The sequence below is a fragment of the Pundamilia nyererei genome, unplaced genomic scaffold, assembly GCF_000239375.1.
Source record: "Pundamilia nyererei isolate P.nyererei 1_Seehausen unplaced genomic scaffold, PunNye1.0 scaffold00036, whole genome shotgun sequence".
In the NCBI taxonomy this organism is placed as follows: Eukaryota; Metazoa; Chordata; class Actinopteri; order Cichliformes; family Cichlidae; genus Pundamilia; species Pundamilia nyererei.
Window position 1 is genome coordinate 2833802 of NW_005187437.1, and position 51445 is coordinate 2885246.

The window sequence follows — 51445 nt, forward strand, 5'->3', positions numbered from 1 at the left end:
CCCCCCCGGTCCACTCCTCTCATGACATTACTTACTGCAGCCAGTCTAGATCCATCTCTTTTTTAGCATCCTCCTCTATTTCTCTTTTCTTTGTTGCTTTTTTCTTTTTTAACTAGATAGCACAGATAGCTGTTGTGACATTAAATATAAAATAACAGTAAAAGAAGTCAAAGACAGAATAATGCAGCAGTGGCAACAAAATAGTTTCTCTTTGTAAATTTTTTAGGATAACAGGTTGCAGTTAAAATATTGATTTTTTTTTCACACAGCTGTGTGTGTGTGTGTGTGTGTGTGTGTGTGTGTGTGTGTGTGTGTGTGTGTGTGTGTGTGTGTGTGTGTGTGTGTGCTGTCAGTTCTAATCACTGTGTGTGTGATGAATATGAAAACAGTCAGGCTGCCTGCAGGTTTGGCAGGAGACCACCTCCAGCTGGACTCAGACCCCTACTCAAGTGTGTCTGTGTGTGTTTTGTGAACGGGGTTGTACAAGTCAGCTTGTATCTGTCAGTGCTGTGACAACCTCAAGAGGACATAACAAACAAACCCCCAAAAAACAGTTATATAAATAAAACACTGCAAAACACACAACAAATCAAAATCCCACTAAGAAAATTCATCGAGTTTAAGCAGCTTTAATAATTGAATTTGATGCTTTTCTTATTTATAATGCAAAACTATGCTATATAAGCTAGAATGTATTGAGACTGGATTTAAAAGGTAAGGTAACGCTGCTTTTGATAATGTCCTGTGTTACATCATCTATCCTTACTTGCTTTTTGGATTTAAGCAACCTAATTCTTTCCATTCTAGCTCGTCAGTCCTTTGTTTTATGAGTATTTGTGTCTCGCTTTCTTTTGCACTGCTGATTCTCAGGCCTTAAATACTTAGTTTGTCCCAAAAATTGGGAAATTGCTGTGTTGCAGCAGTCAAAACATGGGGAAAAAAACCCATCTTATAATAATAATCACAGGGTGAGACTGCTTAGAAAGGTTGGGGGCAAAAACACTAAAAAGATGCTTAATTAACCAGCAATTAGCCTCAATAGACTCAATAGATTTATTTAGTATTTAAAGTTGGAGCTTAAAGTAGAGCTTAAACATAATAATGCTGATGCTGTGGTACGTGCTGGTAAAGAGTCTCTTATCTGTTTTTTCATCAGTGGAGCTGAAACACATGTTGGGGAAGGCGTCAGCTGCATGCCTGGTTAGTGGACACAAATATCTCATCAGTGTAGTAAAAATCCATCTATCATTCTGCGTGTGCACACGTCTGTAATCGCAGGGTGGCAGATAAAGAGGGAGATGCCATTCCAGCTGTGAGGGGACAGCGGAAGTCAACACACACACACACACTCAATCACACAGAGCCGGAGGCGCGTGAGCAGGTGAGCATTAAGTCAGGCAGCTAAACAGATCACGTCGCGGTATGATATCTGCAGACAGGCAGACAGAGGAGGCCGGTCTGTACCTGCAGGCAGAGAGCAACAACTCGCAGCACCCTCGCCAGGAATTTCCTCCCCCTCCCGAGAGAGAGAGAGAGACATGGAAGTGAAGGAGAGAGACGGGCATTAACTGGGGTTTCCAATTTTGTTTTTATGCATATCCAGTTTCTTCAAGCTATTTAACCCTAAACCTGAATCCATTTTTTTTCTTATGATATTTTAATCATTCACTGCATGTGTGTGAGCTCCAGAATTCTGGCACACGTAATTTCACCCATTAAGGCCTTTAGAAATGTTACCATGAACATTTTTGTGTTAGTAGTGTACTGAACAAAAGTGGATAATCTAAAATATATTCCTTTTGTTAACTCACAACCGATAAGAACCACACAATCTGAATTGAAATGTTTTTTCTTAGTTTTCTTAGTTTCACATCTCACCAAGAAAAAAATCTGTGTGTTCCTCTGCCAAAATAGGCATCAGTAGTAACCTTCTACACTAGTGAGACAAAGATCGAACGAGAAGGGTACAAATCTTACGTAGAGAAAATGAATCCTAAACCTTATGGTTGGTGACATTTCAGCCCAACACTTATCTTTAACACCATCTGATGAAACTGTATAGACAGACATTACAAAACTCGATACTGTGCTATTGGGTGCAGTCAGTTCTTTTGTTGTTTTTCGAGTAATTTAATCACCTCTTGCAGATGCCTTTCTGGAATTACAGGTATGTGGGTTGGTTTTTTTTCTGTTTTCACAGTACTAACTGTGAAACACTGACAGTATCCATTACACCAACTTGTTCTACAAGTTTCTGTATTGCTGGCACTCCTTTAAAGTAGTTTTGTAACAGTACTTTGTTTTAAGTCTGTTCAACATATGTGGTGGTAATCTGCAGCATCCTGTATCACATTCATACTGTGGTCTCTTACTCTGGACCACCAAATAGCGTCACCGAACCAACTGTGAGATGCGCCGTTGCTCAAGAGAACGTCAGCATTAGTCATTAACTAGAGAACCCCTTGAGTCACTTCTCCAGCTTGTGCACAAATATTATTTTCCCCTTTAATTTCCTCTCCTTATTCTTAACGTTTGCGCGGCCCCTTTTCAAAAGCTCTTTATAGCTTATAGTTAACCTAAAAAGAGAAAAAAAAAACCTCCTGAAATTTTCACAAGTCTCAAATCTGCCTCCACCGCATCCACTTATCTAAAAATGTTTCAGTGGTTAAATGTCAGAGCTGTCTGTGCCATTAAGGCCAGCATGTTTGAAAGAAGGACACCCATGCCAGCCCTCTCCCTCCTCCCTTTTCTGTCTCTTCTTATTCCTCTCCCCACTTAGCTTTCTCATAATGCTCCAGCACAACCCCCCCAACCCGTGCTGGTTTGAGGGCTGATGTGCAGACCTTGTCATTCAGATTAGGGCCACATTGTCAGCTCAGGGCCCTTCTCTCTCTATAGTTGCATGTCCCAGATCTTTCTTCCTACTGTCATCTTCATCCTGCGGCCAGAGAAGACCTTATAAAGCTACATTCCTTCTCATCCACTTCTGTCAATTCCAGCGCTGTCACTCAAATCACTGTTGTGGAGAGTGAAAAGAGACCAAGTTAACGTGTCCCTCGCAGCAAGGACTGTGCTTTTTGGTCCAAGATTGGCTGTCATCAGCTAACAAATTACTATTATTATTATTATCATTATTATTATTGCTCGGGACCTAAAAGCTTCAGAATGCCAAATTAACACATGCGATCTAAAATTCTTCACAAATGAATACTGCTCATTGTTTTCCTGCCTAACAGTAAAGACAGAGCCATCTTGCTATTTTTAACTCTCTGTTTTCTGTGTAAAAGGAGTATGTGGCATGCGATGAGATATCCGCCACATCAGCTTAGTCACTCCTTATCCTGCCCTGGAAAAGCGTCCCAACAACGTTTTTATCATCCGACCACATCTTGACTCACTGCCACAGTTGCCGTCACATCGTATCTAATTGCTCCAGCAGCTCCGTGGCATTTGATTTCTGTGCTTCTCACAAACCCTGCAACTTGTTTTTTGTTTTGCTTTTCTCTCTCTCTCTCTCTCTCAAGTTGATTCAGCACTGTGTAATAAAGCCATTGATGCAAAATGGTGGATAGTTTCTTTACTGTTTTTAGTGTAAGAAGAGGAGGAAAGAAAAAACACCCCAGTCTTTGGCCACAGCGCCACATCATAGCGAAATGGCAGCCGCTATCAATCAGGGTGAGTCGGCAGTTTCATACCCGGTGTCTTCCTCATCCTGCAGCTTGCATGAAGCTATTCAGGCATGCTGGGGCCTCTCTAGACACCACGCCACTGTGCTTTCAGTAAACTATATGCCAATTGGCTGCAGCCTCCACCCAGGTGATACGTTTACTAAAACCCACTATGAGTCAGGAGTTTCAAGATGACTTCCCTTTTCTAACTGTTATTTACCAAGGAAATGTTTTCTTACACACTGATGAGTTCTTTGGTGTAATAATGACCATGTGGCATGGAAGTCATTGGTAAATGCAGCTCTCCAGGCTTGATGGAAAATGTTCTTCTACTAAGAAATCCAAATAAATGGGTTTAGTGAAAAATTATTCTTGCTTAAAGAAGTTCAGCGTATATTTTAAAGTCTTCTTTTATACCTTTCTAGAAGTAGTGGATGTAAAAAAGGAAAAAAAGCTCCAAAAAGATGTGAAAGATGGCAGCATTGTGATTAACCGAACCTTTAAAAATAATGTTTTCTTATAATTTATCACTATTTATTGTCAGTTTATATTAACTGGAAGTTTGACTTGGATAGTATTAGTCATCTGATTAGCCTAACTGGAAAAGATGGTATAATTCAGGTTTGTTACAGTCATGACCTTGTCAGTGTTACTAAGAAAGGGAGGTTTGGTGAGAGAAGAAGAAAGAAGCTTTTCCCTCACAGAGAAGATATGCTCCCGCCAAGCAGACTGTCATCCCCAGTCACCATCAGGTCTCTGCTTGCCCCAGTGAACATTCAACGCTGTCGGTGAGTTTGAGCTAAATTGAAAGAAAAAAAACCATCGACCGTTGACTGTACCCTGTGGCTAGGCTTTGTCACAGAAAAGAAGAAAAGAACATATGCAGAAATCTTTGCACAGACATGGTCTTAGAAGGGGTGGGGCACACGAGGAACGCATCGTCCATTCTCCAGAAACACAAAATACTTGTAGCTTGCAAACCACAGCAAAGGTCACAATCAACATTCATTGCTGTCGGTGGGTTTAACTGTGTGGGAGAGCTCACTGAACGATGAATGCAACTGTGTCCCAGATTTCATCCGACCGTCACAAGGAATAGTGTCACGTTATGCTGATGATGGTGTTTTTTAGTTCTCTGCTTGCCTCTGTCCCTCGCCTACCCTTAAGAGCAGTAAACATGGACGGTGTGAATTGACAGGCAGTTCAGATCGCATCACGATCACTTTGGGGGCTGTAGACTTGGGGGAGTGGGAGCTGGGGAGGAAGAAAAATGTTGCAAGAGGTAGCTTGTGAAAAAACTGACCTTTGAAGAAACGGTGCACATGCCTTGTGTGTGCATCGGGGATTGTATCAATGATTTAGAAATTGTAAATACTGCATAAGAATAGTAACTATTAAAGGTTAATATAAAATACTGGTAATTATGGTTATTGGACATATATTCTATCAGCCTTTTAAATGGTAATTTGTCAGTTTTAAAAAAACATTTGTTTTTCTAATACAGTGAATATATAAACACATTATTATGCATTCCTGTTGTTGTATATGTGTATTTTTTCTGTGTTATAAAATAAATGATTGAGAATTCAACCCTTGGTGATGTGATGAGTCTTTCACATAGATCTTTGTTAAAACCAAGTTAAAAACTATGCAAGACATTAATGCAACTGAACAAAGCTCCATAACACTAATATATTTATATATATTATATACATATTTTAATGTAGTCAAGATGTCACGTTTCGTCTTAATAATTAAGGATTGTTATGTATTTTATAACTGAACTTGCAATATATATTAAATGATGTCTTATGCTCTTAGTTTTTACTAATCTCTGAACTTTTGTTCACTGAGAAGAAATGTTATCTAAATTATAGTAAGTAAGTAAGTAAAATTTATTTATATAGCACATTTCACAGATAAAAATCACAAAGTGCTTTACAGTAAGATCAGACATACAAGTTAAAATTAATTAAATTAGTTAAAAGCCCGTTTGTATAAAAATGTCTTCAGCTGCTTTTTAAAGGAGTCAGTAGAGTCTAGACAGCGTAAAGACAACGGCAGAGAGTTCCACAGCCTAGGTGCCTGAAAAGCCCGATCCCCACGTGTTTTAAACCTAGTACGTGGGACCACCAGTAGCCTCTGACCTGAAGACCTAAGTGCTCGGGATGAAGCATGAGGTTTCAACAGGTCAGAGATATACTGGGGAGCTTCACCATGCAGAGCTCTAAAAGTTACAACTAAAATTTTAAAATGAACCCTAAAATTTACAGGCAACCAATGAAGAGAAGCCAAAACTGGAGTAATGTGTGACCTCTTGTTTGTACCAGTTAAAAGTCTTGCCGCTGCATTCTGTACAGACTGAAGGCGATCCAGAGCTGATTTGTTAAGACAGCTCAAGTTATGTAGCACAAGTGCCTCTATATAGTTATACAAATGTAATATTGATGAATATATTGAGTTACAGTATTAAAGTAGAGTGTGTGTGGGGGTGTGTATATATAGCTTTATACATACACAACACCAGGACTTAAAATCCAAACAATCGAAAAGATGCAAAAATAACTTCTACAAAATTGTTACACATTAAATACACAGTTTTTACCCTTTGATTTTTTGTAGTGTGGTTTCCACTTGCCATTTATAAATTACGCAATATATGCCTGCAAAGAGTTTTCTATTTGAAAATAGCATTAAATTTAAGGATTCTCTTAAGTTGTGAAAATATTCTTGTATATGCGAAGCTACTCTTTAGACTCTTTCTGAAGTTTACAAAGTGCAAGGCCAGAGAGATGCTTTTTTTGCCTGGGGTTTGCTGAGCTACCTTACCAGGAAAGTACCTGCTTGTTTTTCAAATGAAAAACTGATGTGTGCCGATTCTGTATTATAACACTTCCAGCAAAAATCAAGAACACTACTGGTGGAATTGGAAAACCCCTGCAAGTGGTCTTTTAGTTTCACTTTAGTTTCACCACATGTACTGTAACAGTAATTTGAAGCTTTAAAAGCAGGCCTACTTTATATTCTTTAATTTTAGACATGCCTCTATTTTTGCGATTGCTTATATTATGTAAGTTAATGTCCATCATTTTAAGATGTTATCTAAAGAGTCTAAATTCAGAAATGTTTGCAGGGGAAAGAAGCAGTTACTTAATTTACCATTTATAAGAGATGTGCAGGCCTCGTTACTGCCTTCAGGACTGACACCAGTGGCAAATAAGAGTACACTTAGTGTTCTTGTGCAGATCATGTGAGAAATATTGCCTAACCACTAACAAGAAGCTGTAGATGATACAGAATGAGTCATGATAACAGTAATTAAAGAACATTCTTTGAAAATTAGTTGTGAATATTTTACCAAGTAGAGAGATAACTCATTCTCACAAAGCAGTTTTATGCGCACTGTTAATGACTTTGTGTGTTTCTTTGTGTGTGGGTGTGTAGGAAAGATGCAACCGAAGGTCACGTTGATTTTTTTTTAAGGGGGGGCGGGTACAAACAAAATGAAGGCGCATCAGACTTAAGCACAGTTCAACGATCTGCATGACATGTGGGCTACACCAAAAACCACCTTCAGTGAACTACAGCAGCTAAAGAGAAGTTATTACGTCAAGAGAATTGCCTTGTACACATAATAACAAAATTAATTACTTCCTTTGTCCACTAGAGGGCCACCAAAGACTGGGAATAAAGAAAGGACAAACCAGTGAAACAGTTTGCAGATGTATTTTGTTTCTTTTGTTACATTGAAATCACAGAAAGTCAAAATAGAGCATGTGATCACACAGTTACATAAGTTGCAACAATGTATTTTTGTGCATGACAATTCAAAAAACAGTGAAAATAACAGACTACAGAGAAGGGGCTTTATTTTTCATAACAACAACATGAGGGCTAAATAAATCTACACAGTTTTCATGCTATTACACACTTAAAATAGTAGAGTTTGTTTTCATACCACTTGTATAAGAGTTAAAGGTTAATGCTGTCATATATCCAGCGCTTTACTCGCTCATGGAAAAGTTGAACGTAGATTTTTATTTGGGGAGGGGTGCAACACATGTATATCTAAAATGCAATTCCAGTTGTTAGAATTAGTGTTGTTTTGTGATATAAAGTAATACCTGGAGCTTCCACATCATCCTGACACTGTAATAATGTCACTACTTAGCCTTCCTTTTTTTACATGTCTTATGAGATAATTGAGATATAACTTACATTCAGAATATCCTGAGTACCACATGAAATGGCCTGAAACATTGAAACTGTTTCTGCTACTGACTCAGAAAGTCTGCTGGGCTTCACATATGCAGATCATGGAGATATACTTCCAACCAGCTAAAGCATTCGTGTACTTCCTTAAATGGGTCAGCCACAGTCAAATGGCAAAAACTGGGTTTAACACTATTATTTTCCAGTAAACTATGTAATTGTATATGGAGTTGGCCCTAGTGATGAAGCTCACCCGGCTTTAGTTGGAATCACAAAAAATAAATTGCTGCTTATTTTATATATGAACAGAAATACCCTCCAAAAACAATGGAACACAATTTCATTTGCTCTAATACCAGTTTGTAAATGGTACATTTGTTTTTCAAAAACATAGCAAAAAAGTTCATAATGATATTTTTTTATGATATTGATGAAATGATATTTATTTAGTTTTAACTGAGCTTTTTTTTATACTTTTAAAATAAGTGTTAGAATTACTGAGCATATCTTTTTATTATATTATTATTCAAAGCCATGCATGAAGATCACCTGACTATAACCATTTTCATATCAATCTGCTATGTAACTGTATTACAGACTGTGGAGAGGATGCTGCAGGGTGCAGTGTCAGTAAATGGCATACGTCAAAGGGCACAAATTAATATGCACAAAGGAGAAACATCAATGCCAAAGGTCAGATTTAAAAACACATGATTTAAAAATTAAATCAATTTTAAGCAAACTTTCTCTTATTAGTATGTGCTTGTTATTCATTTGACGTGGAATGTAACATCTCCATTATTTCAAGATAAAATCCAAATTGTTGCTGCATTACATTAACATTTATTTGTGTGTGTGCGTGTGTGTGTGTATATATATACACAACTGCTATTAAGTGCAACCACTCTGTAGTGTCTGATGCACAAAAAAAAAAAAGGTTCCTTTTAAAGTTGTATATCTTTTTTTTATTAATAATGGATACATCTATTTCATAACATCAGAAAGTTGCAGAAATAATCATAATAGATCAAATGTTTTGCCAATAAAGTGTAACATTTGTCTGTAGCTGACCCACAACGCTAAAGCATCCTGCCTCTACTGCTGATTTTGTAAACACCTGGATAGAAATGTACCCACATCAACTTTTTTTTAATGCAATTTAACTGAAATACTATATTTACAAATGACAAAAGATCCTATTTTAGAACACAATGAGGTTCTAGGAAACCTAACATGCTAACCCACAGTTAAAAAGCCCTGATAAGTACAACATTTTTTTAAAAACAGAAATAGTAACCTGATTAGGTGTTCCTGTGTTTACTGCTCTCCTTGCTTCTTTGGAAAATTTTGCAGTCATAACCAATTTATTCTACAAGAGTCAACAAAAGTAACCAAATGGGAATAATGTTTGTAGTAAATAGCTTGATCTTGATTTCTATTATTAAAATCTTGAGTTTTTTAAAGTTTTGTGATAATATTGTGTCATCGTGTTAACCACATCTGGCCAGACCAAACAAAGTATGCTCAGAAAATAGCTCTTCAATCTCCATGAAAAAATTTAATGCAAAATGTGTGTTTTCAAAGTGAAATCCTCAAGTACTCTTTAAAAAAAACTACAAGTAAAAGATCTCAGCTAGCATAATATGAAACAATAGAAAATGTCTGCTAGTTGGGGTTCAAATCCATCATTCTCTGCTCATGGCGCAGCGTTAAATACGCTAAGAGCACTTTGAAGAAGGATATTTTAAAATATGACCACGATATACATTTAAGATGCTATAACTGAACTTAATGTCACATTTGTCAAACTGCAAATCCCTGGGTATGAGGATTCAGTGTTAGTTTATCAGCAAAAGATGATAAAATTCAGGTAAAAGTTCCAGAGCTCTTAATTTTAAAGTCATTACTCAATCTTTGTAAAATGAAGGATTGCGTCGTCTTCTGAAGTAGTGGTATTTTCCCTTCTGGTGTTTAAGCAGTTCATACCCCACTGCAAGTGGGTGTCTCTACTGTCTGATGTCAGCTGGTCTAAGCTGTCTTTCACCCTCAGCCAGGAAGATCTGCATGGCACGGTACAGCAGGTGGATGCCGAGCTCCCGTTTCTTCTTTGTCTGCCAGTTGGACACGATGCCATAGAAATCCCCTCGCTTCTGATTCGTGAGCATCTTCAACCCTGCAACAGTTGAGAAAGTCAAGTTGCTTCACTGACAAATCTATCAGTGTTGTCAAACACAGTATTGCGTTTAGCAGTTTATGAAAACCAAACCGAGCATCTATCACAGGTTTAAACAGTAAAATGTTAGTATTAGTTAATATCGCTCAAACTTAATGCTGCTATTAGATACAATTTCTCTATTTTTCCTGAATGTTTGTGTTAATATCTTAAAATAATACAGTTTCAGGGTTTTTTTGTCCTCTATCCGCCCATTTTTATTTTTTAACTGCTTATAAGCCATTCACATAGAATGCAACATGCACCATGCTCTAAAACCCATTCTTTTCCATTGCTTGCACTGCACAACAAGAGCTTCCTGTGGCATTGAGAAAAGCGTGCCAGCCAGGGCACACTCGCACATGGATCTCCACAGGTAGACCCAAGCGGCTGGTGGATCTGAACCCCAAACCTTTTTTGCTTTTTCTTAAACACTGCACCACTGTTCCATCACTTCAGAGTAACTTAATATATGCAGGGTTGCCAAAGAAAAAAGATACTCAGACAATTATCAATATTAAAAATTACAAATTACAATATTCCAAGAGGTCGCTAGGACTCAACAACACGGACGTATTAAACATGGAGGTGTACACTTCAACAGTAGTAATTTAAGGCACCAATGAGGCAGTGATGAGCCGCTAACATCATTGGTCCTTCCCCTATTTGGCTGATGTTTGCAAGGGTGGTTTCAGATTCTGATACATAAAAAGAGGGGGAAGTACTCAGCAGTCGTGCTGTGGATTGTAGTGATGTTTATTTCACAGTTTTTGATAAGTTTCGCCCTCATGCACTCACCAATCGCCTCCACCATACAGGCCTCTCTTGTGTAGGCTTCCACAGGAATAACATTTTGGAAACAATGCAGAGAGATGACACCCTGCCCTGTGTTCCACACCTGAAGGATGTGCTGGACTTTGGAGCACAGTTTCTGTGACAAGGAAGAACAAAAAAAAGAATCAAACTACATATTTACTACGCGATTAAAGACTATTTCAATACGATATATTAATACCGATCAATATTTGCATCCTTACCTTTGAGGTTTTGTCACCTTTAAAGTATTCTAAAGCCTCGTACAGATGACTGTAGGGACGGGAGCGTTTTCCTTTGCCAACATAAAATATAGCATGGATAAAAGTCTGGAAACACTCCTTTGGGGTCATGGTGTGACTGCGAAAGGGAAGGTTTTTTGTCACTCTGTCAGAGAGGGAAATAAACGATTCAATTAATATTTTTAGAGTTGAGAGGTGTTTATGGTATTCTATTTTAAAACTATATTTGGCTTAGACATTTAAACTGGGGGTTTCAAAGATGGTGCCAGTGTGCTCGGCAGGCCGTCTTCACCTCTCCTTTCAACCCCTCTTTGTTGACTTTTGCATTGTATTCCTCATTCTCTTGGTAATATTCTCATCAGGTGGCAATGCACTAATTACTTATGACTGACAAACACTTAAATCTTCAATTCTCTCACTCCTATGGTTCCGATCCATGCTGGACTCTGGGAGACGCCACCCTGTCACAATCAGACTCCACCACCAGCATATCCTGACTACCCCTACCCACCATGTACAAGAAACGCTATAGGAAGCAGGGCAAACGGAGTGGCATTCACGTCCGTATTAAGGCTTACCTTAAACCACAGGCTATGGCTAATCCACATGCTAGCATGGATATTCTACGTCCTCTCTCCTCCTCCCGTGATTGCCTTCTTGCCAGATCGCTTAGTCGTCGGTGGATCTGCTCCGTCGGACAGCAAGTTTACCCAGCCCTCCCAGTCCCATGCCTGCCTATTCAGACCTGGATAACGTCTTCCAGAGGTGGCGTGCATCACAGCAACCTAAGCCGTTTGCGACGCACTACGAGTAGGGACATGGCGCCCATGACACGGATGGCTCTACTAAATGTAAGGTCGCTGGTGTTTTAAATGACTTTTTCCTCGCCTCAGGGCTGTTTTGTTCCTGACGGAGACTTGGATTAGCCCTGGTGAGACGTTCTCCTTCTCGGAACTTCTCCCCCCAGACTGTGCCTTCTTCAGCTCACCTAGGCTTACAGGCAGAGGTAGTGGCTTAGCCTCAGTTTTTAAAAATAAACATAAAATTCGGCAGCTCCCCTCCCCTACCTACCCTAGCCTTGAAGTTCAATTACTGGAGTTGGCCGATTCTTCTATAACTCTGTGTGTTGTGGTCTACCGACCGCCGAAATACAACAAGGCTTTTATACAGGATTTTGCTGAGCTATTAGGATCTGTTCTTTTTAAATATGACGGTGTTCTTATCACTGGTGATTTTAATATTGATATCTGTTGTAAGGATGATCCATTAGCCAAAGACTTTCTTGCTCTAACTGACTCTCTTAACCTTGTTCAGTGGCTAAATGAACCAACCCACTCTAAAGGCCATACCCTTGATCTGTTTATTTTTTTCATATGACGTTTGTATTAAGAACACTGACAATGTTGGGATCTCTGATCACTTCCCAGTTATTTCTGATGTTGATTTATGCACCCTGAGAGCCTCAGACACCCTATGCCCATAATTAATTCTGAAACTGTGGCTAATTTTTCTGTGGTGTTCGTTAATTCTGCACCCACTATTACTGATTGTCCTATACCTCATACAGTTGATGACTTTGCTAATTCTTTGCTATCCACATGCTCCTCTATCCTTGACGTTGTAGCACCTATTAAAATGAAATGTCCTCAAACCAATTCCCAACATTGGTTAAACGACTCAACACGTGCCCTACGACGTGTGTGGTGCAGAGCCGAGAGGAGGTGGAAAAAAGATAAGCTCGAGGTATCCTTTGATATCTTACGTACCAGCCGCCTGAAGTTTCAAAATGCTGCTAAAATGGCTAACGCAGCTTTCTTTTCTGAAATTATTGAGACTAATAGCCCTAATCCTCGAATGTTGTTTAAAATCTTTAATTCAGTGGTTAACCCCTGTCATGAAATGCCGACGGTGTCGTCTCCAGGTCTCTGCGAACAATTTTTACTTCACAGATAAAATTTTATCTCTCAAGTCTTCACACCCTTTAGTTGTGAGCCTTGCTTTCACCCCAAGATGTTTATCAACCTTTCATCAGTTTGCGCCAGTGTCACTCACTGCTCTTAAGCAAATAGCTGAAAAACTGAAAAATACAAATTCTGTACATGATATTCTCCCATCACGCATTATCGAGGATAGTTTTGATACAATTGGGCCCAGTATTTTAACTCTAATGAATTCTTCATTGCTTTCTGGCCATGTTCTGACAGCCTTTAAAAATGCCATAGTGCAGCCTGTTCTCAAAACAAGAGCCTCGATCATAATGACCTTGTGAACTACAGGCCGATTTCCAAACTCCCGTTCCTGTCCAAAATCTTGGAGAAGATCGTTCTCTCGCAACTTCATTCATCAAGATCAGTGATAAATTTCAGTCTGGCTTTAAACCACGTCATAGCCCTGAAACAGCTCTGCTGAGAGTCCTTAATGATCTTCTCCTAATTGCCGATTCAGGTGGTTCAGCGGTCTTAGTCTTACTGGACTTGTCCTCAGCCTTTGATATGGTGGACCATAATATTCTGCTAACGAGATTAGAACATACAGTTGGCATTAGAGGTGACGCCCTTAACTGGTTTAAATCCTATCTTTCGAACAAGGTCCCCCTCTGTCACTCTGGGTACCTATTCTTCCTCTGCAGCATCCTTCTGCTGTGGCGTGCCTCAAGGCTCTGTGTCGGGCCCAATGTTATTCTCACTCTATATGCTACCTCTAGGCTTAACCGTTGAAAAATACAACATGTCATTTCATTGCTATGCTGATGATATACAAATTTACTTTCAGCTAAGTGACGATGTTGCTGTCACTGCACTGCTTCCTAGAGTGCATGAGAGAAGTCAAATGGCTTTTGGGCAACTCTCTTATCTTAAATGAAAAGAAAACCGAAATTGTGGTGTTTGACAGTCATTTCCCCCAGGGCCAACTAGTTGATACCTTTGGATCCCTTGCCACTTTTCTCTCTGACACCGTTAGTAATCTAGGTGTGCTGCTGGACAGCTCTTTCAAATATGACAAACAAGTGTCCTCTGTAGTCAAATCTAGCTTCTACTAACTGCGTCTACCACATAAGGGTCTTGAAAAGCTTATTCATGCCTTTGTGACCTCTAGATTAGATTAATGTAATTCCCTTTACTTGCTGCTCTTCTCCATAGATTACAGCTTGTCCAAAATGCTGCGGCACGCCTTTTGACTGGTACCGGAAGGTTTGCCTCTATCACCCCTGTCCTTGCTGATTTGCACTGGCTCCCCATCAAATTTAAAATATTGCCGCTTACCTTCAAAATTATGAATAATGCAGCCCCTAGCTATCTCGCCGAACTTCTTAGACCATACACCCCTGGGAGAGCCCTCAGATCGTCCGACCAATTACTCTTGGTACAGCCTCGATCTCGGCATAAGAGCAGAGGTGACCGTGCGTTTGCCCTGGTTGCACCTAACCTGTGGAACAACCTTCCCATTGCTATTCGCGCATCTGACTCCATCCAATTATTTAAATCACGATTAAAAACTCACTTATTTAATCTTTCTTTCCCGGTTGGTTAACGCCTGTATTTTATACTTAATTCCAATTTTATCTTTATTAATATCTTCTTCTACTTAAAACCTATGTGTTTTTAGCAAGTTTTATTTAATATTCACTTTTATTCTTGTGTAATTAGTGCCAGTGACCTGTTAGCATATTCAGTACTTTGTTCATTCATGTTTTAACCTGCTGTTTTATTGTGAAGCACTTTGGTATACTGTTGGTTTTTAAATGTGCTATATAAATAAAGTTGTATTTTATTGTATTGTATTAGACACAAACAAGCCCATTACTAGCTCAATTTAGACAACTAATATGACTAGAGATTTATAGGGGTGAATCCAGAACACAAGTGCTCTCTGATGCATCTACTGAAGTGTGAATGTGAACATTTTCACACAGTCAGCAACAACTCATCTCCTCTGAATGCACAGAAGAAAACAAAACATAAATAAAAATGACGGTAAAAGCACCTTGGATCAAGCAGCAGGTAGTTGAAACTGGACTTGATGATGCCCTCTCTCCACTTCCTGTTCTGATCTGGTTGGTCAAACTGCTGGCACAAAGCCTGCTCATCAGCCTGGCAATTGGGAAGATTAAAGGTCTCCAGAACCCTACACAATTCTGGACTGTAACCTGCATCTGTAAAAATAAAAAACTAAATGTCAATGTATGTGTTCATATATTTTAAGAGTAGATATTATATTTAATGAAATGTTACAACAGAGCTCAACTTACCTTAAGTCACTTAAAAACTTGAAATAAAGCATTACCTGCTTGTGGTTGCTCTAACTTCTTCTGTTGATATTGTGACTGGCAGTTGGACTCCTGTACCAGGCGGCACAGTCTTCGCATGTAGGTGGGCCTTGTACGACTGCTGATGGGGCCTGGACTTTCCCCCAGCTCCACCAGCCTCGATCTGAGCTCCTTGTCAGTTATCCCTCTGATTTCTGGCAAAATATTGTCCACACACTTCTCATTTTCCGCCTTCTGTACCTCCACCTGGGGTTTCTGATTCTCTTTTTCTTTGCTGTCCACCATGTCAGCATGCAAAGTACGCCAGTCATAAAGTATGGTCTCCTCACTGCTGGTAGTACTCACGCTGGAGCTGAGGGAGGTATCTGCTGTAGGTGGGACATGGGTCTCAATCAGTTTGTGGCCGCGTTCGGTATCTGTGTACAGGTACTCTACTGGTTCGTCCACATCCTGAATGTGTGGACGCCCTCCTGGGGTGTAGGACAGGTTAGCCAGGTGCTGTGGCCTACGGCAGCTTGAAAGCCTGCTCATGCTGTACCTCGGTGTGCAGCCAGTACCTGGGGTGCAGGGAAAATCTGAGTCCTCCTTGGATCTCCTTGGAGAACCATAGCTGGAGGTGGATGATGACGACACAGAGTCTGGCAGAGAGCTACAGTCCCTAGTTATCCAGGCATCTTCATTGTTTAGGCTTTCTACCTGCTCCTCATGAGGGGTATCGTTTACATTTCTCTTTGTAGTTGTCTCATCTGAACTTGTCAGATCGTCAGTCAGAAATTCCCCGTCTTCAGTGAGATTACAGTTCTGTTCCTGCATAGCAAAAGCAATCTCTGCAATGTTTCTCTCATAAGCACTGACTGAATTGTCATTATTGCTCTCGAGTAGAAACGTGTCACACAAAGTCTGTGACTGAACAGCAGAGTCTGTCACACTTGTAGAGAGGAGAAGCGTATCAGCCTGGCTGTTACTAACACTTGAGCCTCTGAGAGTACTGGACTGTGTCTCTTGGCAGTCCACAGACAAGCACCCTCCTTCTGTGGGTCTGCCTGAAAAGCAGTGTGCACTGGATGGTAAGCGTGGTGAGTTATAAAACTCTTCACTGGTTGGAGATCTGGGAGTCTGGCGGCGTATTCGAACTGGTGTAGGCAGGGTATCTTCGAACAAAGATGTGGAGAGGCTCTCAGTTCTGCTTGTTCTCAGCGAGCAACGGCTCATTCTTGAGCGTGTCCTGCCTGTTACAAAAGGACTGGGTGTGAATGGATGATCACTTTTTTCTTCTACTGCTGCGGACTCAACAACATCTTCCTTACTTGGACTGTCTACATCATTACCACCACAACCCTGAACTATATCATTGTTTGGATTTTTTACTCCAGACAAGGTCAGTTTATTAAGCATACCTGATAAACGCTCAACCGTTTGAGGTTTGGAATCAGTATTAGCTTCCATATGAATCTTTGTAAGTTCACAATCAGAATTTGTAGAAATCAGAGTCTTTCTGTCTAATGCAGTCTTGGCAGAAACATCATCTGCTGCACTAAGTGAAAGACATTCAGGGTTTACAGAGGCATCCAGAGCACTGGTGTAATGGTCACTCTCACAGCTACTATAATGGCTACTACTAGTTCCACTGCTGCTGCCGGCGGCATGGCAGTGTACTTTGTTTTCATCACTGTTCCCCTGAGTGTCTTTTACACGCTCTGTTTCCTGTTCATCATCACTTTCTTCCAAAGCACAGTGAACAAGGACTGTTTTCTCCAAGTCCTCTTCTGTGCTCTCACTGCTTTCCCTGCAGAAAATGTAGACATGATCCGGTGATGTGGCGTCAATGCCCTGCTTGTGTAAAATAGTAGCCATGCGTTCTGAATCCAGGAAATCAGAATACTCAGATATGTCAAAAGGTAAGCTGCGCTGGCAGCCATCAACAGCAGGATTCTGTTGGGGAGATTCGGGGCTGAAAACAGGGTAATATTCATCCACGTCATCCCTGAAGCTCACGCTCTTCTGACTTGCTCGCATGAAGGAAACTGCAGGGAAGTTGGAAGGAGGGATTATGCCATCAGGTGAAGCAGTACATTCCTCGCCTTTCGATGTGGTATCATCGGTACAATTGCCATCTTCTTTAAGATTCGATACTGCAGCTGCAGGCTCCACCGCAGACATGCGAGTGCTTGAAAGTATGGAAGGATAAGATGGTCTGTGATGCGATACACTTCTGCAACTTAGTCGTCCATTAATGTTAGACAGGTTAAAAAATGATGAGCGCCTTGTGCTGCTCAGTGGGGCTTCTCCAAAGTCACTTATCATGGATGTGTGGGAACTGAAGCTGTAGTCCGATTCAGGATAGCTGGACATGTCTGTCTGGTCGGAATACAGAGCTGTGAAGGAAAAAAATGAACATAGTTCAGTCTGTCAGCAAAATTCTGTAAAGACAAACCTGAAACTTTTCTTATCCACTCTTTACACCCTGGCGGGGAGTTCTGCAGGTTATAGTTCTTGTGTTTTTTCATTATTTGATAGTAAAAACAGGTAATGCTACTGCCAATGTTTTAACTCCTTTGGTTTCACAATCGGTAGCGGAGCTTCTCAACAGCGCTCTCAGTGTGATTATACAACTGTCAAAGACTTGAAAAAGGTCATCTTACAGTATTGGAACTGAGGTATGTCATCCTCCTCAGTGTCTGTTGGGCCAGCCTGGTATTCCTGAAGGAGATGGGCACATTTTCGATTTTCCTGTTGCTCTGCAAGCTGCTGTGGAGTGTTTCCTTCCTGGATTAATAAAGCGGAAGTAAGAGCAAACTCAAAGTAAAATGTTCACTATATTCAAAGCAAAAGATTAGAATTTTATAGTATACTTTACAGTACCCTTCAGGTATTCTCTTGAAGTTGTCACAAATATAAACAACAGATTAACCTAAATGTTCCCAAAAACTAGTCTAAAAGCCACGATTAAGCAATTCATACATTATCTTTGATATATGGATTCCCTCCGTTCATCAAGAGCAGCTTGAGATTTTGATAACATCCCCACAGTGCAGCAACATGAAGAGGAGTGAGGCCTTCTGATGACCTAAAATCGACATTTCATCATTACAAGTCGGTGCAAAGTTTATGAAAAATCTGGCCAATATTTCAAACACAACTACTGATATACCACGGTAAGTAAACAAACAGCACAATGTTGGCAATTCTGTCTCTGTAAACCACAACAGTAGATTTTAAATGAAACAATCCAGATGGGATTGGAGTGCAGACTTCACGTTTTGATTCAAAGAGTTTAACAAAACTTTTGCAGCAATTGTTTAGGAATGACAGTCATAACATACTGCAAAAGCAACCCAAGAATTTGTATAGAAAAATAAATAAGATGTCCTTCAACGGGCAACCCAAGAGAGCATGTTTTTCAGCTACTGAAGACACTGGCATAGACATAAACAAACCAGCAACTGAAGGTGGCTGCATTAGAGGTCTGGCAGAGCATGTCCAAGGCTTCTACACTTCAGGCAGTCATTAAGTGCAAAGCATTTTCATGCAAATATTAAATACAATCCTTTTATAAAATGGGGGACTATGTAGTAGTGAGTTAATACAATGCTTGTGTTAAAACCCCAGAACTAAGGCTGAAAAACTGTCTTGCTTCTTTGACTTAAAATACACTATAGTGACTAAATGTATATGATGTTAAGTGACTGTTTTGGATCTATACCTTATATTGGGGTCAGCTCCATATTGCAGCAAGGTTTTCAAGCATCTTATGTTCTTCTCAGTTTCTTTGCCAACAGATAAGTGTACAGCAGCTACCCCTTTGGTACCCACCAGATTGGGGTTTGCGCCTTGTAAAAGAAGTTGCTGCACAGATCTGTCACGAAAGCAAGACGTGTTACACTGACAAATACTAACTAACATATCGAAAAATGAAAACACCCGTAACAAACTAGTAAGGACTGAAATATGTAGCTATGTAGACATATAGAGTTCATGCACACTTAATTTTTTATTGGAAAACCGACATCGTGGATAGTATTGATTTTCTTTTTGAGAGATCAGAGCTGGATAAGGTATACAAATGTAAAAACGTAAATCCTAATGTTAGTCTGACGTGGGTGGCTGTAGCATGTTTACAACACAGGACATGTCAGGGGAAAGAAGAAAAAGGGATGGACCTCACCTGGGATCTCCTTCATTCACCGCTTTACACAGCTGACTCGTCAGTCTCCTCGTGTGTCGATCCATGGCCAGCGATACTTGTTTTTTAATTTATCTAAACTGTGAACATCTTCCGAGCAGCGCGTAATAAACTACGTGGCTCTGGCTCACGTTAGCAAGCAGAGCTAACGGCGACTTGCAAGCTGCAGAAATCCAGCTATTGTTTGCGTACATTAAACTACGTTTTCCTAAAGTTTAAGCCGGCAAAACGTTCACATGATTTTTTTTTCAATGCAGCTTGGACGATTGGGCGAGCGTTTCAGATTCTAAAGCAATAACTCACAGTTTATCTACATTTTGTTTTTTTACTTTTCGATGAAGCTACGGTACATTGTTTTCAGACTTCCCTCCAAGCCCCGCAGCAAACGGAAATCCCTCCCACATGCGCTTCTGATTGGACAAAGTTAACCAATGAGGTGATAGATTCATTTAAAGCAAGGCACAAAGTCTTTGCCTGAAAAACTACTAATGTCTTTGTAGGTCACAGCGTTTCTATTCCACTGCTGTATTTTATTTTAGCTTCAAAACTTTTAATTAATAGACGGAGTCACATAAAACTCAAATGCTCGAACACACACTGCTAATTAACTCATTATAATGCAACAAATGCTTACATGAAATGGTACTTCAGAATCATTAAGCCACTCAAAAATACACATGCAGTCTAATATCAAGGAAGGCGCACAAGGCAAAGCTGAATATTAATATCCCTTTACAAGATACATTTGGCAATTTGCAAGAGGTTCAAATAGGCTACTTAAGTAGGATAGGGACGGAGACTGCCTTAGTTCTATATTTATTTATTTATTTATTTATTTATTTATTTATTTATTTATTTATTTATTTATTTATTATGTTTATGTATTTACAACTAATATTTTTTTCTGTTGAATATAAATGATTTATGGGAGGTATTTATGAATTTAAAATGCGTATTTTCTGCTGATGATACTACTAGCACATGGTAGTGGGGAAAATTTCGATCAACTCCTGGATACTGCAGAGAAAGATTCTGATACTTTCAAGAACCAGTAAACTCTAATAGCGAATAGGGGTTTATATTGAAATTGATAATGTATCCAAAACTAAATTCTGAAGTGTGTTATTGGGTTGTAAACAAATAAGGAAACCTCACATAAAACACATGACAACAAAAAATTCTAAAAGAATCACATTATTACATACAGCCAAAGAACTTGTGAATCTGGATTCTCTTCACATTGTGCACTGCTTACTCAGAGTTCTGTCCAAGTTTGGGGAAATTCAAATAAAACACCACCAACTCTATGTATGGTAGTGCTATGATCAGTCAGAAACATAATGGATGAATGAATGAATTAACCAGTCATGAAAAGAGTGCTTGACAGTAACTCCAATATTTGTCAATATGAAATCTCTTGTTTATTCAGTACATGATTTTATTTACAGGAGCTTAACACAGCATTAAAACATTGCTCTATGCAATACTAACAGAAATGGTTTTCACTGCAAAGTTGTGTCAACACTTGGAAATTACATAAAACAACACCGCTGTCTAAAACTACTGCATCACTTTTAAATTATACACAGTAGAGCAAAAACAATAATTTATTCCTCATCCAAATTCTCAGATAGCACCGATTTTCCAGGGATAGATATCATGTCATCTCAGATAGAGTAGAAAGGAAGTAGAAGGAGGCTAATCAGAAGAAGCAGCAGGCTAGGGTGGCTTGCTACAGCATGGCTGCCTTCAGGTAATTGGCAGTCCACGTAGGGCTCTATGCATAAAGCATAAGCCATCACATGAGCAATGTAGCTCTGTTCCTGGACTCCATCAAAAAGATGTGACATGGGACCTTTGGCAAAAATGGCTACATCCTCTATGCCGTGGGTCTCTGAATCAAGAGGGACAGCAGTCTGCTGGACGTAGTTGTTGTCCGCTGAAGGGAAACAAGAGAAGAGTATTAGCTGCATAGCTTTAGTAAGATCAGTGTTGACAAAAAAAGCCAACAGTTGGCTTACTAAACTAAAACGCATTGTACTGATGCCATTAGCTGTATCGATAATAATAATTTATATAGCGCTTTACAATTCCACTATTGTCTGTGAAGGTTCTCAGCCATCCAGGTCATTGTAGTCTAAGGTGCTTGGAAAGAAAAGCACTCCACTATTCATTCACACACTGGTGGAGGAAAGCTACAGTTTTAGTCACAGCTGCCCTGGGGCAGACTGACAGAAGCAGGCTGTCATATCGCGTATCGCATATCTGGCCCATCAGGCACCGTCAAAAAAACAACCTGAAAGAATGGTGTATATATACACAAGAAGCTGTATTGTCCATTCAATGAAACTCCATTGCTGAACGTTTGTGAGGTGACAGTGAAAAGCTAGATTGAGTGTTTTGTGGCAGTGCAGTTGGTTTACTGTTACACCACAAGATGGAGCTATTGCATTGATTTGGATTCCATAAAAAGATGCTCAGTATCACTTACTTGAAATTGATTCATTCACATCCGGGCGACTTCCATTGGCAATCTGGTATCCTGGTCCATTCCCATACACAGCAGTGGTGAAGTGTTTGTTGTCAGTAGCCTTGGTATCAGCGATCCCTGTATATCACAAGGGCAAATTACCACTCAGAACATAAGATGAGGCTGACTTGTTAATGCTAAAGCTTCTTCCAAAAGTGCATTTTACCTAGAACAGGGTTTCCTCTGGGAGAATAACCTCCAAAAGCAAAAACATGAGAGTGGTCTGCAGTGACTATAGTCAGAGTGTCCAGGTCACTGACGAGGTCAGCCGTTCGCTCGATTGCTCGGTCAAACTGTACAGCTTCATGGAGTGCCTTTTTGGCCATTGTTGCATGGTGACCGTGGTCGATTCTCCCCCTTGAAGTTCAGAAGAAAGTCACTGATAAATAAGCATCTGTAGTAGTACGTCTCTTGCAAAGTTTGAGATTGCAGTGAAAACGTAGGCGTCCCAAAGTACAGCCCTAATGCGACATAATGCTACAACTGTGACCAGCACATCAAATATTAGTTTGGCCAATGGTATTGCAGCAAAAGTGAGTTCCAGTTATGGAAAATGGCATGAAATTAATAATAAGATTATCTGTGGAAACCAGTGTGTTAGTAACTGCTCCTTCATAGTCATATTAGACCACATTTCATTTGTTGGACACAGTGCCATGTGTAAAAGATGGAAAAGGACAATGATGATGTCAATGTTGCATCATCGTAAACTTGTGTGGGGAAAGTCGTATTAATGCACACACCCGAAGCAAGAGATGAATGAGAAAAAAAAACTGTCACTGGGAAGGGCTTCTAATATGAACCAGCCTTTTTTCAAGTTTTAAAGAGAAGAAGAGCAGAACAGTTCATCAAATTAAAAATAAATACATAAGAATGAAACATCTGTAAAGAAACACAGACAATATTTTTTTCACAATCTTCTATGTGCCAAAGAAGCAAATCTGTCATCAAAAGTAAAGGTGGACTTGGCAAATAAATAAATAAATAAATAAATGAACACTGGTTTTACTTCTGCCTGCAATCAAGATTAATCAGCACTCAGCCGACCCTCCACATATCTCTGGTGCAGGCTGATACTGATATTGATTTTGCCATTGTCACAATATGAGAATAACATGAAAATATGCCACAGTTTTTATTCTGTCTGTTGTTGCCAATCGGACATTCACATTAAAAGGTCAACCATGATTTGTTGTTTTGATTAATATTCCTGATTTCTTTCTTTGGTGAATATACTATACTTATCTTCCACAAAGAGGAAAAATCCTTTGGGGTTCTTGCTGAGGATCTTGATAGCTTTCTCTGTCATCTCTGTAAGGGATGGGTCCATGGAGGGGTCACGATCCAGCTCGTACCGGCAGTCTTTGGGCTCAAACAGACCTTAAAAGAAAGAATTTACAGGCTTCAGTTTTCCCCTGTTACATCTGCCATATTACATATAGTATATATAATCTTTATATGTAATAAATAAATAAATAAAATGGCACAAACTTGATAAATTGCTTAAAAACACTGACAAATGAGTTCAGCAGAATTTAGCGAAACGTCACTGTTTAAAAATCTAAGGTTTTTTATTGGGTCTAGAGTACTCAAGTTCTTGTGTTTTTCTTCTCTGTATGACGCAGTTGTAAGTGATGCACCTCAGAGTTCTTACCCATCAGGAAGTCTGTCGTTGCAGGATTGATAGCATCAAAGTCAGCCTTGTTCCAAACATATTTAGCATTCTGTCGGTGGGGAACAATGACAAACGTGGAAAATGTTTGTTTTTAAAAAAAAAAAAAGCTCAGTGATGAAAATCACGATACATGTTCAAACTAAAAACTGATGAGCACACTTGATGAAGGGACTGTTTACCGGTTTGTTCTTTAGCCATTCATCGACCAGATTTTTCCCGTCCTTTCGGACTCCTGTCTCATTTAAATACTCTGGGTCTTCCACTGTTGTGGGAAACATATAGGTACGACCTCCACCAAGGATAACCTGCAGAAAGAAATATATTCCCCTTTTGATTTTTGTACATGTAAAATACCTAAAAAAAAAACAACACATTTAGTGTATGAGGATTTATTTACCGAGTACTTCTGAGGTTTGGATTAGAAAGTGGTTTCTTAGGTTCGCTGTCATCCATGTTTTACAAAATTGTCTAGGAATCTGCTTTTGGTAAAATTTAATGACTTATCTAAAAGACCTTATCTGGTTTATTCAGTCTAGAGGTACCTTGATTTTTTTTCTATTCATCATTTGTGTGAGTGCACTGTTCATTTGCCTGCTCGTTTTGATTAAGTCTTACATTTATCTCTGTGTTGTAAACCAGCTGGTAAGCAATGTCACGGCACTCGTTCTTGACTGCCTCATTTGGGAGATCAGCATCAGAATACCAGTCCCGGCTGGCAACGTGAGCGTAGGCTGCAGCAGGAGAAGCATGTTGAACTCTGGTTGTGGTGACAATGCCAACTGATTTCCCTGAAACAAGGACCAGATTTTTCATAGCGTTAACATATTTGCTGAGTTATACTTGGAGAACTTGAACTGATTAGGCTCCTGGAGGTTAACAAATTTTGTTTGAAAATGCAGGACACATTTATTTTTTAGATTTAGATATATTTAGATATATACACTTGATGTGAGGTATGCTACAGAAAACACGCCTGTTTAGATGTAAAATTGTTTTATTTATAGTAGTTGAATAGTTGTCCAGTTAGTAAGCTAATGCTGTATACTGAACAATAAATGTATATAGGTTATTTCTCTTGTACACGTTCGACTTTTAAGATTTTATTGCTTTGTAGCATCATTTTCATGTGCCTTAAAGTAGTCAAAGCTTTGTGGATGTGGGTCTACCTGCAGCCTTGGCACGGTGAAGAACAGATATGACTTCATTCCCATGGGAAGCCTGGCAGTCGTACCTTGGAGTGGCAGCACTGACCCCCAGAGTGCCATAGTTGGCTTTCACACCACACTGGTACGCTGTTGCTGTGCCAGCACTGTCTGGCATCTGCTGATCCACGTTGTACGTCTGCAGGCATCCGAAGCAATCACACATATTGCATGTTAACCAATATTCACGCTCACTGTCAAAGAAAATGCTGATTCTGTCACTGACATCAAGAAAATGAAAACACTGAACATTCATAAATTAAGTGTCCTAGATTTTTCACAAAAATTATGTCACCTGACTTATAACACAGATAAAAAAGCCTGTCTTTGTTAGGCTGGTAACATGTATCCTGCTAGTGAAAGGGCAAAACCTGAAACCTTGACCCTTACATTAAAGGCATGACTTTGCTTTGGAGGAATTTCACTGCAAAGTAATAGCTGTTGTGAGTGATGACCTTTATCTATGAAATGTTTTTATTCTAATTAGAGTGACCACTTGCAGGATCATGTTACCCCCATCCGAATCATTGGATGATTTGATGAATATGGCAAATATGTATATTTTGTGCTATGGCCATAGACAGTATAAAACATGGGAATAGGAAAAATGAAGCCAATGAAGTCCCTTAACCTTGCATTCTATATGAAGGCCACCAGATGGCACTAGTTACCATAGAGGTCTGTGGGAAAACAACTTTGACCTTTGTGAAGACCCTTCTGCTCAATTCATGGGCTCAGTCACTCATTTTGGCTCACATTGAACACAAACTTAAGTCTGCTTTTATAGTTTATCTTTTGAAACAGTGGTGTTCCACCCTTCCAGCACATACTTGCAGAATCAATGCCAAGTGACACTGAAGCTGTTGTTTGTAATCTTGCCAGAGGTGGGACCAAGTCATTGTTTTGCAAGTCTCAAGTAAGTCTCAAGTCAAGTCTCAAGTCTCAAGTAATGTCAGGCAAGTCAGAGTCGAGTCTCAAGTCACTGGTGTAAAAGTCCGAGTAAAGTCACAAGTCTGAAACTTTGAATTTCAAGTCCTTTCGAGTCTTTAAAAAAACAACAACGAAAAAAGCATGTTGCAGTTATGCTAAATGTAAATATTAGACCATGTAATTTTTTAAATCTGTGTTTTTCTCAACACATGACGAAATAGTGAACTTAGAAAATATACACAAATTGTGAAATTGCACCTCTATAAAATGCAGCTCAATTAAACCTAGCTCCAAGAATAATTTTCACCGTCAGTTCTGAGATAAGCTGCATGTTATTCTTAGATGCACTTGTAGGACCGGCTTTAAAATCACATGACAAAAATATCATACACATTAAAAAAAACTGTATCACCAATGGAGCCTGGACAGCATTTGCTAGTTAGATGAAGTCAGCTATCTCATTGTAGCAAAAGAGAAGCACCACCTACCGTTCTTATGCAACTTCAACCATCGGAGAAAGTTGGAAGTTGTTCCATCTCTGTCTGTGATTCTCTACTTGGATGTTTTGCATATTGCATTTCGGTTTTTTGTTGACTACTTCATAGTTTATGTACCTGAAAAAAGAACTCCTTGCAGCATTTTTGAGCATTTTTTTTTCTTTTAAAAAAAAAATCTGGTTAATTTGATTGGCTGTGCTACAGCTCACGCACACATATGTACGGAGTGTGGTTTGAATAAATGAATGAATGAATTGAATTAATGGTGCACACTTTCTATATAATATAATATAGTATGCGTGTTAAATTTTATATTTGGGGTGAAATATCAAGTCTTTTCAAGTAAACTAGTTCAAGTCCAATTCAAGTCATGTCATTAGTGTAAAAGTCCAAGTCAAATCACAAGTCTTAGAACATTTTTTCAAGTCAAGTCTAAAGTCATAAAATTAATGACTCGAGTCTGACTCGAGTCCAAGTCATGTGACTCGAGTCCACACCTCTGAATCTTGCTTTCTGGTTGTTGTTTTTATCAGTAAGATTTAGTACCATAAAAGTATGTGCGATACAGTTAAGGATGCAAGTCTACGGAGTGTGTTGCTCATAGTGTTCTGACCTTAGAAAGGGCCAGGTGGGGGAAAGAATCCATAGCTAGACTGGACTCCTCCCCACTTACTCCCTCCAACTGGCCTTTGAGGATCCGGGCAGCAGTCACTGTTGGCATACCCATACCTGGAAGTAGGAGGAATCACACGTGAGTAGATAACATCAGCCAAGAGAGTACACTGTGCTCTTTGAACTCATTAGGTCCAGCTAATAAAACAGCTAGTGAAACTTGGTAAAGGACATTCTGGTCATCAGATATAAACCTTAAACTCTTCTAATGTGTCACCAATAGGTCATTAACTAAAAGAACTTTCCTATGTATTCTCACAAACACGTCATTTATTGAGCTGTTACATATTACTTATCAATCATAAATATTGATAAAACTTTAAATGTGCTGAAGACAGCATCAGTGATGGCAAAAGTCGAAGCTCATAAAATCATAATCAAGATATAAATTTGTCATTTGTAAAGAGAAGCTGCTAAACAGTGATGTTGGGTCAGAGATTAAATAGCAGCAAATGTATGATTTCATGTAAGGCTATATTTCCACAATGGAATAAAGAAATTCGTTTCTGTTGTTTTACAATAGCGGAAATTATTTCGCCTGCTTTTGGTTTTGGTTAAATGGAATTAATGAAGCAAACTGAACTAACCTGTTATTAATTTCTGTTGAACATCCAGACATGGTAGATGACTTCAAACTGTTTCCGATTTACCCTTTTTTGGTATTAGCCCGATTAAGGATACAAGAGCAAATATTGCAACCCCACATGCACTGTGGGCTTTGCAGAGCCTCACTTCACTTTGTTATGCCTGGCTTTCCGAGCAGATGATCATGTGTCAGTGTTCATCTCCTACCATGATTTTTGTGGTACCAAAATCTGGGGCTTTAAAAGACCTTATTATGTTTTGGTGAGTTACACCACAGTGATGGAGAGACTCAAAATGTCTTTCAGCTGAATAAATGAACTGAGGTACAAGAGGAAATACTTGATAGTTTAAAGAAACTTCATAAATGGTAGGAAAATTTCTTTCTTAGACTTACCATCTCCCAGGAAGAGGATGGCATTCTTGGCTTGGTGTGAATTACGTGGTTTATTTAGGGCTGCGTGAATAGCATTCCTTCCTTTATTGTTCCAGTACAACGGTTCGAGCTCATCCTCTATAAGCGAGACAAAATAAATGTGAAGGTGGTTAGAGCCATTCAAATGTGTTTCTATGTTTTTTTAATGAATAAACTGCATAATAGTCAGTTTTTGCAACACCGAATATGCATTGCATGTCTGTTACTGTCTTTTCTTTAAGCTTGAAATTGTGTTGCAAATTGAAAGTAATATTCTTAGTTTCTGAAGAAGCTCTCATGAACAAAATGTAGCAAATTCTTACTGTTAGCACACGAAGTCCACTGCACCGAAATGGAAATCAGTAATCCAATAAAAAATAGATAATGTCTGTTGGCCATGGTCTAGACTCTATATGAATGCAGAGAGAGAACAAGAGCATGTTTTCCTCACTCTGAAGCACCTTTATATATTCAGCCAAGGAGCAAAGGGCACACGAAGGAACTTGCAATTGAGGGAAAAGGTTTTATGCAATCTCTCACACACATGCACACGGGAGAAGAGGCAGTAAACTACGCAATGTCAGTACAAAATAGTTAAGAAGATCTAAATTTGCTTTGTAGAAGTAATCATTATTGGACCACGGTGAAATTAAAACTGTAGCTCACACGATAATGCTAAAGCAAAAGTGTTCTTTGCAGAATGTGAAACAGAAAGGAGTTTCCTAAAATTGTTGCTGTCAGCTTTATACCTAATAGTTAATTTGATCCCTTCTATCAGTATCATTACCCAGATTAAGTACTTTTGTGCATCAGCCAGCTAGCTAGACGCTTATAGATAAATATTGATCCCACAAGGGAGATCAGTGTGCCACAGCAGCAGGATAAAAAAATTAAAATTGGACCAAATTTTTTAGTTTTTTATTTTAGTTTTGGATTTAAATGTACATTTGCACAATGACTGAAACTTGCACCACTGAAGGAACAATGGGCTGTGAGGTGAGTTCTTTGATCCCACAGAAACGTCCAGATTGGAGATTTACTTATCTGGATGATTGAGCTAAGATGTGTTTATTAGTTTGTCAGGCCGAGTGCAGACAGCTGCAATAAAAAGCACCATCTGATAAATGTTTACCAGCAATAGCTTTAATCACTCTTGTCTATAGCTACCATAAATCAGTGTGATATGCATAAAATTTACTGATTTGTTTTTGTTTTTCACTCTTCCACACTTTTACATTGCAGTGTTAAAAATCTGTTTACTGTACTTTATGGTCAAGTGGTCCAATTTTCACAAATTGTTGAAAGTTGTTTATTTTAATTTGTGGTACAATTAACTGAGCCATGAGTGTGTGTGTGTGTGTGTGTGTGTGTGTGTGTGTGTGTGTGTGTGTGTGTGTGTGTACAGGTGGCTTTGATCACACATCTGTGTGACGTTTTCAGAAAGTGGTTTAAAAATGTTCATTCTTTTATATCCACTGGCTTTGGTTGTTTGGACCAGGTTTGGGCTTATTGCAGAAAACGGTTTTATTAAAACAGGAAGATTTTGAAAAATTCAGTGGAATACACTTTTACAATGTCAAAATTTCATTTCTTACAGGGAAATACATGTAAGTGAGCCTGATAATTGTATTATTATTTATTTTATTTTATCATTATTTCACAGACTCTGTTGGAGGGCTTAACAGGAGTTTCAGTTTCCACATTCAAAATGTTATCATCAGTATCTAAATCTTTTCTTAAATGTTGGGGCAACAATGTAATACGCTTACTTTGGAACACAGCCAATCCAGAAAATGTAAAAACACATATGCTCTTTCTTGGCAATCTTTATTAAATGAAATGACCCATAAAGTTGGGCATTACCCAAAATATATTCCATCAAATGGAGATGATTTTACAAAGAAAACCAGATGTTCTATGCCTACACATCTGTAGGAAAAGAAATAGTATGAAAATACATTTTCAACTTGCTTATAAAATACATTCGTTTACAATCCAATAGATTATGGTATCAAGTGACAGGCAATTTAACAGAGAAACATAAAAGGTTAGGAGCTATTAAGGTCAAGACACATAATGAAGGGCTGATATTTTAACGCAGTCTTTCTGATTTATTCTCAGGTCTGATAACGCTGGTACTCGCCATGACGGCTCATAATTCAGGATTACATTATAGTATTTTATTTCACCTGGACAGTGATGATCATGTTACAGCTCTGTGCCCTGTATATGTGACCAATAGAAAAAAATGAGCTCAAATCTGTTTGTTTCAGTTTATGCTGTCCAAAGCTTTAGATTACACTGAATGTATTTAACTGGAGAAAAAACATAATGGGCAAAACTCACACTTAATAATGAAAAAAGTTAGTGCATGTTAGACGTCACATATGTACATATAGGCTGTAATTGCCTTTAATAAAATACAACAAGTTTTGATGGCTCTGCAGTGGAAACACACGGAGGGCTGTTTACATATGAATTATGGTTAATTTGCATATGTAGTAGCTTGAGGTTCCTGCATAGCTGTTGGTATGCACCTGAATAGAGTTAGCACATCCAAGTTAAGCCTACGCTTGCATGCATGTTTGGTTAACTGTGCATGTAAATATGGACGTACAGAGAATCTTTTTTTCTCTTAAGAAATACAGTACTTTTATCCCTGGATTCTAAGTTGACAGCCTGTGCACATACAGTGCACATGCATACCCTGCGAGTGTTTAGTGCATATTGCTACATTTATACAAAGTAACACATGTGCCGGATTGGGCGGGGTCATCTGAACAACAAGAGAACACAGAGAAGGAAAAACAAGAGGCTGGAAGGTGTGTTCACAGGGCCAGAGGAGGAATGAGTGTGACGGTGAGTGTGAGGAGGACAGTTTGTGTAAGGCTCCAAACAGGCAGCGTAGGCCATGACATGTGCCACATAATTCTGCTCCTTTACACCGTGGAACAGGTGAGCCATTGGTCCTTTGGCATAGATGGCCACATCCTCCCCACCATGTGTCTCAGCATCCAGTGGCACAGCAGCCTGCTGCATGTACTCCTCATCATCTAAACAAAAAAAAAGTGTAGCCAGTCACCAAACAACCTTTCAGAATAAGTAGATGTTTCAGCGTTTCCATTAATTCACCGTGATGACCTTATACACTCTACCTTACTTACAAATTCATAAACTGTCATTGGGATAAGAGACATACATTAGATTGCACTATTATCACACTTTCCTCATGTATCCTGTGGCACAACTGTGTTTTTCAAATCCTCTGTAATTTATTTAATCAAACTTAATAATATAATTTTCACAAACCAGAAAGGAATCTAAATCCCTTTGATTAAGCGACCAATGCGAAGCAAAGCGTGTAAAAATACCCCCAGTGGATGTATTTGGAAAACGACTGCAGTCTTTGGTTTGCTCTGGTTAAAGGGGCCTTTTAAGCATTGTGCAAAGGTTGAACCTTTATTCTCTTTTATCTCTACATCTCACAAAATCTTTTTGGCCTCATACGCTTACATTAATCATATAGATGTTGACTTGCAGGGGATAGGTGCCAGGTGGGCTGAGTGTACACTGGTTCCCAGAACAAGTATATTAAAAAGAGAAGGCATTTTTTTCACCTTAAGTTACATACACTTGTTCAATGACAAAAAACACACAGTGTAGGACAAGGAACATTGCTGTTAACCTTCCAAAGTACAGGAGACCTGTGCAAAGAACTAAACAGAAGACAGAACCATGAATCCGTAAATAAAATGACCATCATAATTGATCTCTGCTCCCTAGAGAAACATGCACAAGCCAACCATAACCGCATTGCTTCAAGGTGTCTGTGTACACATCAGCACAGACGAGTACCACAGCTGAAAGATATTAATCTGTACTTACAGTAATCCACCAAAGTGATGTTCTCTCTAGTTCCATTTATATGGACGTAACCCGGGCCATTGGCATACAGGATGCTAGTGAAAGGCATTTGGTCGTCAGCTTTCTTTGGGGCTAATCCTGAATAATAAAAATAAAAAGAATGTAGGTAAGGAAGAGGCTAGTTCCAGTATTCTTCACAAGTGGTCCATCTGCACCCTTTTTTTGTTTTACCCCTTTTCTCGCCCCTTGTACTTTTAATTTCACACATCAGAGCATGATTTTCATGCTAGTTTGAACCCACAATGCCTTCACGTGGCAGTGCTTTGAGTCATACCAAAGATGGGGTTTCCTCGAGCCGTGTTGCCACCAAAGGTGAAGACATGAGAGTGGTCAGCAGTGACCACAGTCAGTGTGTCTGATTCTCTGGTGAGCTGTGCAGCACGATGAATGGCACGGTCAAACATTACAGCTTCTGTCAGTGCCAGTTTGGCAATGCCATCGTGGTGACCATGATCGATTCTCCCTCGTAACAGATAACAGAAAAGAGATTTAGACATTTAATATTTATTTCATTGTCTTGCAACTTAAGGAATTAAACCTCATTAAACTGGATTCACAAGCTAAATAATTAAATGAGTGTGCTTGCTGAGATTTTACATTACAAAATTGTTTTATTGCACTCATCTTCCACAAACAGGAAATATCCTTTTGGATTTTTCTTCAGTATTTGAATAGCCTTTTCTGTCATCTCCACAATGGATGGATCACGTGTGCTATTTCGGAAAACCTCAAATCTCATGTCTTTGGGCTCAAACAGACCTAGAAGCACGAACAAAAAAGAAGAAAATGTTCATGTTGGACCAAAATGAATAAAAAATATGCAGCAGCACACAGCAATGTTGTGGTTAATCCAAACTGTCAGTTATAACAAAAAAAAAAAAAAAAAAAATGGAAACTGAAAGTCAATTTCAAGATATGTTAGAGTTGAACAGCTAAAACCTTCTGACCCCATCTGTAGAGATCATTAATATGAAAATCTATCTAAGAATTGGTACACTTGCTCATTTAAGTTATATATAAGGCAGTTAACAGTTTTAAAGAAATAATTGCTAGCTGCTAGTCAAGCCTTTTCTATGATGGCTTGTTTTAAAAGTAAGAACACCTTTAAATGCAGCAGATCTAATTTTCTAAATTTATCATACAAGTGGGTAATATGCATAACATTGATAACAAGATGATAACACCTCTGAGCTATTGGTGGCTGCATTGCTGTCATGCACACTGTGTTGTTTTATCACTAAAGCAGTAAGAGATGATACCAGTCACCATCATTCACATGTCTATAAAGATTAAAGTTGGGTTAAGTGGACTCCTTTTCTTTCTAAGGCATTTATAAGATTTAATAACTTAGATATATGTAAACAGGTTTATGACTAAATTTTTTCCTACCTTTCTACCAATGTTAATATATTTAATATTCTGCAGTAAGTCTGTATCTGCTCATTAGCAGACCCAATATTTGTTACCCACCCATGAGTCGGTCAGTATTTTTAACATTTATCTCATCAAACTCCTTCCTGTGCCAAACATAGCGTGATTTCTTGTTCTGAAACACAAACCAGAGGAAACGTGAATCTGTGAGCTGTCGTGGGGGAATTGAGGAAATATTTGCACAATAATTGTCAATAATCCTACTGGTTTAGCCTTCAGCCACACATCAATGAGGTTCCTCTTGTCTTTGCGGTCCCCCTTGCGGGAGTTGGAGGTAGGGTACTCTGGGTCTGGGGTGCCTTTTGGAGTCATGTACATTCTGCCTCCACCGAGAATCACCTTTAAAAAACAACAACAAGCAGAACCACAAAGATGTTTGGCTTTTCCAACTTTCCTCATATTTCTTTGTACTGACCTTAAAGTTATTGTTAATTATAATCTGACAGGATAATCGAAATAAAACGATAAAGTCATGAACTCTGGAAATCACAATGGAAAATAACTGGGAACACAGAGTGCTCGTTTGTATATGGCAATTAAAGATAGGCCAACAAGAAGGTGGTGCAGCAAAACAGGGTTCTAACAGGGTTTTGCCTTTGCCAAGGTGTAACTGGCTGATCGAGCTTACAATCTTTTCTTTAAAGTATTTGTGTACTGCTCTCATCAAGTAGAGTCATATGAAATTACACACACACACACACCCTGACCTCCACTTCTGAGTTGCCTACAGATCAAGTATGGACTGTGCCTGAACGGACATACAGAACTCAAAAGAAAAAAGTTTGGTTCTCTGTAGAGCGTTTCCCGCTGGGCGGTGCCTCACAGCCCTCTGCCTCTGGGAGTGACCCTTTCAACAAAGGAGGTAAGAGGTGGCCAGGAGGCCTGTTTAACAGGTGGGTGCAGCCTGATCTATCTAGTGAAAGTCTAGACAGACCAGGCCAACATCAGGGCATAATAAAAGAATTATCTGGTCCCTACCAATTTATATAAAAGTATTTAAATAAACCCTATTATATAATAGCTGCACTGACAATTGATGTTATATCTTATTTGTTGATTGAAAAGAGCCAAACAATTTTTCTTTCTTACATCAATGTCAACATTGGTGACTAGCTGGGTGGCAATGTCGACGCAACCATGTTCGCGAGCACTGGAAGGCAGATCTGCATCACTGTACCAGCTGCGGCTGACAGAGTGGGCGTAGGCGGCTGCTGGGGAAGCATGCTGGACACGGGTGGTGGTCACTATTCCTACTGATTTACCTGAAAAACAATAGAAAACTGCAAATGAAAAATGGATAGAATACAGTACATCCAGGAGTTCACACTACCGGTCAAAGGTTTTAAAACACCCTAATTCTTCCAGTTATTGCTGTTTAAGTTGTTCAAGTCCAATGAATAATTTGAAATGGTACAAAAGTAAGTAGTGAATTGCCAGATGTAAAAAAGAAAAAGAAAAGAAAAGAAAAAAAGGTAAGATTACCCAAAACCAAAAGTAATGTACTTTTCAGAATTATACAAAATGTTTTGTTTTCATGGAACACAAAATGGGTTAACAATTTAAAGCTGTTCGGCAGCAGTGGAGGTTGATGAAGCCTTAGAAGCTGGTGCTACTAAGTCCTACAGGTGTTCCAACTTTTCTGGATTACTTACAACCCCATCTGTCTGCATAAAAGCAGTGTTGGAACACACTGAGGTACCATACCCTCATGAGCATCAGTTGAACAGTATTGTACTACAGAAAGTAAAGTGTTGCTACAAAATGGCAAGAAATAGGCTATTAATAATGGAAGAGAGACAGACCATCGTAACACTTCAAAATGTAGGTCTTTCCCACAGAGAAAATGCAAATAAAGTCAATGTGTCAATGAGTACAGTTTCCTTCACCATCACAAGGCACTCAGAAACTGGGGCACACTCTGTCAGGTAGAGATCTGGCAGACCCAAAGCAGCAACTGAATCGGAGGACAAGTTTCTGAGAGTTAACAGATTGCATGATAGGCAGCTCACAGGACAACAGCTTCAAGCACAGCTTAATAGTGGTTGCAGTAAGCAAGTCTCAGTTTAACTGTGAAGAGAAGACTTCGAGCTGCAGGTTTGACAGACGGGTCTCAGCAAGAAAGTCTAACATAGAAAATGAAATCACCTCTTTCAAATAAATTATCTTGTGTTCTGACACCATTTCTCAACCCCTGAGCCCCTCACACAGTCTGTGTACCAATTTTTATTTTGGTATTAAAGCATAAAGATGATTATTTTTATGATACAAATTATATTTTTTGTGTACTTTGTACCAAATAGTTTTGGAGTTTGTTAGAACTGGGTTTGTGTCTTCTTCTGTGCCAGAGAACTCCATTTCTAAGAACTATCTGTTTTATTGGTGACAATGGTGAGATGATTTTGATAGAGGGAGGTGAGATTTGGAGTTTTCGAGCAGTTACGCTCATAGAATTTGTTGTAGTTACTGCTGTCAACACTACATTTGTAACAGTACAACACAGTACAATACATTATCTCTGTGGACAGGTTTGATGGTTCCATGTTTGTTTATTTATTGATAATTATAGAAGAACAATTTTAAAAAATTGCCTTAGAAGAACAATCCACTTAATGAACACCTTATCATGGTGGGGTGGTTTTGGTGCCCTCTCAAGCAGTTATGTTATTGGAGGCAATTTGCCCCCAGCAGGGTCTCCCAAGGCAATTTAGTTCTAGTTGAGCAGCTAGACCAAGGGTCAGCAACCTTTAGCACCCAAAGAGCCATTTGGACGCGATTTCCACGCAAAAGAAAACACTGGGAGCCGCAAATACTTTTTGACATCTAAAATGAAGATAACACTGTATAGATGTATATATACATATTTTTTTACCTTTATGCTTTGTGTGAACAACTAAGGTGTGTTGCTTAAATCCATGAAGTGCTACAGAGAAAATTACATTTTATTTATGTAATGAACACATTTTGAACTCTTAAAGAAATATAACAAAAGGAAAGACACCCAGCTGAGCTAAAATGATCCAGCAAACAAAAACTGTTGTGAGCCGCCACCTTTATATCACCTTTGGGCTTTTGGAGCCTTGACCTGATTTTTAAAAAAAATAATTGGAAAAAAAAGCACTATGCTGCTGAAAAATGAAAAATAGGCGGACGCATCTGAGCGGCACCAGCAATCACGCCTCGCCACCTTAACGTCTGTGCTATCTATGCTGTTGTGTTGGTATGTGTCGGGCTGTGAGCTTTAACACCGGCTGTATGCGTACAGCAACCGTGTGTGAAAAGTGGTCAATAAAGAGATGCTGAAAAGCGTGTTCATGGAAACATCGTCGGGTCTGCCGTGATATGTTTACAATGGGACTTCTGCTCCTGAACCTCTGCGCACAGCGTCTGCAAATCGGGGCTGTACGAAGTGACTTTCATCTTTACGCAGGACTGTAAGCTTTCATCTATGAGGCGTGAGCGGTGTTTGTTTTTAATATAGTTCACGGTGGAGAACAGCTGCTGACATAATGTAGATCCGAAGATCCATAATTGGCTTACCTGGGGTTGAAAGTCTCGATAAATGCACGGCGTTTCGGCGGGTACACCGGCTTCCACAAGTGTGACGCTTATTTTGAGTGATCAAAAAGTAATAGAATATAATTTTCTATTTATATTTCAATATCACAATAATCTTCCAATTTAGAACTACAAGTTAAAAAAGAACTAACATAAATAAAATACACTTCAGCCAATTACTTAAAAAAATAATTTATTTTCCCAAACCACGCGAGCCGCACTAAAAGGACTAAAGAGTCGCATGCGGCTCCGGAGCTGCAGGTTGCCGACCCCTGAGCTAGACTATGTGTAGACCTCTATGAAGAAAACATTAGTGGTCTGTGTTACCTCAGCCATATTTGGTTTACCAGGGTCTTACCCTGCAGCCAAGGGTGCATTAAACGATTTGGTATATCGACACATGATGCAAATAAACATATATGTGACAAAAATATCGCAAACTCAATCTAATGTTGTGACACGATGGAAACAACAATACAAATTCACTTGAAACATGCACATGCCTTGACAGACAACCCTGCACAAATTGCATGTCATAAAGTGACCACAGGCACAAAGGTCAAGGCAGATCAGCGTGGGTGGTTGTCCTAACTGTATATATATTTTTTGAACGTTGAACCGTAATTGGCAAGCGACACTGAAGTAGCTTGTCAGATTATTGCTTTATTCCACATATTTAATTTTAAAGCATATCTTAAGATAAGAAAACAAACTGGTTGACCTGTCCTTTACACAGCAAACTCACTACTTGACCAAGCAATCAACTGTCTTTACCTTGTGCTTTAGCGCGCCGCAGAACTGAGTAGACCTCATTACCAAAGGTGGTGTTACACTCGTAGGCCACCGCTTTAGCGCTGAGTCCTACTGTCTTTGCATTGGCCTTCACACCGCAGTGGTAGGCGGTAGCAGTGCTGGCACTGTCTGCTACCTGCTTGTCCACACTGTAGGTCTACAGAGTAGAAACAAAAACAGCATTAAAAACAGGATAGCATCAAACACAGATGGACCATGTCATTATTTTTAGAAGTGAAATCTGCACATGCACATTTGGGGAGCTGAGATATTTTATGCATTCACTGCATATTGAAAGTAGCATTTTTGCTTCTCCCCTGAGAAAAATTGCTTGAATGTGCTTCATGTTCTAATGTGTTAAGTTGAAATGACTGTCACTTAAGTTGCAAAAGTTTCTGGGGATGATCTAAAAGATGGAGCCAGCTAGAATGTGTTATATCAGATATGTTCTCTTTTTGATTATAGGTTGGGATATCAGAGGCACCAAAGACACTAAACACTGATTCCTTCTTTCAACCACACAGTGATTTAGGGATTATGTTCAATCCAGGATGATGAGTTTAAATCTGTGTTCACATTTTCTACCACAGTGTCAGCATTTTCACTTCAGCTGTTGATTGCATTAGGATTTCTTTTTTCACGTGAGAGTTTGAGTGGCATGTGTCGTGTTAAGGGAACGAAGCATGTGAATAAAAAGACACGTTCAAGCCCCTGATCAGCCTTCCTTATAAAGGGGTATTCACCTGCAGTGCAAATCTGTCTTTGTCTCTATGATAGTTCTATTTCATGTCTCTCTGTACTGATTTACCAGGTGACTGTATTTCTACCATAAACACACATGCACATTTTACAAGAATGTGAGTGAAAGTGGGGAAAAACTCAAAGGCCACAGAGAAAAGGTACGTTTCTGTGAGCTGTTGCTAACCTGGAATGTGTTTTGAAATTTGTGTGAAAATTCCCCCCTGCTTTGTCACTTTCTTCACCAGGAGGAAAACCTTTTTTAGGATAGTGTAACAGTAAAATGCAATAATTTTCAAACACAGTAAGAAATGTTTTACTGCAGGTTTGAAAATACAGAGCTATTTACTGGTTAATATGTATTCCACCCTTCCAAGGAATTACATAAAAGCATTTTTCCTAGCAACCAACTGACCAACTCTAGAGAAAAAAAAAAAAGAAAAAAAAAGAGCATTAGATGTAATGTGAGTAGATACAGTTCAGTACAGGCCACAGAAGAACAAGAGCACACATTGGAAAAGTTACTCTACTTCTCATGAGTGGAGAAAGCAACTTAGAAGAACTATTAATAAAATACAAAATGTAAAATACATTTGAAGTGCAGCTGAGGTTATAGGATGACACTTTACTGGCTATTTTGAATTTCTTTCTACACGTGAATAATTAATTGATGAATAATAACTGATGACCTGCAGGTCAGCAGTGCTGTTTTGTCACCTTAGAGAGAGCCACGTATGGAAAGGTGTCCATGGCTAGTATCGTCTCTTCTCCAGATCCACCATCCATCTGACCTCGCAGGATTCGAGCTGCTGACACTGTGGACACGCCCATTCCTGCGAGACAGTGATTGACGACCAAAGGTCACTGACGTGTCAACATTATACACATTCACTGGACATTTTATAAGGTTGATAGTAAGGGGGCTCGATTCCCCTTGTTATTTCTTGAGAAATGCCTTAATTGTTCATGGCACACATTCAAAAGGTGATGGATACATTTATACATTTCAATGAGACTGATTCTTAGTCACCAGTGTTTAAATAAGAAAATGCCGAGAGGAGACTAAGAAAGAGTTTTGCATGCAACACAAGAAAACTCTAAAGCAGTGATACCTGTTCCTCATATGTGTCCTTATTCTTTGTTGTGGTACTTTACTGTTCTAATGAAAAAGAGCTTGAAAGAGCTCATTTTAAGATACATTTTTTGCCATCCTGTATCTCATTTGGCATATTCTCTTAATATCTTAGAGCTTTTTCCAGGGGTAAGAATGTTTATGTTAGATTATGTTTGAAATCAGGTTGTAATCTTAAAAGTCAATCTTATAGCTTTGGTTTTAGAGTAATGTACAACAATTGTAATGTCATTTAAACTTCCAAACTGCCCTTTTCTACACAAAACCATTAAGGGTTACAGTGAAATTTAAGTTTTCCTTTTGTTTCATTGCACACTAACCATGAAAAGGACCCCTTAGTAAGCAGAGGTTTCAGTTCATTTTTATCTATACGTCACCAAATTACAACAACAATCATCTGGAAGTGAGAATGTTAAGTCACAAAAATGGTATTACAGAAAGTAATGTTGCAGTTTAGAATAAATCAAATGACTCAATTAACATTTTTGGTTCCCTTTCAGTCGATTCACTCGGTACAACACATAAGTATGGGATATCACGCCCTCGCGTGTCCTGGCTGAAGAAACCTTTATTCACGCCCTTAAGGCAGATGACGTGTGATGACACGCGCACGACCCCGCCTGCACATATAGCCCCTGTCATCACAGTCATCCCTCAGTTCGATAGCCGCTCTTCACCAAGCCAAACTGCTCAGTGGGGCCACCTTGTGTTGTACCTCGTTCCTCTCCTTCAGGGAACAGAAGTTATAGACATAACTATTCGTTCCCTTTCAGTCGATTCACTCGGTACAACACATAAGTATGGGACATATATACACGCCCTGCAGAGCAGCCACCGAACCGGAATTGGACCACCATATCCTTAGTGAGTGGTAGGCGCATGGCCCCCGCCTGCACATATAGCCGCTGTCATCACAGTCATCCCTCAGTTCTTACGCTCTTCACCTCGCTGAGAACACCTCTGCTGAGTTGGGCTAGCTAGCTGCTGGTAGTTAGCTCTGTTGTCTGCCGACTTGAACTTAGCTTAACTGCCCCTGTTGGTGTTAGCCTCCACCACGCAGTTGGTGTGTAGGCTGCCCGCGGAGCACTAATTTCAAGTTTTTTCCCGTGCAGCATTTTGCTTTGCGTTTTGGAATGGACTCCAAACCGAAGCGAGCAAAGCAGAAATCTTCTGTTCGCCCCTGTCCTCAGGGATGCGGTTTCTCTTTGCACGACAGTGACCAGCACAATGCCTGCCCTGTCTGCCTGGGCCCGAAGCCTGTGCGTTTTGTCGCCAGCTCCGGCGCTCGACCCTGGAAAGACGGGTGACGTTTGTGGAAAAAGTGCTGGGACGCTTGGCTGTCGCACGGCATGACCCTCTCCTTTCCGAGTCTGGAGCCCCGGCTTCATCCGAGTCCGAAGACGAGGATTTTCCAGTCGATGTCCCTGCAATTAGCTGGGCTGACCACATGGAATATGTTGACGGGTTAGCCGATGACGAGCCGAAACCATGCAGGAGTGCTGACGGGCTTCAGCCTGGGTTGAAGCCCGCCAGCGCTCCCCAGGAAAACGATGACGTACTGGACATCGGCCTGGACATCCATGGTTTGTCGGAGGATGAGCAGGAGAGTTCACTGTCGGCCCAATGTGCCGCCGCTGCTACGCCGGTCGGCCACGATGACACCTCTCTTTTTTTCTCTGTTTTGCCGTGCTGCTGAGAAGCTGCAGGTGGACTGGCCCTCTCCTCCTGCCTTCCCATGTTCCCAGACTTTCTCTGCGAGCTAACAGCATGGAACAAACCTCTGTCTACCCGCGTCACTGTGCCCGGCTATGGACAGTACAAGGAATTGGACGGCGCCGAGGGGGCTGGCTTAGCTAACCCACCCCCTATGGAGCCGTCTCTGGCTGCTTATCCCATAACCATGGTGTCGGCGGCCCCGCAACTCTGCCGTCCAAGTACTGCAGATTCTCTGCTTTGCAGCTGGAGAAGATTTATTGGGCTCAGGCCAGCACTGCTCATGCCATGAGCTCCGTCACCATGCTCCAGACGTACCAGGCAATGTGCCTGGCGGAGCTCGGATCGCTGGTTCCTGATGACAGCCCGCTGGCACCTCTTCTTAACGAGGTCAGAGTCGCCACAGATTACATCCTCCGTGCGTCTCGCTGTGCAGTGCTCTCCCTGGGCAGAGGGATGGCGTCGACAGTAGTGGCGCAGAGGCACCTGTGGCTGACCCTCTCTGACGTCCCGGATAGGGACAGAGCTTTATATTTGGACACGACATCATCCCCAGATGTCAGCCCAAGCCCAAGCCCGCAGTTAGCTCTCACAGGCCCACCGCTGCTCTGACGACTGGCAAGAGACCGGCACCCACTGCTGAAGTGAGTGTGCCGCCAGCGAGAGCACATCCTCTGGCATGAGCTCCACGCCAGTTGGCCTGGAGCAAAGGCCCACCCTCGGGCCCCCGGCGGGACCCGACACCTCAGCCTCAGCCCTCCTAGCTGTGGTTTCGAGTGGAGAAGGGGTCCAGCAGCAGGGAGACGCTGCTTTTACCCCTCTGTTGCCGCACAAGAGGTGCCGCTTAAGTTCTGTTCAGGTTGTCAGCCCCAGAAGGCGCTGCACTTTCCTAACACTGTCTCCCAAGCACAAAACTCCTGCACACAAAATGCCTCAGGTCACTCCCTGTTCAGGTGTGTTAAATGTTCAGGTGACCACATCGAGAAAAGGTGCCTCCAACAAAATGTATGAATGTACATGTTTCCATGTTACAATCAATAAAGAGTGTTGTTTATTCTCAAACAATCACAAATGCTCAGCCTACAGGCAGAATGAGCCAGGTCAGGCAGGTGATGCAGTCCCCTGCAGACAAACTGGGGGGCGACAACGCCCCGCCGACGGTGCTGCAGGTCAGCCGACTGGCTGCTCACTTCCCTCAGTGGCGCACTTGTGCCCCCTCTCCGTGGGTGCTGCGAACCATTGCCATGGGTTACCGGGTCAAGCCGCCTCGTTTCCAAAGAGTCGTAAACACGACTGTCAACACCGAGGCGGCCATGATACTCAGAGAGGAAATAAAGGCGCTATTGCAGAAAAGAGCAACACGAGTGGTCCCCACTTCGGAGACAGACAAAGGTTGGTACAGCCATTATTTTGTTGTTCCAAAAAAAGAAGGAGGGCCTTGTCCCATCCTCAACCCGCGAGTCTTGAACACGTATCTACGAACGTACAGGTTCAAGATGCTAACACTCAGACAGCTATTGAATGCAGTCGGCCTGGGAGATTGGTTTGCAACAATCGATCTAATAGATGCTTATTTTCATGTGGCTATACACCCGAAACACAGGCAGTTTCTGAGGTTTGTATTTGAGGGCGTAGCCTATGAATACTTAGTGCTGCCGTTCGGGCTGTCGCTCGCTCCTCGCACCTTTACGAAATGTGCCAAGGCAGCGCTAGCGCCCCTCAGAGAGGGAGGCATCCGCATCTTAGCCTACCTAGACGACTGGGCTCTCGTAGCTTGCTCCAGAGAGCAGGCAGAGACACAGCTGTCGCTGGTTCTGTCACACATTCAGACACTGGGGTTCTCTGTGAACTTTCAAAAGAGCTCGCTAATCCCGAGTCAGCAGATTACTTTTCTCGGTTTGAAAATATGCTTGCTTTCCAGCCGCGCATGTTTGTCGGAGCACAGAGTGGCCGCGTTTCATCGCTGCCTCGCTCAGTTTCAGCTGGGAAGCAGACTGCGTTTCCAGACAATATTAAGCTTGTTGGGCATGATGGCATCTATGATCGCCATAGCGCCACTTGGACTGTTAAAAATGAGAGCGTTTCAACGCTGGACTCTCTCTCACCGTTTGTGTGCATCGCGTCACCTCTGGAGGAGGCTGCCGGTAACCGCGTCTTGCATGCTAGCTCTCCGTCCTTGGAGGGAGCCCAGGCTGCTGCATCAGGGCTCTCGGATTGGGAGGGTGTTGTTTCGCAAGGTGGTGTCCACAGATGCTTCCCTAAGAGGGTGGGGAGTGCTTTGCGAGGGTGCATCAGTGAGAGGGATCTGGTCTGCAGCCCAGCGCGAGCTGCACATCAACCACTTAGAGCTGTTAACAGTGTTCTTAGCTCTAAAGCATTTCCGTCCAGTCCTGGATGGCCAGCATGTCTTAGTCAGGACGGACAATTCAACAGTGGTGTCCTACATAAACAGGCAGGGAGGAACACACTCTCTTCCCCTGTTGAAGCTGTCTCACTCTCTGCTGTTATGGTGCAGTGTTCATTTTCTGTCTCTAAGAGCCACCCATGTCCCGGGCCACCTGAACCTGGGGCCGGACCTTCTCTCCAAGGGGGGTCCTCTGGTGAGAGAAGGGAGGTTACACCCTTAAGTAGTGGCTCAGATTTGGGATTTATTTGGCAAGGCACAAATAGATCTTTTTGCTTCCAGGGTAAATACTCACTGCCCCCTGTTCTTCTCCATAATCGACCACGATGCACCCTTGGGCATGGACGCGCTAGCGCACCAATGGCCAGACGTGTATGCATTTCCCCCAGTGGAAATGATATCTCCAGTTCTAGAGCGAGTACATCGGTATTCCCTCTCTCTGATTCTAGTGGCCCCTTGGTGGCCCATAAGATTGTGGTATGCGGAGATAATCAGCCTGCTAGCAGCAAGTCCTTGGCCCCTTCGGTGGCTCATGCTGTCCTTTCTGCTGGATCTACCACTTACTAAGGATATGGTGGTCCGATTCCGGTTCGGTGGCTGCTCTGCGGGGCGTGTATATATGTCCCATACTTATGTGTTGTACCGAGTGAATCGACTGAAAGGGAACGAATAGTTATGTCTATAACTTCTGTTCCCTGAAGGAGAGGAACGAGGTACAACACAAGGTGGCCCCATTGAGCAGTTTGGCTTGGTGAAGAGCGGCTATCGAACTGAGGGATGACTGTGATGACAGGGGCTATATGTGCAGGCGGGGTCGTGCGCGTGTCATCACACGTCATCTGCCTTAAGGGCGTGAATAAAGGTTTCTTCAGCCAGGACACGCGAGGGCGTGATATCCCATTCTTATGTGTTGTACCTCGCTCCTCTCCTTCAGGGAACAGAAGTTATTGACATAACTATTTGTTTTATTTACCATTATACCTTCTTTTATCAGTCCTCTTACATCTATGTCAAAGTGTGTACAGGCTGTATTGAGGACACTTCCTTGACTGTTAAGCTCACCCTTTAAACATATAATATCTGTGTGAATTACTTACTTAAATAAGCAAGGAGTTTATGAGTTTTCTCAAAGAAAAGAAAAAAAACTCACAATATGTGAAGTTCCAGCTCAGTTTACCCAAATGCGTACTTTCTCTTTGTCACAGTGCTTTTACAACATTCACAGTAGCTCAGGTAAAATACAATCATCACACAGACAGGAACAGTACTTTAATATTTCAAGTTCCAGTCGAATCTTTTAGATGATGTGAACCATCCTTTCTTGTATTATGAATCAACCTTATGTAAATCACTTGTACTTTATTTGAACACAATAAGGGAGAAGCAGCTCCTCATTAGCTTCTGTGATGCATTTACTTCACACACCTTAAACTAGATGTTAGAGTTATCACAGTTAACATTTCTCATGTTACCATGTTGTATTTCTAAAACCCAGCCTCAGCGTATGTCCTGTAGACTCTCAAATGGAAACACCAATATCTAGATCTAGATCTAGATATTCATAAATTTCACCAGACCAGCTTTAATCCTAAGCTTTTGTTGTTTTTATGTGTTACATAAAAAAACGTTAACATTTTATATTTTCAAGTGAAAACACAGTGACATGTTTTGTTGAAGAAACAGTCTGTCTTCTAGTTCTCAGAGGTTACCGTTAGTTTTTCAAACACATTCGTTTTCATTTCTGTCTACGTGGTTTTTATGGATAAAGTGATTTTCAATAGTACAAGCATGTTTAACTTTTTGTTGCTCTCCAGTATAAATGCAGGAACTTGTAGGCTTTATTTAAACTGTCACAATTTACCAAGCAATGTCAAAAACAGGGTTGACCCATGACGCATCTGAACACTCCTGGAGAAGCCCGAAGCATTGTACCTCCTTAACTAAACAATCAATTTGTTGCCTGTTTTTGCTATGGTGCCTACAAGTTTTCCTTTGCTGCTGTAAGCCCTTTACCATTGTATTTAAAAACCCTACTGTGGTGCATTTAAGTTTCCCTTAAAAGTCACACTCATAAAATTAAGAACAGGCTTAGGGCAAAGCAGGGCAGGAGAGATGTGCAAAGAAAACTCGCTCACCGACCACCCAGAAATGCAACTTGATGGGTATGATTTAAAGCAGATATTGTTTGTCTTTAACACAAAAAACATTCTCACATCTTTGTGCCTTTAATCAGCTTCTCCCACCAAAACTGATTTAATCCCTCACCAGTCATAAAAGTAACAATTAATGGCAGAACAATTTCCAGCCAAATCTAATGCAGATGGAAATTATTCTCAAATGTCAATAGCTGTCTGTAGATGTTGCAGTGTCAGACTACAGCGCTACAGAAGGACACTTTGTTATCTCAAGAGTGGATCTTTAAGGTGGCGCCCCCACTGATGTTGATACTCTAAGATAACTAAGTTATCTTAGAGTATCAACTAATGTAACAGCATAGCTAAAAGACAACTGCTAACAACAAACAATGCACTCTAAAAGAAACAAATGGCTCTGTAAGAGCTGTGCGAAAGAAAAAAATGCACACTTTTGTTTGTGTTTGACATTTTTATCCGATTTATTTCTTTTTCTTTAGATGAAACTACATTAATCTCAGATGAAGCAGTGCTATGCTGCTATGTCAATAATGGGAATTCCATTTGAAGTTGGAAAGAGGAATTTCCAAGTTCCCAGTCACAATCTTCGACTGGAATGCTTCCTCAAATCAGAATTTCAACTGAGAAAGTCAGGACGGCACGACTAACCCTGATTTAATGATCCAAGATGGCGGATGTGCATGGGAACATTAGTAAAACTGTAAAACTTGTGATCTGTAGGATCACTGCTATGTATTTGTAACTCACTACATAAACCTCATGCATACACGAATGTGCTGGGGCAGTGTGTTTCAGGGCAAAAAACAAGTATACACAGTAAACAAATCTTGTGTTTACACACAGTAAACAAATCTTGTGTTTACAAACAGTAAACAAATCCTGTTTTTCCTCGCTTTTCCGAAATGACTACTGGAACGCAGCTCCCAGCTCTGACATCTGTCTTCAGAGGTAAATGCAGTACAGTATAAGCCTCTTACACAGTTTTGTATCATTGCATCTGGGTTCTGGTACTTAAACTGTGTGACAACAGTGGCAAGAAAATATCCCCACACCATTATTCCATCACCAGTGTCCTGAACTGTTGATACAAAGCAGAATGGATTCATGCTTTCATGTTGTTTATGCCAAATTCTAACCTATCGTCTGAATCTTGCAGCAGAAATCGAAACTCATCAGACCAGGCAGCACATTTCCAATCTTGGGTTGTCAAAAATAGCATGTAAAGACTGTAGCCTCAGTTTCCAGCTGGCAGCTGACTGGAGTGGCACCTGGTGACACCATGGCTGAGTGGGTCACACACCAGATACATGAATGGCTCTACATTGCTAAGGAACAAAGCAAATACTTATTTTCCTTGATTTTGTGACTTTCTTACTGGAACATCTTAACTCAGGAGTGGGAGTCACTCTAAGCCCACCATCAAACGTCCAGGGTAAATGGAACACAGAATAATCAATAAATACATTTGTGAATCATTGATTCTGGGTTTGAATACTCTAACTGTGTGACAATGCTGCCATTATAAGGTCAAGATAGAAATTATAACATTGCTAATTGTTGCACTATTAAAAAAAAAACAAACCCAACAACAACAGCATCGCTGATGTCTGACTTCCAATAAAGACCTCTACTATTGCATCCTATCTGTGAAAAGGCAAAGGTGCTAAACTGTGACACATGTGTGCCTGGTCACAGTGGACTGGAACGAATTTTTTTTCTGCCAAACCAACTACCAGCTGTTCTCAGGATGTGGATCTCAGTGATTTTGTTCTTTTCCTTAAAATAAAATCTGAGTTACGGACACAATGGAAGATTCATAAAAATACAGTTTTAAAAGTGGCCCAGTGCTTTGAATGAGATAATGAGACAAAAGATTTTCATTGCCTCCTGTACACTGATCACACATCAACATTAAAACCACTAACAGGTCATCCACATCCCCCACCTGCAGTTCGTCGGTCTTTGACCAACGTGACCAGCCCAACAATCTAACAACCATTGACATCAGAAAGAAAAAGTTCAGGAACAGCTCGTGGAGCACAGCAAAGAGCCAAAGGCTTCCAACCTCCCGTGATCCAAAACTTGATGGAGCATCTCTGGGGCAGACCGGAGCAAGCCTGATTATCAGAAGCCTCACCTTTCAACCCACAGGAATGAAAGGATCTGCTGCCAACACCTCACTGCAAGACAACACAGCCTCTGACCTGTCAGCGCAGGTAGTGTTAAAAAATGAAAATCGGCCATTTAAAGTTTAAATGTCTATCACAATGCTACACCAACATATGTCTGTACAAGTATTTTTTTCCACCTATTCTATATTTCGCCCATAAAGTTCCAAAGCACTGCAATCAAGCTTAATTTTCCCAAATATTTGAACCATATTTGTTGGTAATTGCTGAATGATATTTGATCCTTCTGTTTAGTCTTGGCAAAAAAAAACACAAGAACCCCAAAACCTCACATTGCTTGCCCACTTTGAAAACAGTTTTATAATTATTTAGAAATACTGTTACATCATCCACTTTGCTATGTTTGTCATTGAAGGTGAAAGTAATGCATTTTCTACTGAATCTTTAGCCACAGCTGTGCCAGCACTGAATGCTGGTTAAAATTGATTTCTCAGAAGCTTACCGTCACCCAGGAACAGGATGATGTTCTTGGCCTGGTGCTCCCGAGGACGTAATCTGAGCGCAGCATCCAGTGTCGCCCTTGCTTGTGCATCCCAATATGCCGGCTCTTTCTCAATCTCATACAGGGCTGCTCCATAGAAACATGCATGGAGAAAGAATGAATGAGATGTAGGTGCAGTCTTGGATATGAGTAGATCTCAGAGATTTACAGGTAAACAAGCAGGCATGTGTGTGGGGCTGACTGTTGTGCAGAACATGTGCAGAACTTCATAAGAATTCATGTGTGTGCGTGAGCACACATTTTTCTCTCTTTAAGGTTAATGCCCTGACATATGCACATGTACTTTACCTTGATTCAGACAAGAAAAACAGGTTTCTTAAAAGGTGTCAAAGTGATAAAAACAGCCTTGAAGGCACTTTGATATCTATCCATTCATGCTCACGGAGAAGCTCTAGGGGGGAAAACAAAGCTAAAAAAGAAAATTCCTTTTGCCACACACTAAAACAAGGAAAGACAAACAGTCCATCCCAAAGTTTACATAAACAAGTAGACACGGACAAAAATACACTGACACCAGCTTATGTTCATCTTCAGCCACTGGCACCCACACACCTGCATTTTCAAAAGCAGTCTGTCTTTACTCACAGTCCCAGTTTGAGGTTACCTGCTTGAGTCTGTGTGTCCATTTTCCTCCCCACAAAGTGCTACTAATATCCCAACCTCAGGCAGCAATAATAACTCTGACGTCTCCTCACCTTGGCTGTCCATAGCGGCCCGGCTGGCAGGCATCAGGATGGGGCCCAGCAGGATAACCAGGAGACTGGGGACCCTGTAATGTGGTGTCAGCATCTCTGTTCCACACGACCTGGAAGCTGGAGAAATTGACACAGGCTTTCAGTGCAGACGTAAAGGCAGAGGAGGCACAGGCAGAGAGTGTGGCTGCCGAGACCTCCGGCCCTGCCTTTATAAAGCCCCGCTGGGTGTGTGTAGTAAGGAAGGGCCCAAGCCAGCTCATAGGCTTAGAGCCACAAAAGAGGGAAGAGTGAGTGTGAGAGAAGGAGGAAGAGCAAGGGAGAGAGACAGAAAAAGAGGACCACACAGGAGCTGCACAGCATCATAGAATAATTCTTGAAAATGCACAAACCCCATTTTATTTTATTTTTTATGATTTTAAATGTTACACCTTTTTTTCCCCTCCCTTCTGCAGTACCTTTCCCTGACTCCCCTGTTTTGTGTGTGATTGTGATAGAGATCTCAATTATTCTTTGATGTGGTATGTGCCTTCTGGATCTTTTTAAGCTGCAGTCCCTTTAACAGAAGAAAAAAAACCCCAAAAAACTATCAATTTATGCTGGCATCCATCATTTTACAAATCATTACTGTGTCCCTTTCAATTTCGTCCCCCCACCAATCTCTTGGACAAACACTCAAAAAAGAATGAAAGGGAACAAAGTCCAGCTTAGTCTTGAGAACATCATAATTGAGTCTTGATGTTTTCTGTTTTTTATGTCAGGAAAACGGTCACATTTCCATTTCCCTCCCCTGAATTTTTGCATTTAAAAGACCCCAATATTTTCCCTCTCTGGCTAAGTCAACTTGGCCCGTTTTTCTGTGGCAAATGAAGCAGGGTTAGCATTTTTCTTCTGTGAGGTAGTGGAGCCCGACTGCAGAATGAAAATGTCTCCTCTCTTCTATGCAAACACAACAGTTAATGTGTGAAATGAGGTGAGCTGGGCCAACTTTGTTCCGCACGGCCAGAAGCATCAAATTCCCGGTGAACAGCTACCGCCTTCTTGAACGCGGTGTTGTTACAATTCTTCTAGAAGATCACTGCTTTCTGCCAACCGCTCATGCGTTGCCAACATTGGTTTGCAGTTAGTCACATGTGCCTAATCAAGACTGCAATAAAATCATAAAAGCAATCTGGGTAGAGAGGCCTCACATGATGTAGCCCACACCACATGAACTGGAAATACCAGTGGCATGTGCAAGAGCAGGAAAACTTGTGTGAGCATGTCTGAGTATTCATTTGTTATGGGTTTGCCCCAGAGAGAAAGTCTAGCTGGGAAAGTCAAATTAGTGTAAACACCTGGTAGCTGCTTAGGACTCAGCATGGATCATCCATGTATCAAGTGGTGCTTTAGCCTCTTTGGGAAACAGAGAAAAGCACAACAAAAACAACTCACTTCTGCAAGAGAATAATTTCTTTGACATGCAACATTGTGATCCGTCTATTTCAGTGTTGCATGGAGTATATCTGGACTATTCGCTACCTTTAAGGGTAGGAAGTTTGATATGTTTCATTTAACCCAAGTAAAATAGTCACAGGAACTCAACTTGGCTTCTGCTGAAGAGTGAGTGTACACGTATGTGATATTTATAGCATAGCAGATGGTGACTTGTGCACACATTGAGATCATGTATCAGCGGAAACTGTGCAGCAGGGTGGCCTTCCTCCATTGCGTGGTCTGTTTAAACAGACCTTCTATCCTTTCTCTACAAGGAAAACAAATCTTCGCAAATCTAAAAAGAATCCATCTTCTGAATAATAATTTCTGTTTGTCGCTGAAACAGTAGTATTGTTTATTTTTGAATTTATATCAACTATGAAGAGCTAACATATCTTTCTAATGGTGAATATATCTTCATTTAGAATCTCATGTAACACTGTAGTTTTTTTTAAAATGTATAGAAAACTTGCAGTTTCATACATACCTCTTCACACACACACAGCTCTTTAATTTCAGCATCTGGATCCTGGGTCAGATTCCCCTGAAACGTCCCTTTCCTCTGCTTTGAACACGTTGGGGTCTTTTAATGTATAGATTGCGTAAATTACAGTGATTACCTAGACTCTGCCATTCAAGGATGG

General features: G+C 40.6%; 3 protein-coding genes across 3 annotated transcripts; all 3 read right to left on the reverse strand.

Moving 5' to 3' along the window:
- Nucleotides 1–8838: 8838 nt before the first annotated feature.
- Nucleotides 8839–19995, reverse strand: LOC102197462 (ankyrin repeat and LEM domain-containing protein 1). Its single transcript, XM_005730317.1, has 9 exons — nucleotides 19580–19995; nucleotides 19118–19270; nucleotides 18376–18481; nucleotides 18057–18180; nucleotides 15432–17789; nucleotides 15132–15300; nucleotides 11130–11292; nucleotides 10891–11023; nucleotides 8839–10053 (listed from the first exon to the last, which is right to left on the reverse strand). The coding sequence occupies exons 1-9, from the start codon at nucleotides 19642–19644 to the stop codon at nucleotides 9887–9889; spliced, it is 3438 nt and encodes a 1145-aa protein (XP_005730374.1). The 5' UTR covers nucleotides 19645–19995; the 3' UTR covers nucleotides 8839–9886.
- Nucleotides 19996–21264: 1269 nt separating this feature from the next.
- LOC102212699 (intestinal-type alkaline phosphatase-like) lies at nucleotides 21265–28499 on the reverse strand. Its single transcript, XM_013910114.1, has 11 exons — nucleotides 28424–28499; nucleotides 28083–28199; nucleotides 27045–27160; nucleotides 24969–25143; nucleotides 24418–24590; nucleotides 23982–24107; nucleotides 23782–23851; nucleotides 23369–23507; nucleotides 22294–22484; nucleotides 22089–22205; nucleotides 21265–21536 (listed from the first exon to the last, which is right to left on the reverse strand). Exons 1-11 carry the CDS (start codon nucleotides 28497–28499, stop codon nucleotides 21265–21267), a joined length of 1572 nt encoding a protein of 523 aa, XP_013765568.1.
- A 1276-nt stretch (nucleotides 28500–29775) lies between these two features.
- Nucleotides 29776–49498, reverse strand: alpi.1 (alkaline phosphatase, intestinal, tandem duplicate 1). Its single transcript, XM_005730318.2, has 11 exons — nucleotides 49329–49498; nucleotides 48574–48699; nucleotides 39258–39373; nucleotides 37785–37959; nucleotides 34545–34717; nucleotides 33660–33794; nucleotides 33495–33570; nucleotides 32649–32783; nucleotides 32299–32490; nucleotides 31986–32102; nucleotides 29776–31153 (listed from the first exon to the last, which is right to left on the reverse strand). Exons 1-11 carry the CDS (start codon nucleotides 49420–49422, stop codon nucleotides 30873–30875), a joined length of 1620 nt encoding a protein of 539 aa, XP_005730375.1. The 5' UTR covers nucleotides 49423–49498; the 3' UTR covers nucleotides 29776–30872.
- Between the last annotated feature and the right edge of the window lie 1947 nt (nucleotides 49499–51445).

Coding starts and splice junctions, on each gene's coding strand:
- LOC102197462 (XM_005730317.1), bottom strand. CDS start 19,644: ATGGATCGACACACGAGGAGACTGACGAGTCAGCTGTGTAAAGCGGTG. Junction 15,301..15,431: donor GTTAGAGCAACCACAAGCAG/GTAATGCTTTAT, acceptor TTATTTTTACAG/ATGCAGGTTACAGTCCAGAA. Junction 11,293..15,131: donor TACCTGCTGCTTGATCCAAG/GTGCTTTTACCG, acceptor CCTCTCTGACAG/AGTGACAAAAAACCTTCCCT.
- LOC102212699 (XM_013910114.1), bottom strand. CDS start 28,499: ATGGCCAACAGACATTATCTATTTTTTATTGGATTACTGATTTCCATT. Junction 28,200..28,423: donor GTGGACTTCGTGTGCTAACA/GTAAGAATTTGC, acceptor TCTCGCTTATAG/AGGATGAGCTCGAACCGTTG. Junction 23,508..23,781: donor AACGACAGACTTCCTGATGG/GTAAGAACTCTG, acceptor CTTTCTTTTAAG/GTCTGTTTGAGCCCAAAGAC.
- alpi.1 (XM_005730318.2), bottom strand. CDS start 49,422: ATGCTGACACCACATTACAGGGTCCCCAGTCTCCTGGTTATCCTGCTG. Junction 48,700..49,328: donor GGCCGCTATGGACAGCCAAG/GTGAGGAGACGT, acceptor TCTATGGAGCAG/CCCTGTATGAGATTGAGAAA. Junction 32,784..33,494: donor AAATACTGACCGACTCATGG/GTGGGTAACAAA, acceptor TCGTGCTTCTAG/GTCTGTTTGAGCCCAAAGAC.